We start from the raw sequence: 66,047 nt of genomic DNA on the forward strand, positions 1-66,047 counted from the left end.
TTGGACAGAGCACGTGACCATAAGGCTTTTAAATCAAAAACACCTTTTAGCGTTGGACCTCATTTTTTAGTACCATAACAAAGTTTTTTGATGGTCACTATATAGCTATAGTTAAAGATCCTATTTTTTGTTATAACAACAAAGCAACAAACGTGGATCTAGCCAAGATCAAATGGTGAGAAAAGATTTTGACAAAGGCGTCTTAGCACAACAAGGATTAAGCGGGAAAAGAGTATTTACATTTTTAAACAAAATGGTGCCAAGATAAATTCAAAAGGTCAAGACCTATGGTTTTACACAAATTTTAAAGGGTATAAAAATACAAGACCAAAACCTAAAACCCTAGGATCTAATAAATGAACTCATGTCTAAATTTTTATACCATGAATTTAAGAAAAGTTATTATGCAATAAATTAGATCAACAAAATCATCCCTTCATGACCACTTATAGAAGCAAAGACTCTATGCTCTTCCTTCTTCTAGATGTCTCCTCCTTTACACCCTTCTAACCACTTCACAATTTGCCTCTTTAGTAGTAGCAACATCAGTAAAATTTTCTTCTTGGTCTATGACTCCTTAAATAGAAGTCTTGGAGTTCTTTTCCCACTTGATTTTTCCATTCTTTAATTTCAATTCGTATGGATTAGGTAGGATTCATTGCATCTAACCTATATTTTTTTTCCTCTAGAATCTTCTTGAATAATCCTCTTGAATTTGCCCAAAAATTATTTACATAGAATTTTTTGCTGCCAGCTCATCATCCTTATCTTCCAACTAGTTCACAAAATTCAAGGTGACCACTTTGTCGGCTTAGATTTGGTGAATCTTTGTCATTTGAAATAATGTATTAACTCAACACTATTGAAATACTGGTGCTTGGCACATATTGTGTTACTCAACATCAATTGTATTTTTCCTGATGCTTGCTACCTAAAGATCACTCAGCGCCAACTAAGATTTTTTGATGCTTAGCACTTGAACTTCACTTGGCACCTAAAGATCACTCGACACACACTAGAATTTCCTGTTACTCAACTCTAGCTGAGAATTTTCTTGGCTTCAACTAACTTGCTTGGAACCAACTAATGATCTTAGTTTAAGCTTTGTAGTCAACCTTGTTACAAATCATTCGTTCAATGTTTTTAAATGTGACCAACCTCTATATCTTTAGATATGTTATCAATACATTATTTAACCATTTTCTTAACTAATCCTTGCACTTCATTACAACATCATAATTCAACCTTTTTCCCTTAGGTGCTCTTGTTACATCTTGTTGATCAAATCCTCTTCATCAATCAACTAAGTGATAATACTTGGATCTTATAAGAAAATATCATTCCTAAAAATAGAAAGCTTGACATCAATGATGAAACAATGATTGAAAACATTCTTTTAACAACAATCTTCTTTCTTGACATCAATCTCCCTCTTTGATCTTCAATAATGAGCTTTTCAATCAGACTCCCACCAAAACAAGGTTTGAGAAATATAGGAAAGAGTTATTGAACTAAACATAGGTCCATGGAAAAAAATTGATGTTGATGTCTATTGTAAATAAGCTATGATCCAAAATAGACAAATATCTTCAATTGCATCTGAAATGGGTTTTAGTAGGAAAACAATGAGAGAATATGTGAAGAGAAGATTAATTTTGGATGATAGTACTATGGAAGGAAATTGGGCAATTATGTGTAGAGCACCTCATTTTGATAGGATTGATGAGGGATTAAAAAAATTAGTCATAATATTTTGGATTGATAACACTCATCCTTCATTAAATAGTAGAGATGATATTAGGCATAAGATTGCATCTATTCAATATGAACATCATACAAAACATTGGTTGGATACAATGCAACATGAGTTATATGTGTCATTTTATAGGGAACATCCTAATAGAAAAATTGGGCAAACATTGTTTGAAAGATTGAAGCCATACTTCATGAGGTTAAACAAAGCCTTGAATCTTGTTGTTGTTGTTATCATATTGAATTTGATCTCCACTATCATGTATTTCAAAAGTTTGTAGAAGACACATGTGGTTTTCATGCTTCTCCTCCTAGTAGCTGAAGTGAGTTTATATCATCCATTTTTTATGACAAAGTAGATGATCTAGTTGGTCAAATAAATTGCATCAAAGGAATATGTGAAACACGTGGTGAATTGGCTCTTTTTCCTTTGAAATATGAAAATATTGATGTAATAGAAAAGGTGAATTGAAAAAGTTACAAGTATGTAAAAGAATGAAACAAAGTTGGGGAAAGAGACAAAAAGGTTGGAATATGTTGAAGAGAAGTTACCTATTGTAGCATTTATGGATAGGTTTAAGAATTTGATTCAACCTTACATTTGACACACGGTTTTTGCAAAGTGGCAAACACAACAATTTTAAACTTTAAGAGATAATTTCCAACTTGGAACAATTCTATCAGTCATTGATTATGTAGAGAACTATTCCTTTGTTCATCAGAAAGAAATTCAATCAAATTATTTCTTTTTTAAGAAAGTCACTATTATGATACATGTTTTTTATATCTAATTGAAATAAATTGAGTTGTAATTGTCCACTGTTGTAGAAGCCATATTGCATTTCATGTCAAATATTCTTGGCTTCTTGTAGCCTCAAAACCATGCAAACATTTTTTTAAAGGAAAAATAACATCTACATTCAACCAGTGTTACAACAGTACAAGGGTACATCGGGACGGCAGGATACAGCTGAGTTTATGGGACATGGGGAAAATGGGCCTCATTTTTAGGAAGGTAGGGGGATGACTAGGGGATTACCAAGGGATGACAACAAGAGGAGGATGGGCCAAAGAGGGGAGTTGTATATTATACATATAGAATTTGAAATGCTAGTTATGAAATGATGTTTTAGTAGTTCACTGGAACATACCAAATTAAAATACTTGAACATAGAAAAATTACAACATGAATTAGAACCATTGAAATTGAACATAGTAACATATTACATGCCCAATAGTAACATTAAAAAATCAAAATTCATATAGAAATTCAAGAAAACATCCCACTAGCAGCATAGTTGTGGAATGGTGGAGGTGGGGGTGCTTGAGTACTCAAGTACCCAGTGCAGGCACATCTCAGGGATAGATACTTCAAGGTTTGGAAGGGGGTTGCAAGTCTCTAAGTTATACTACATTCAACCAACCATAGAAAACAAAAGTAACACATACTAGTTTCATGGCAAAAGCATACCAGTTTCATAGCAAATAAATACTTCATTTGCAATTTCTTACATCCATTCATCGGATTTCTTGCATTATGTAGTGTACAAAATGAAACGAGAAGCAATCCACCTTAGTTAAATAAATTTCAGATCATATGAAATTATAATTGAAAGTAATATGATATGAAAGATTTAATTAATAAGAAAAAACTTCAATCCATCCATGACATTTATTGAATTTAGTTCCTGCAAAATAAGAGTAGCAATATGTATATAAAAATGGAATTATATTAACTTATTGATGAGTAAAGTGGATCCATAATGATTTATAAACATTAACAGTGTACACAATATATTTTAGATATCAATTATCAACACACCAAATTGTCAAATGTAAATGCCAATTGTGTCCTTTTCTTCAGAAGATATTAGTTTATCTATCAAAACATTGGGTTCATATGACATTGATTTATACAACTAAGATTTGTCATTGAAATAAATAACAACTACATGTGGCTCATAATATTTAATTACATATATACATCTAACAACATTCTCATGCACCTTCACATCTGCACATTGAAGATAGGATGGAAGTTGGTTGTTGCCCTCTATCAAAAGGAAAACTAACCATGTCAATGTACTTCACTTTCCACCATTCAATATACCTCTCAAGAGATCTAGCATGTCCTCACATATATGGGTTGAGTCAGAGAATATCTTCTTATTTGCAACAAGTGAATCCTCTAGATTGTGATTGATCAGTTATTGCTCATGCAATTGAAGATAGTACTCCATATTTTTCTCCTTAACCTCTATAAGCAACATGTCAAGCTCTTTGGTTTTCATCACCAATTCAATATTCTACAACTTTAGGTGCTTATAATATACTTCACATGTAGCCATATTCTTAGACAACAAAGATATATGTTTCTTTGGAAGTGAGTTATTGAAGTTGTCATCCAGGGTGGAATCATCTGAGGCTACATTGTCCCCATTATCATGACTATTGACTGGCCCCACTACACCACCAGTATCTGATACACCTAATAGAGGTACTTAATCTAAACTCTAATATTACCTCACATTCGATGAGTCATTCATCTTTCCACACTTATGAGAAGTAGCAAACTTTGACAATCCTATAATTATAGTCATGGGAATATCAGATGGCGATTAATCAGGAGAGTCCTTTTTGTAGACATCTTTACGACTACCCATGATTGCATCAACATATAAGAACTATGCTTACATTCCAATTAGCTAGTTTAATAAAAAATCCCTTACAAATAAAACAAAATGAATAGAAAAGGTGCCACAAAATAGCAAAATGCCTAGTCAATATTGTTTAGTGTAAGTAGTAGTATCAACTTTATATAGTGTTAAGATCAAATCATCTCCAATTTATTAAAACATCCATCAAATTGAAGAAAAGTATTCAACAATTTATGATGAAAGTTACTGTACATTTGAAATAAATATTAGATACATTATAAATTGAAATAATACTCTATAAAAATAGTTGATCCTATTCAATTGTCGCTAATAGACTATACACAACTAAAAAGACAAGAATTATAAATAAAGTACAATCACACCATAGAACAGGCACAATATAATAACAACCAATTAAGACAAATAGACTAGACAAATTTAGATTTCCCTTGATGTACATTAACAACAAAGTGCAACAAATCAACATGCATAAAAAAATTTAAAAAATAGTTTGAATGGTTCAACTGAACTGGAAATAAGGACTTAAAACAGTAGAGAATTTAACAAATATAAAAGAAATGTTGCACATTTGGAATAAAAATTAGTTCCAATTTCATTGAAGAAGGGAAGATTTTGACCAATGGCATCAACAATGCCTAGTAACCCTACTAACAATGATGTGTACACTATTCAATGAAAAAATTAGAGACCATTACCAGTTACAATGGCATATAAAGAAATCCCTAATGTTTTGATGCTAGTTTACCCCTCTTCCATTGTCTATTTTGGGAAACATGGAAAATTATTTCATAAAATCTATGATGCCTCTTGGGGTCCTTGTGCACCGTTGGAGGGATGATACCTAATATGTAAATTCTGAGGCTATGTCTTTTTAGGGATAGGAAGGGGATCGCTAGATTCATTGCCCACCTTTGATGTGTCATGCACTTTATCCTAACATTATGTACACAAGTTGGATGAGTGCAGCCTCCAAATAAATGACATCAATAAACTATAAGCTTGGGCAAAAAAAAAGAGAGATAATAATACCTTATGTTGCTCCAAATCTATATTAGAGGATAGGCCACAGATATTCCTCACTTCAAATGAATTTAATGAGTCACTTAAAACTTCAAAGAAAGAATGAGGGTATGGTATCCTAGCAATCAGGTCAAGAGCCTCTATAATTTTTACTTTTGTAGCCCTTGCACAAAGTGGTTTGTAGCGGCACACCACCTCACTACCCACACCTTTGATAATACCTTTACCTACCAATATACCTTGACATTGCAAGTGTACATGATGCCCAATAGCATAAGAGAAAATTTATTATTCTTTTCCTCCCTCATCATCGTACACTCCCTCTAATTGTAAAATATGCCTAGAGGAAACCTAGGTTGTTTATCTCAATTATGATTATATTGCTTCTTACAAATAGAAAGAAAGGATACATCTATCACTTTTACTAATTCACAAGGACTCTGCAACTTATCTTGAGCATCTATCTAACTTTCCATGCCCATTTCCAAAGGTATAGATTTTCAATTGTCTAATGGGCACAAGCTTATAGTTCCAACTAGCCTTATGGATTGCTCAACCAAAGAATCATGATACATTGCAACATCTCTCCTCACTATGTCCTGGCCCACAAAAAGTAGAAAAATGCTTTCTCAAATTACATTAACTCTAAACCAATCTTCCGTTGGGAAATAATCTAAAATACATTACATACATCTCTATCTAGGGCCTCCATCATTGATGGAGTTTTAAAGGAAAGACAACCTCTATCAACCTATATTCCATATAACCAAATAATATAGGTATTAACATGGATGCTACTATCAACATTCCATACACTAAGGTCTCTACCAATCACTAAATTGAATGTAAGCATACTGCTTCTTCAAGATGTTTGATAGCAGGATGTTGTCCTACACACCCCTGAACACTACCATTACAAATACGAGTGGATTATAATGAAATTCAAAACACCAATAACATATTTTCTAAATAAAAGCTCTACAATCTTGCTGCTCTATAATTTTTCCGCTCTACAATCTTGCCACTCTTTTTGAATTTGAATTTTGAATGATGGCGGGCCCTAAGTCTCCAAATTTGCCACCATGCCTAGACCTACAACTTGTACTTGTGGCGTGCAGGGACTTGGAGGACTTGCAGGTTGGTTGTGGGTCCATTGGGGTTGACAGGTTGACTTGTGCTGGCATTGTTGCTTTGGCTAGTGGAAGCCTTGTAGGCTGTCTGCTAGAGGGTGGCCAAAAGCCAGATGATGGATCACTATCAAGGTGGAAGAATGTGCTTGTTGGCACCTCCGTGGCCAGTTTCCCTATAGAGAATCCCATGATTACCCATGGTTAGGAGGGTCCTATGATATCCCTCCCTGATAGAGTGGTGGAAAATGTCACCTCTGGCCTCAAACTTTGTGTTTTTGGCAGATTTGTTACATTCCGTCCCACTATTGAGATGGTACATAAATGGGTGAGTTAGAAATGGAAGGTTAAAGGGAGCGTAAGTGTCTTTGCTATGCCTAGTGGTCTCTTTTGTTTCAAATTTACCACTGAGGAGGATTTCAATTCCATTCTTTCTGGTACTTGGTATTATGGGAAGAACTTTCTTGCCCTTACAAGATGGCATCTAGGCTTTATTGCTAGCATGGAGTTGAACAAACTTGCCCAAGTTTGGGTTAGGTTACCTTGACTCCCCCTTGAATTTTGGGATGAGAAGATCTTAAGTTGGGTGGGGAATTCTTTTGGTTATTTTGTCATAGTGGATAAAGTGACTATGCAAAAAAAATGGCTGGTTTATGCAAGGTTCTATGTGAATGTAGCCTTGAATAGAGCACTCCCCACTCTAGTCATGTTGAGGACTAAATGGGGTGAGAAAATTCAACCTATAGAATATGAGAATGCTGACCTATTCTACCAAAGATGTAGGCAATTTGGACTCCTTATCATGGATTGTTAAGCCCAAATGTAGAAAGACAAATAGAAAGAGGGCTCTCTAGGGATTATTATTGAGTCCTTAGGTGGACCTTCAATAATATTAGAAAAAGTGGTGAAGACTCCTTCTAAGGCTACTCCCACAATGCTTCCCACCTTGGAAAAAAGTTTGGACCCTGGGGGAGGAGTAGTTTTGGAGGACAAGATGAACTAAGAGGAATACCCTTTTAGAATGGATTTAGAAGAACTATTGTGCTCACCTAAGGAGGGGCCTATAACTAGTGTGTTATTGGAGGAGGGTGAAATAATGTGTCCCACCCTCTCATGGGATCCCCACAACCTAGATGGGTGATAGCTAGAAGGAAATTTTGTCCATAGGCTGTGACATTATGGAAAAAGTATGTACCCCTTTGAGGTTGGCTAAAGCCTCCCCAGTAGAGATTGCTACAAAAGAACTGGAAAGTATTCACAAGGTGGAAATGGAGCTTAACCCTAACTCACCACAAGAGGAGGATAATGGGGAATGGGAGGTCCAGAAGAAGAAGAGGAGGGAGGGGAGGTGAAATATTAGATGTTGGTACCTCTGGGACAGCAGGAAGACCATCTAGTAGACCAACTAGGACAAAGCAAATGCCTAGGGATGTGACCAGTAGTAAGCAACTTACATTGGAGACAGTTTCTAGAGGTAAGAAATGAAATTCCTTTCTTGGAATTTGAGGGGGTTAAATAATCCCCAGAAGAAATATGCTCTAAAAATATATATTTTTCAGGAAAGTTGACTATGTCTTAATACAAGAGACTAAAATGTCTTGTGTTAGTTTTGATAAAATAGCTAGTTGTATTTAGCTGGGGGCTGGGTATTTACATATGGATGCTAATGGAGCTTCGAGGGGTATTGCCACCATGTGGAATCCAAACTCTATGAATGGAACTAAGGTCTGGAAGGGAAAAAAATATTATCAGTACTATTTTCCAATCTAGCAGCCAATGGTGGGGGTTGATCAATATCTATGCCTCTAATAGTAGACTTGGGAGGAAAGAAATATATGATAAACTGGTTAGGATTTTTGAAACTATAAAGGGTAAGAAATTGATGTGTATGGGAGACTTTAATACCCCCGTTTAGCATTCAAAGAAGTTGGGTGGTAACAAACAATGTCTAGAAAGTTTGCAAGACCTCAATGACTTCATTAACAGGTTGGACTTTATGGATGTGGAGTTGAGAGGAAACCCATATACTTGGAGTAATAATAGGAAAGTGAAGGATTATTGGTGACAAGGAATTGGAATAGACTGGGGAACTCCCACCTTGAGAACCTCTCTAGAACTATTTTAGACCACTCCCCTATATTATTCCATGAGGAGGATGGTTTTAAAGGCAGATATAAACCTTTTAGATATGAAATAATGTGGGAGTCTCATCCAAAATTCAAAGAGAGAGTTCAAGATTAGTGGGATATAAGGATAGATGGTACTATGATGTATAGACTTACCCCAAAACTGGATAATATTAAGTGGAATGTTAGGTTTTGGGCTAAGAGTTCATTTGGTGATTTATTCAAAGTTAAAGGTGAAGTGGAGGAAAAGCTCAAAAAACTCCAATGAGAAACTGCATAATGGATCAACCTAGAAGGTGCAACTTAGGAAGAGGAGGAGTATAGAAAAAGGTGGAAAGATATCCCACTAAGGGAGGAATTTTTTTCAAAAAAAGGATCAAGAATTCAATGGCTTAAGGAAGGGGATAAGAACACTACTTTCTTTCACAGGTCAGCCTCTAACCATAAAAGAAGAAACAAAATTAGTAGGCTAAATGATGAAGGGGGAAGGGTCTTAAAAGAGTAGGAGGAGATGGGAAGACATGTGGTGGAACACTTTAGTAAAGCTTTTGTTAAAGACAATTTTGTAGGAAACCCGGTAATTAGAAGAAGCTTGATTAATTTAGTCCTAGAGAGACTTGGTGTAGAGGAGAATACCCAGATACTTGGCAATATCACTGAGGAGGAGGTGAAAAGTGCAGTGTTTTCTATGAAATCTTATAAGGCTCTGGGCCTAGATGGGTTCCCTCCAGCAGTTTTCTAGCATTTTTGAGAGGTGGTTAAATCGAAATTGATTTGGGCCACTAGGGTTTTTTCCAAAATTAGTAAGTTGTTGAGGATGATTAACAAAACCTTTATTTCTTTAGTTCTTAAAACCCCTACTCCTTTGACCCTACTTGACTTTAGACCTATAAGCTTATGTAATACTATTTTTAAGATCTTTACCAAAGTTTTGGTGAACATAATTAAGCCTCTCTTGGAAAGAATAATTGGTAGTCCTCAAAAAGGATTTGTACCAGAAAGATAGATATTGGATGTGGCTATAACCACACATGAGGTTATTCATTGTATGGAGAAAAACAAAAAATTGGGGATGGCATTCAAATTGGATATTTCCAAAGCTTATGATATGGTCAATTGGGACTTCCTTCAGGATGTGCTAGAAAGAGTGAGATTTAACAAAAAGATTATAAACTTGATCATGATGATGGTTGGCTTAGTGCAGTATTCTGTCCTATTTAATGGTTCCCCCTAGGGCAACTTTGCTATGGAGAATGGTTTAAGACAAGGTGATCCACTTTCCCCCTACCTCTTTATTATTGTTGTTGAAGTCTTAGGGAGGTCATTCTATAAATTAGTGAGTACGCACTATGTCAAAGGGGTTAAACCTACTACTACTACTACTAAAATTGAGGTCATATAGTAGTTTGTTGATGACACTTTCCTATTTGGAGAATCTTCAGTAATGGAGACAGAAGCTTGGAAGATGATATTACATAATTATGAAGAAATTTCTGGGCAATGAGTGAATTACCACAACAGTAAGATTCATCTCTTTAATACTAAAGCCTCATTACAAAGGAGGATAAGGATCATTCTAGAATGCCAATCTACTAGCCTCTTGGATACTTATCTTGGTTTACCACTTAATACTAAGGAAGTGACTAATGACTTTTAGAATATGATAGCAGAGAGATTTCAGAGGAAGCTTGCAGGGTGGAAAGGGAAGATATTAAGCAATGCTACAAAATTACAACTACTTTCTACTGCTCTTTACAGAATCCCTATTTACTTCTTATCTATTTTCAAAATTAATCAAATCATGGTGGAGAAAATTAAGAGAATACAAAGGAATTTCCTTTGGTCAAGGACAGAGGAGAAAAATTAATTGAGTTTAGTTAATTGGGAGGAGGTGTGTAAACCAAAGATTAAGGGGAGGTTGGGTGTAAGAAGGCTTTGCGACCTTAACAAAGCTCTCCTTATGAAAATTGGCTAGAGAGTGGCTGAAGAAAATACAAATTGGGGCAATATCATGAAAGCTAAATATTTGTCTAATACCTCTTTTAAGTGGAATCTATTTAGTAATGACCTTCTAGGAGGTTCAAAAATAGGACAAATTTTTTTTAGAAATAGAGGTTTATTAAGAGAAGGTTTGAGGTGGATTGAGGGGAATGGTTTTAATATCAAATTTTGGGAAGATAGGTAGATGGGTGGGAAACCGCTGGTCTTCAATAAATTTAGAAGATTAATGGAATTACTTAAAGAAGATGTGGGGTGAAAGGTCAGAGACTATATTGATCCGGGAAGGAGGTGGAAGAAGCTTTATAAGGAAGATTACTCCCAACAAGATATTCTTCTGCTTAAGGAATTGGAAGAGTTGTTAAAGGAATAGAGACTCCCCTTATTACCTTAGGAGGACATTAAGGCTTGAGACCTAACTCCAAGTGGTAAATTCACTATCAAATCATCATAAATATTCATTTTTATTAAGGACCCCTATCCAACATTGTGGAAAAATGTATGGATTACGAATCTTATTCCTAAAATTAATTTCTTTTGGTGGATAGCTTAGCATGGTAAAATCTTAACTTTGGACAACTTAAAAAGAAGGATTTTTTATATAACAAATCATTGTTGTCTTTGTAAAGAAAAGGAAGAAAGTATTTCCCACCTTTTCTTAGAATGGTAGTATGCTTTAGGGATTTGGACTAAGGTCTAGGAAAGATTTGGCTTTGATTGGGTTATGAAAGATAATCTGGGACAGTTTGTGGAGAATTGGTTCTATCCCTTTTATCACCCTAGATTAGTTTTTCTATGGAAAATTGTTCCACCATATATTTTCTGGCACATATGGAAAGAAATAAATAACAAATTATTTAGGGAGGAGAGTAAATCAGAAGAAGTGGTTTTTGGAATTATGGACAAATTGTTGAAGGGAAATTTAAGAGTAGTTTAATGTAAAATGCCAAAGGAGGAACTAGTTAGAAATGAAGGCCTAGTTTCTGAAAGATGGGGTTGTCATGAGGATTTTTTCCTCTTTGATAACTCAAAAATGATGATGAGATAGTAGACAAGATAGAGACCCCCTACCCTAATGTAGTATAAACTAAACTTCGATGGTGCTACAAATGGAGGATTAGGTGCGGTAGGAGGAGTGTTGTGGGATAGGAATGGTGATGTGTTGTTGGTGTATGCAGGAAAGGTGGGAATTGGAAGCAATAACTTGGCTAAGGCAATGGCGTTGTTATGGGGCCATCAGTTGAGTAGGAAAATGCAAATTAAGGAGGACTCTAAATTAATCATTGACTTGGTTAAGGGAGTGGCTATATTGGGTTGGAATATTTGAAATACCATTATGGATATCAAGAAAGTCTTGAACAGAATGGAAAGTGTCCACCTAAAATGCATCTATAGGGAAGGTAATAAGATGGTAGACGTGGTGGCAGCCATGGGGTTTATTGCAAGGGAAATCACATGCTAGAGAAATTGGGTTGATCTCAATGAAGATATTAAGTTGTTGATAATCAAGGAAAGAGGCGGCAATAATATATGATGATGACTATAAATTTTTTAAGTAGGGCCAAATTTGGCAACATGGTGATTATGTTCACTAAATTTAACATTGGCTTTTTGGAAATAAAGGGAAGATGTGGCCATACAAATGGTAATCAAAGTGATTACAAATTAAGAGAGATGTCAGTTCATAATTATGGTAACCCATTGTGAGTTTCAAATTACTTCCCAATTGGAAGTATGAAAGATATCACTAATCAAGCTGTCAGAAAATGTTAGGGTGTGAAAATTATGATTTTATACTTTCATGAATGCCATAAAAATCTCGCATGGGATTTTGGAGCTCATCAAGCATAGGTCTACAAATTTTATTTTCTTGTTGTTAAAGGGTTTAAGGTAGAGAGTAGTTGTAGAGAGATTGTAATTGAGAAAGTTCAGATGCATATTACTAAAGAAGGGGAGCCAAAAATTGGTGAAATAGAGATGGGTGGGGACTTGAATAGGCTAGAACCCAAGAAAATTGAGAATTTCAAAGATAAGATGGCCACCTAGTTTCTTCTGAAGAAAGGGAGTTTTTTCCCTACATGCAGTCAATGGCAGGGTACAACAAGAACTGCACACTCCAGTTTGCTAATGATTGGAATGATAGAAAGGTCACCATTAATGGAATCATCTTCCAAGTCATTGATGAAGTGATTTACATGGAAACTGGCCTCTCAATGAAGGGGAAAAGATGGAGAAAGGTAACCAAAATTATTGATGAGGCTAGTATGAATAGCTTCTTCACAGAAGAAGAAGATCCAATTCATTACACAGGAGGGTTTAAAAGAGATAAGCTGCCCACCACATGGGATGATGTGTGTTTGGTCCTTATGAGGTATTTGACATTGGAAGGCAGGTTTAGTGTTTTCTATTACTATCATTTCCCTTTATTAAATCATTTTAGGAATAGGGATTTCATTTCTATCCTTATTTATCTTCTGCATTCTCTTGAGGATATGGTTGTTGATGTTAGAGAAAAAAGGAGTAAAGGTTCAAATTTTACCATAATTCATCAAGGTTTAATCTTCTACCTCTATCAGTTTCACCTTGTGCTATGCTCCACTAGGGTGGTGGTGGTGGATAACCAATTCCACTGCCAGAATTCACCCTCGAGCTCTAGTACAGGCACTAAAATTCACACCCCCTGACCCTCCCCTATTAGGGAAAACAAGAAAAACAAAAAACCTGATATAACAGTGGAACAAAACGAAAACAAGAAGATAAAAATTGAAAAACTGGTTGAGGTTGATGGAGAGGATTTGGAGGAGGATACTGAGGGTAAGGCTAGGAGGAGATCTGGTAGGCTTGCACAATCTCAAGCTAGGTGCAAATAGAAATCCATCAAAGATCTGGTTGAGGAGGTTGAGGAAGATAGTTTAGAAAACTATAATAAATGAAGGGGGGAAAAAGATAATTCTAAATCCAAGGAGGATGATGGAAAGGAGGAGGGGGAGAAAATTTTTAACTCAGGGGATAACTCGAGGGATAAAGCTCAAACCTAGGTGTCTACTGGTAATGCTGTGAATACAGAGATCACCCATGTGTCTGCTAGCTTTTCCCTCAAACCCAATACCTTTTGTGAAGAGAGCAGCAAGATGGAAACCTTCCCCATAACTATTTTTTCCCTAGTGAAGGATAATTCTAAGGTTTCCTCTAACCTGAGGGTTTTTTAGGATGATATCTAGGTGTAGAAAGCTAAGGAGGAAGCATTAAAGGTGGAAGCAGAGACTATGGAAGGGACTAAGGTGCTAGAGGAATGATATGCTAAATTGGAAAGGAGGGTTAAAACTTTGGAGGAAGGTTTTTTACCTTCTCCAAATTTGGCCTCAAAGTCACACATGTTGTGGCCACCACCCTTCAATTATTGGCATAGGAAAAGGAGGACATGGGAATGGATATGGAGGACCACAAGTTGCTCTTCAATTTCCTTGCTGATGACTAGGCCTGGATCCTACTGGACGTGAAGGGGAAGGGGAAAAAATAAAATTAAGTTTTTTAGTTTACTACGATCCTTAAATCCAAGACTTTTTATGTTTTACTATTGGTTAAGGTTTTGTTGGTATACAATTGTTATTAAGACTCGGGTTGGCCTGTTATGCCAATTTTGGTTATGTTGAACTTTCGTAGTTTTCTAGTTATCTCTGTTTGGTTTTAGCTTAGTTGCTCTTAATCTCTGTTGGTTTTTGTAGACATTTGGAACTATGTTGATGTTTAGTTAGTATTTTGTCTACTGGTAATGTGCTAGTTACCATCTTTTTTCTTAGAAGGGTCGACCCCCTTGTTTTGGTCGCTTTTAATTTCAAAAATATAGTTTTTGAATAACACATTTCCTGCCCCAACCACATGCTACTTACTAGAACTGTAATCTCATTTTCATCAACCAATATTGCTTCAGTGTTCTTTCATAACACAAACTTACTGCCACTCCTGCATTTAGCTGATGTTGATTTAACACACTCACATGTAGAAGCCAAGAGAGAAAGCACATTCTCATCTTCACACTCAACTATTGTTGCAACAATGTCTTTCATAGTGGACGTCTGACATAGATAAATCATTCATTCTTTTTTTTAGATATCAAACCAAAATGTTCAAAACCACAAAACACATGACTGGTCATAATTAAAAATTTAATACATTATTTGATCCTACAGAAATAAAAAATAACATTTGCATTCCTCGTTCATTCATCCTATCACTTTTGGAAATAGAAGGAATCCCCCTTATATTGTCCTCAAAGTTAAATTTTCTTAGCACTTACAAAGATTGTTTTCCCTCTACCAGACTTATTTCATCATGCACAAGATCATTGCATGCAACTCTTATCACCTTCAATTGATGTAGAAGGTGGTGCATATGTTGATCTTTTAACAACACAATCCACAAAACCCATATTGGCTAAAGATGGAGTGCCCTATCAATGGAACATTTAATGAATATCAATGGATTTCTCTAAAGTGGTTTACATGTTTGCACATATTTTTTGTGTAAATAACAAGCTATTATATCAAATTGATCATACCATGATCTCTCTTCTCTTCACCAATGCTACAACCCTTTTCAATCTCTCCTTCCTCAACTAATCACTCTGATAGTAAGGCATTTCCTCTTCAATCTTGGCTAGACCCTCTTTCGAAAGGAGCTCAACTAAGGAGACCTTGTAGAATTTGTATATGTGTTTCTATAAACCTTCATTGGGCATCAAACCTTATTCACATCTGGTAATCAACACTTGTGGCCCTCTTAAAGATGTATCCTATTGATTTTGACTCATAATGACATCGCTTGCTATTTCTTACAAAAGGCCACCCATGGCAAGGTGCCTCAATAAATGGCAGATTGTGAATTTGCAACCTATGTAGATTCATCCTTGCAATATCCCAAAACTTCTTTCTCCCATCAATAGAACAACTTCTAACAAGGTAGTAATATATCCTCCTTTGGGTGGAATTTTCAATTCTATATTGACCCCTCCCCTACATAGAGGGGACAATAAGAAAAATCTAAATATTACCATACAAAAAATACTTATAGCATGTAAATATAATACATATGAGTGTCATCTTCCTATAGATTACATCATTTATCAACAATGAATACAAAATTTGAACCTCACTACAACTAAGGGATGTGTCACCAGCAACATCAGTATCACACTCACAAATTGCAACATCTCCCACTGCTTCTCTCAATGGGAAATGTACTACTCTAGGTTTCTCACTTTGTATCTAAAATTAAGTGTAAGTCAATACAACAATTCACACACCATTCATTTGATTTATACGATTTCAAAATATGACTATAAATGATAATGGCTTTAATTTTCATACTCACATGGCCATCTCTGCTAAACTTGGGAGAAGTCCTCTACACCCCAACCTTGGTCTCCTCAAAAAGGAAATAAAAAAAATTAGACATTTTCAACATTGTTCTCTGTACTTAGAGGGTAATCAATTTTTTTGGCGTTTTTAAACCACTACATCTTACCAATGTCTTTTCCATATCCACTCTATCCCTTCTGTAGAGCACCTCCTTCATATCCACCGAAGGCTTTGCTCTTTCCTGTAAGTAGGGTGCCTAAAGTGAATCATTAATTTCTTTTAATTTCTTTCTTAATTTTAGCATCCTATATAGTCTGCAATAATATAAAAAGTTTTCTACTAAACACAACTTCCCAATACATTCAGGGCCTTACAAATCCTAACAATTTTGTGATGCTACTCTATTAATAGAACATAGTAGAAATTATTGCTTCATTGTCTCCAATCTTTTATATCTATCTATATGGAGCTGCATTCTTGATGGAATTTTTTTGCATAACATACTATTGATGATACCTTTAAAATTTTTAATTTGTTTATGGAAATTTGGTAGATTGGTAGCTAATGCATTTTAGTCTAGATCTACAAGATGAGCAATCATAATAAAAATATCTCCTTCATAATAGTAGTATGATTTAATCATAGGTTGCTCCTTAATAGTACTTAATAGGGGCCGTTCAATTTTTGGGTGTATTGTTGATGTTTGATCTTAAACACTTTTTTCTCTCCTATGTTTGGTTGTGGGCATATATTACTCGAGATGATACTCTGATTGGGATCTTGATAGTGAGGGAGACTATAGCATACTATGCTCATTTGAGACTCCCTGATAAGATGCCCTGATCAAATAAATTGACATTAGTGGAGTCTACAATTGTTGAAATGGGTCTTCAAGAATGTTCCAACACTCCTATAGGAAATTGGCACTTGAGGGGAATTACTGGTGGAGAAAAGAGAAGAGTTGGCATTGGCTTGGAAATCCTTAGGAGGCCAAGGTTGTTATTTCTAGATGAACCAACAAGTGGTTTAGATACGTATGAATTAGTCATTCTAATTCTTAATTAGTGGCAAATCTTGAATCCATAATAACATCAAAGAGGGTTTTAATGATTTTTTAATGTTCCTCATAGACCACATAATACTCCATTAATGAACATATTATTTTTTGTAGACCATAGAATACTAACTAATAGTGGTTATGACTAATTGAGTAGACTATTGATTATCACTAATTCAAAAATAAATGTATTGGTATGTGGTGAATTGTTAATTGTAGTGGATCTACATTTTTAACTACCCAAACACTAATAATTTGGCCAAGGATGGGCATACTATTATAGCTTCAGTTCATCAACCAAGTAGTGAGGTGTTTGAAATATTTGATAGTCCCTACTTGCTCTCTAGATGAAAAACTATTTACTTTGGCAAGGCATCTTAGGCATGTGAGTAAAGCTAGCTTTTCTATAATGGTTGGTTTCCATATTTAATAATACTAGAGTTATTGTCACCAAGCTTAGTTAGATGGTAGGTTTTTGTATTTAAGAATATTTGAGTTACTACTACTAGTCTAGGAACAAGAATTTTTGAAGTTGTAGAGGAGTTAAAGTTGGATCAAAGCATAGTTGAAGAATAAGTTGATGGACGTCTTTCTATCACAAATGAATTGTTTGGAAATTTCTATTGACAATTGAGGTCATTGGTAGATACATTCAATGGATATTAAATGTTTCTCTATCGCTAAAACTATAAGGCCCACTGTGCACTATACAATGACTTCCCTCATTTATTAAACTATATTTCATTTTCACGTAAAAATGACAAGATGAATATCAATTTTGTAAACTATTTGAAATGAATCACAACAATCTAATAGTATTATCAATGATGGGTCAATAATCATATTACTAAGATTGTTCTTTATATACATACTTATGTTACATAAGCAAATACTCTTAATATTATCTAAAAATTATTTGTATTATATAAATCAAAATAGTTATCATTTATGAAATTATAGCATACATATTAACAAGAAGAAAAAATCATCTAGAGAACACTCAAACCTATAGAGTGGTGACCTAGCTACGGTTTGAGCATCAAAAATAAGAACAAATACAACAACTTTAGACAGCAAGAACTATTATTTTTAAATATATATTTTCCCCTAGATGGAATGTGCTTATTTAATACCCTCCATATGAAATTCCCCATTAAAAAAATTGCTACATTGATAGATGATTCCTGTGGTACTAAATACTGATATGAACTAGATTCATGGATTCTCACAAATAAGAATTATTGTGATGTTTGTAGTTTTTTAAGCAACCAGGATTTCCTTTCCCACCTTTCTAGAAAAAATCTAATCACTCTCTAAGATGTATTAACTCATACTTTGACAAAGTGAAGCTACACTAAAAGGATCAATGAGACTATAGGTACTCTCTACATCCAGGATCTTAATTTCATGTTGTGAATCGTACAATTCATTGAAAGGTGTTTGTTTCATGAAGATAAGCTTTTGTTAATGTGATTAGACCAAGAGATTAGATGACCCTTTGGACAAAAATCACAACAAGCCAAGCTACTCAAACTCTTGTGGAGAATTACCATCACTCTGAGCATCATCATGAAGCACAGGCCAGAGTACATAAAATATCACAAATTGTAAGCTCCCTTGTTTTGAATCTTACTACTTTGATATTGAAGGAAATGAATTTGTAGAACCATTTTGTGATTTAAGGTTTTGATTTGTAGAGAGGAATGATGTTGGATTCAAAGAGCACCCAAGCTAGCTTCTTGATGCAATGTTACATTTTAATGCATAGGTCATTTATTAATATGAGCAAAAATGTTGGGTATTATTGGCTCAGGCTTGTGATCTACATTTTTCTCACAATTTGTATTGGAACCATCTACTTTAATGTTGGTACATCCTATAATTCCATACTAGTAAGACTTCATTTTCCTGTCACCCCTAAGATTTTTATGGACATATTTTTTTTGCTACTCAAATTTTTCACTTAAACATGTTGTGCAACATGTTTTTAGGCTAGAGGAGCTAGTGTTTCCTTCATTTTTGGCTTTGTTGCTTTCATGTCTATTGGAGGCTTCCCTTATTTTTTTGAAGATATGAAGGTAAATTCATGTGCTAAAGATTGAAGCTTTGATGTTTTCATCTCTTGGTTGAACTAAATGGAATTATCTTTAGCTAGATCATTATGGATTGTGGAAATTTCATGATTCTAAATGAAATTGTTACTTTTATTGTGTGATGTAGGTATTTCAGTGAGAAAGGATTAATGGGCATTATGGAGTTGTGGCTTTCATGGTGGGAAACAATCTATCATGGATGTCATATTTTCTTATGATTTCAAAAATATCAGGGATAGTTTGTTATTACATCATTAGGCTACATTGTAGGTTTAGCCAATGCCTTTTTTGTGTTGTGACTATATGCAAGTGTTACAGTGGTGGAAAGTCTCATGATGGTCATAGCTAGTGTTGTGGCTAACTTCCTCATGGGTATTAGTGTTGATGATAGCATTTAGGTAATTACTTTCTATTATTGCTTTCTACATTTATTTTGTTCTTGAGAAAAAATCCTTAGAAAAATGTCAAGGAAATAAGATCTAAAGATCTTCGATTATAAAGTTGGCCAAGACTAAACTAATATGGATTTTAATTTCTAGATTCAATTGTACATGTTTCTTAGTATTGTTTTACATTATATTCAATGGTGCATCATTGGGAAAGAGAAGGATGGTAAAGAAAGAAAGATATGTCTCAAGACTTGACAGAAAATTTAGCTAAACAACTGATACCCATGCCCTAACCTCTCATATCCAATCTATATCACTATTAGCCATTATAAATATTCATTGTATGGTGTATACTTATTCATCATTATGTTCATGATAAGGATTGGATCATCTTGACTATGTTGTGATGATCAAGATTTTAAGTGCATTTCAAGAATCTAGATATATAAAAAAAAAAAACTGAAGAACCAATTTCAGCAAGTTTATTATTCTTTAAATCTAATGGCCCTCTTTAGATCCTCTAAATATTTGAGGTAGGATATATTTTTCCTTTCACTTGATTCTAATTCTATAAAAAGATTAATAAAATAGTACTAATTTAAAAAAAAAAAAACCCTACCTTTTAAATTCAAAAAAATCATACATGTGAAGATCATAATATGTGGGTGTGTGTGTGTGTGTGTGTGTGTGTGTGTGTGTGTGTGTGTGTGTGTGTGTGTGTGTGTGTGTGTGTGTGTGTGTGTGTGTGTGTGTGTGTGTGTGTGTGTGTGTGTGTGTGTGTGTGTGTGTGCGCGCGTGTGTGTGTTGTAGAGATTATTCATAAACCAAGAATATTCATGATTTCCAAATATAGATCTGATTAGTAGATTACCTAGAAGATGAAGAATTATGTTCATTCTTGTGCCTCCTCTCTATAAAAGTTATCAAAAATTCCAATTAAATACTACTTCAACAATACCTAAAATTGAGAGATCTTCAAAGAAGATATTGTACAGACATCTCTTATGAGATAATTATTGGTGTTGGTATGCCAACAAATAGTACTCTACATACCCTTTTAAAAAATGGTGATGAATCTTTATGGATTGAAGGCATATTTAGTGAAACTTTGATAGGTGTTACCCATAAATGGTCCACAAATATTTTTGGTTCATAGTCATGAATAATTCATAAATGAAAAGCAAGAGTTGTGCCTCTTAGATATTCCATCGTCAGTATTGACCCTCTCAGTTTTATGGTCTCAAGGGTCCTTTAGTTGAATAGACCATTGAACACCTTGTTCAGTGGTTAAGATTCATTGTTCATCGAGTACATTAGTTGTTTAAAGAAGTCAGTCATGTTCAGATCCTAATTCTCATTGTCAGAATGAACATGAACATTGAACACTTTGTTCATTTGTTCAAAATTCAAGTTCACAAGTGCATCTTCATTATAGGTCAAGTCATGACATTAGTTTCCAATATTTTGCGACCTTTCAACATGAACATTGAACTACCTCATAGTTCAAGCATTCATGTTCACCCAATCATAAAGACGTATGCTCCTAATTTCACATTTCTTTTAGACAATGCAACTTGCCTTGGTTTTATTCCCTTCTACTTCCACTTTTGGGTAAAAGGTTTTTCTCATCTGAGTGTATGTGGTGATAGTTTGAGCCTTATCTTCTTGCAAATCTATGTGCACTAAGCCTATGCTAAGTAGTGTCCTCCCTAACATGGAAGACACCTTCCTTGCAAATGAAGATCACGCTAAAAAAATTTCTAAAGAAGTAGAGGTGGCCTTATTCGCAAGAATCAAGCTATTGAAGGAAACAAGTGCGGTATCGATTCATGATCTAACCATAGTTTCCAAGAAGGATTCTATGATGATCATTTGCATTGACTAGCTAGAGGTTCAAGATAAAAAGTTGGATCACATTGGTCAAATCATGAAGATGTGGAAATGCAGGCTAGAATAGTTAAGCATTCTATAGTAGCAAGAACTTGTCATTTTCCTCACTACTCATAGAGTGTGGAAAGAAATTGATGATGGTGGTTCTGACGATCATGGATCATAGGCCATGAGTGGCACAACTAGAGCTTGAGAAAGACAAAGAGATCCTTGATCTCTTTCTTTTATTTTAGTTAATATGTTATAAAATCTACTAGTTTTTTGTAAGAAACAGTTGAACTCCCTACATGGAGTTATTTTTGGTTGGAATTTAGAAAGCCCAAAGTGGCTATATATGTCCTATTTTAATTGATCCTAAGGGTCATCTCTCTAGATTTTTAGATAGAGTTCTTGGTAAAGTAAGTACAATAGACACCTAAATCTGATTATACCACTAGGTAATCATATTTAGTCATCTCCTAGGACATTATTGATTAAATATTTATTATTTAATTAATTAATTGTGATCCCCTAGTTTATTTATTTATTTAATTATCTATAGTCTGATTGATAAAATCAAATGATAATCCAAAATTAGTTTATCAATTAAATCCCTATTCCTCTATTAAATTAAATAAAACCTCAAAACTATTTAATTTAATCTCATAGCCCTCTTTTTATTAAATAAACTACTTAATAAATTATCCAAACCCCTAAAACATTACTAAAACCTATCTTTATCCTTAATCCAACCCATTCACCCATATTAACCTCACTTAGCCACCTAACTAACCTATCCTATCAAAGCTAAGCTACTTTTCCCCAAACCCCCTTCCAAAACTAAGTCTAATCCCCTTATAAACATGTGCACAACTTTAAGCAAGGGTTAAGACTTGCTAACCCAAGCCAAAGTCAAAAAGTCTCCCTTATCCTCTTCCATCCCTATCCAAGAGCATTAATGGCTCTTACATACCATTAATTCCCCTTAATTCCTCTTACATCCCTATCACACACTCATCTTCCCTCATTATTCCCCTTGACCCTCCATTTTGACCACCCAGTCCCTTTGTGACACTTGTCAAAAGGCTAGAGCCTTGACCAAGCACAATCCATGTGCTCCCCTTTCAAAGCATCCTAGCCCTCCCTCAACATTCTTCCACCCTCGCATCCTAACCATCCATCTATCCACCCCTTAGCCTATAAATAAATCCCTTTCCTCTCACAAGTAACAATCCACTTTTATGAAAACTTATAATGCTCCACAGACCACCATATCACAGTCATTTTACACCGTAACCATGCTGAAATCCATCCTCACCTCCATTGTTGAATCTTCCATCCACCCTCATACTTGATAAGCACCCATCCATTGGAAGCTTGAGCACACTGTGAGAATACATCACCTATTCATTAGGGACACAACTTTGTCATCATAGGTTATACCCAAGGAGCTTACCATTATTGGTTTGCTTTCTTTTTGGTGATAACCTCATCCTATCTTAAGTGTTAACTTCTTTAGTATTGTTAATGCTTTCAATAATAGTTAGTATTCACTTTTCACTACTAGATTAGGTGATACATTTTGGCACACCTAGTGGGACCTTGCATTTGGGTCATTCTAATAATATTTTTGCACTTATTTTGTTAACTAACCAAAATGACATATTGTGCTTGTTTTTGTATGTAGTTGGTTTCTTAATATTGTTTGTAATTACCAAAATCCCAAATTAAGAAGTGCATTCCCAACCATCCAATTAAATTCCTATTAAAACACCTTGTAAATACTGCAAAATCATGATCTTGTAGCTACAAAATCATGATCCCACAGTCGTAAAATCATGATCCCAATGGAAAAATTGTGATATTTTACAGGTGGGAGTGCGAATTGTTAGTAAACACCCTCCCCATCAATCCCACTAACCAATCCTCCCATGGGAATTCGAGTTTTTACTAGCGGGATCACTGTAAAACCTGCAAGAATGCTTGACCAAAATAGCTAAGCCCAAAAAATTAGTTTTATCTTTTCACCCTCAATCTTGCAAATACGCTTGCTAGTGAGAATGCATTACATAAACCTATGGGATCCTTGTTCTACAGGATCACACTATGAGTATTTTCCTATGGCCTACTTTTTCATTGTTTTCACAAGTCTTTGTACCGCAATCCCATGACATGGGATCATTGTTTGGTTTTGTATAAATCAAATTTTGACTTTTGGTGGTTATGTAGGATAAGGGTTATTCTAAGCATTTTTATGCCTATAAAAAAGAACAAAAAAAAGTTGATTTTTTCCCCATAGTAAAGGTTCCATTTTGAAAATTTTTGGGTGACTAATCAAATTGAGCTTTTGTAGCATTGTAGGTTGAAGAGTTCTAAGAAACCACTAACCATGTTTCTTGCAGGTTTTCTTTAAATGTTTTATTGCTCATGGAAAATGAACTTTAATGTTTAAAAACTTGTCTTTCAATGCATGTTTCTAAAATCAATCTTGAATGCCATGGACTAAAATCTAACATTTTCATTGGAATGCATGTTAAAACAACCAACACAATCTTGAATGCCAAAGATCAAATAATCACTGCTATACCTCACACTTCAACTTTAGGGCTTAAAAAGAAATCACTCACTCTTGAATGTATAAATGAATTGACTCATTGACTCATTCCTTATTGAATTTCTTATGTTGATGACACTTGAATTTCTTATGTTGATGAACTCTTGATCTTTATCATGTTGATGACACTGTCAAGTTGGAAATGAATCTGCATGCTTAAACACGAGTGTCTTCAAATAGTAGACTACAAAATCTAAATAATCAATTAGGAACAAACAAGTGTCTTCGAAACCCAAGATCACTTATGTGGTATTGTTTTACACTATTTAGGAGGCCTGCTTGGGGGTTTCATCACACCTTGGGATGACCTCAACTCTATCATTCTGGCAGAGTATAACTATTGGGAGGTGAATTGAAAGACACCTCTCTTGGAGGCATAATCTTGTCGGTCTTGGATAAGCCCCAAAGAACTTTATGCCTTTGGGAAGTGAAGGTGGAGATTTGGGTTACCATCTCCTCTTTGTTGTATGACATAATTTTCTTTCATCTATAGAATTGGGCCTCACCTACCTTGCATTTATTGAGGACATCTCTAGCTAAGCTTTTATATCCTAGCAAAAACCTTATAGGGATATTGGTGTGGTTGATATTCTTGAGTGTTCAAAATCCTCCCTATGTTTCAAAAAAAATCAAGCCCTTTTGCTAAAGAGATCACTTATACACCATTCACAATGGTTGTTAGCAAGTCCATTCACAACAACCCTATCCATTGGTAAATCATTCAACCCAAATGAAAGGCATACTTAGTGTAGTAACTACCTCATCAAAGATTCATCCAAACTTCCAAAAACATTATCATCCTATTCACATCCTTTCTTACATCATTCTATGTCTTCCATCAAGTCTTCCTTATCATATGCTAGCTAAGTCTTCTTAGTCATTCCCCACCCCATTTCCATATCCTCTGGAGTTAGTCTTTCCTTCTATCACGAGCTTAATCCAAATCCAAATCTAAGCATAGAAACTTATCCTAAACTACATTTTTGTATTCCTCCATCCCCAAAATATAATGTCACGATCCTATTATAATGAGTTTGGTCATCTCACTTTTTCTCCTGCTCCATCCTATTCCAATGATGATGAGGATCTTGTTGACTATGATGGGTATATTGAAAGCCTTAGAGATCTTGCTCCCAAAATCCTCCAAAATTGAAACATTCCTCCCAACTACTCCATCATTCCTCCGTGCATACTCACTAGTACTCCTTACTATGCCTTTGACAAGGGAAATTCATTATTAAACTCATCCTCACCTCCTTCCTATATTGTACCCACATATTCCTCTTATACATAAGTCATATATCCATTTTCCTCCACCTTCCTTTCTCAGTCTCCACCATTCCAAAACAAATCTAGTAGCTACATCACTAGTCCAAACCCACCATCCCAATCTCCTCCAAACCACTTTCCAAATCCTCCAAAAATTCCTATTTATACAATGCCTCACCCTAATCCCCTTATTCTTACTTGTCCAACATGCCCATCTCCAAGGAATTTTACTAGGAAACCCAAAGAAAATCCATCTTCCACACCCATCACTCGTCTTATATTATCATATCACTACCATCCCTATCTCATCCACCCCACTTATCAAACCCCTTCCATCTCTTACTTCCCATATATACAATCCCTCCAAATCCCATCTACATCTCATCCTTCTAGCATTACCCAAATCCCATGTAATAAACCTAATGAGCCCATCCCCCATCAACCCATCCCCATTGCAGAACCTCCTACCCATCCATCTACCTCACTTAAAGAAGTTGTCCATACTTCTCCTAGCATACCATCCACTCCCATCCATTCATGTCAAGATCTTGTCCAAAAGAATGTTGAAATATCTCATAACACAAAAGAAGAACCCACCATCCCACTTATTCCCCTACATGATCGACTTTTACCATTCACCCCATCTAAAGAGTAGTCACTATCCCCTCCATATCTGAATCCTTCCATCATACCTAGTCCATCTTAAGATCCCTTTCCATCAACCCTCCCAAATCAAGATCCTATCCTTCCATCCCCTTTGCTTCATGATCATACATCTCCCATAATCTATGATGATAGATCCATAGAAAGAAAACTAACTATCATATCTAAAGCTTCAACTCCTTTAGCTAGTAATGGACTCACATCTTGTGTTCCAAATAATGAACATCATATTGAAGGAAGAATTAAAAGTGTATCTGTAGATGTTGGTATCCCTTCTATCCCTACATGGTTCCAAGTCCTTCCATCTTCACCCCAACATTCTCATCCATACTTTTGTACATCTATTTTGGGCCCTTATCCTACTACTTCTTTCCCACCCTCCATTTTGGGTTTATATATCCCTTATCTAAATCCCCCATCCTTTCCATCCATTTTGGGTCCTTATATACCCAATATGAATCCTTGATCTCGTCTATCTATTTTGGGACCTTTCTCTTCCTCATTTCTATTTGTTCTAGGTCCATATCCTGTATTCCCTCAATCCATTTTGGGCAATTATATGCATCCATATCCATCATTCCATCCCCTCAAATCCACAAGCTAGATCATCAAAGGTACTCATCCTTGCATCCTGACCCTCCATCTCACTACTCCTTAGCCTATAAATAAAGTCCTTTCCTCTCACAAATATAATCCACTTTTATGCAAACTTATAATGCTCCACTGCCCACTATATCATAGTCATTTTACACCATAACCATGTTGAAATCCATCCTCACCTCCATTGTTAAATCTTTCGTCCACCCTCATACTTGATAAGCACCCATCCATTGGAAGCTCGAGCACATTGTGAGCATACATCCCCTATCCATCGAGAACACAACTTCATCATCGTAGGTTATACCCAAGGACCTTACCGTTCTTGGTTTGCCTTCCTTTTAGTGATAACCTCATCCTATCTTAAGTGTCAACTTATTTAGTATTGTGAATGCTTTCAATAATAGTTAGTATTCACTTTGCACTACTAGATTAGGGGATACAAGTATAGTTAGCTATTTTTGTGTTTTATGAAAAACAAGTTAATGGTAATAGATACTAATCATTTGGTTATTTCTATGATGTCTATTTGATAATCATGTGGTAATCTTATTGGGTTGTGGAGTTCGTGTGAGGTTCATGCCATATAGATGTTATTTCATTGATTTTTTTGTTGTTGTTTTTCCATTTTGTTCATTCTACTGAGCTTCATCAAATTTGAGATTCCAAATGGTGTGCCATATGACATGTTGGTGTTTGAAAATGTTACCTATTTCCAATTACCCTGATGAGAACAAGATGCATCTAGGGGCAGCTAACTCCCATTATCAACACATCCATTCAGACACTAGGCCAACTATAAGGCTATACTCCTTCTGCACTTCAGGCTCTGCAAAACCTAGGCGGGTGGACCTATAGATTCTTTATATGGTACCAGTTGTCAAAGCATACACTGAATCTAATGCAAAGCAGATAGAAACCCTTATTTCTCCTAATAACTTATGAAATAACGTATATCTACAGTAGCTAGATGCAAAACAATGAAATTCATAAGCTGAGTGAGGGCATTCTGTTTAGAGCTCTTCAACATGAAAGGGAAATTCATTTTATTAAAGATGTTGATTCAACAAAACTTCAAAAATGCAACAGTATAACTAGTGATCCTATAACTGATCAGTGCCTACTCCATTGGGCAATTCCATGAATTCAAAACATACATCTATGACATCAGGGTGTATCTCATATACCCAGACATCAGATCTATCCAACCACCTTGTGATTTAGACATCAGTGTTCATTTAGGTCTCATTCTCACAAAATATCCTTCTCAAACAACCAGTAACCTTGTTTAAACATATTGAGCATTTACTTGGCCCTTTGGTCCAACAGCAAAATACATCAAACATACAACCTGAAAGGGATGCAAATGGGTCTCAAATCTTTGTTCCAAAACCACATAAGACTTACAGATTGCTGAGACAGGAGACAAGAACCAAAACAAAACTAGTGAAATTGTTGCTCATATGTATTCCTTTCCTTGAAACTATACATTCAGATGCATAAAATTAAAACATGAAACAACCTAATATCTCAGAACTATCTATATTATCTCTACAATGCTGTTCACATGAGAGTTCTGCTAAAGAAAATGGTGTCACAGTCATGGAAACATGTCAAAATACTGGAACCAATGGTCTCACAGTGCAAAAACTGGAATCCCCAATGGTATCACAGCAATGAACTTTTTCTTCCCAAAAACTGGAACACCTAAAAAGTGAAGAAAGAAAGAAAGATATAGCAAGAAATGAATTCCCGGATCTGATATGCAATTGCCAGGTGTCCACTTGAAATCCAATCCTCTATAACTGAAAAACCTCTTTCTTCCCTCTCTCTATCAACTGGCAGATCAAATCTTCATCATTATACCTCTCAAAGGCATCAAAATATCTGAAAAACTTATGATGAAAAGATGCAACTAATTCTTGATGCATTCACGGTAAGAAGTGAAAAACTAGTTACAATGTGATTTCAAGAAGCCAAGGAAACAACCTCAAATTGATTTTCTTCACCTTAAGATTGCAACTAACCCCTAAAACCATCCTCTAACCAATCTTAATTATCACTGAAGAACTCAGCCTGTTCTGTTGCCAATGCCTTTGATTTCACAAATTGTCGTATAACTTGAACCAAGAAGCACCTGTGCAAAAACAAACTCCAGATTTGGAAAGCTCAGGTTCTCCTGGTTCCAACGGTATATTGGAGTGCCTAATTCGGTTAAAAATTTCCCCAGATATGGCCGTTTGAAAATTAGGCCTCTATTTATGTCTCTATGACAATATTTCACAAATATATGAACTTTCAAAAGTTAAAACTATATCAGAAGTTCAAACTTTATTTAAAAAAAAAAAAGTCCATGTCAGTTTCTTGGCAAAATAATTTTAAAATGAAAATTTTAAAATCATTTTATTTTTTCTAGCCTCTTTAATTTCGAGTCAACTCCAGGTTTGACCAATGCCACATGTCACTTTCTGATTGGCTGTTCACTCTTGCTGGATTCCTGAGTTTTTCGGCGACCTCGCTATGTCGCTAGCCGGATTTTTCAAGATTTTCCGGCAAGCGACATAGCGACCTGCCGGATTTTTGACTTTTTCGGCCGCCTATAAGCTGCTGACGTCATCATTTGGGCATGCATTTTCTTTCAAAATTTACTTCACTCCTTCTAGCTGACTGGGACCCACGTGCACCTACCTTGCCTTTTCAAAATGCTTTGTCTTGTTGACACTATATGTTTGGGTGCAAAAGCATATAAAGACTAAAAATACTTCCCACTAGCTCAATGTGGGATAATGTTCTTCAATGGTTTTTGCTCTTTGTGTTTGCTGTGATTGCTAAATGCATGAGTTTTCTTATTCCAAACATGAAACTCCATCTTGCTGGTCGTTTTTGCTATGAATCTACAGACTTTTCATTGTAATGGTCATTTCTTATGCACATGGTCATTTAAAATGCTGCTACTCCCTTCAAAAACGTGGTTGCACCTTTAGAGAAGCCATGGGCTTGAAAAATGGGGGTTCTTTGCTTCCTTTTTTATGCACATATGGTCTTTTATTGATTGCTTGCTGCAAAAACGTGAATCACATGCTACCTTGAGCTTTGTTTCACCAACAAATTTGTTCATTTCTCTAAAAAACGTGGATGCTTCTTCCTCTGTGGATGTTTGCTGCTGTCCTCTTTGTTTTCTCCAGACATGGAGCACATCTTCTATGTTGAAAACTACCTCTCAGCTGCAACTTTCAAATTGAGACTACAATGTGGGAGAGAGCAACCTTTATGCAATCTTTTCCTTAATTCAATGTGCAAACTCACAACAAAAAGCTTCATTGTGCTCGTGGATTTTAATTGATGTGGAAATTTCTTGATTAATACTATCTTTTGAAATTGTCGGCAAATCAGCATCATATTGTGATCCTCTAAACCTCTTTAATGGAACACTTTCCAAATTCTCTCTTTCTTAAATCTTCACATGCTCCTTGTATTTTGCTTTTAAGAAACCATTTCCACCATTTACTTTGTCATAAGATTGAATCATATGCATAATGATCATCAATTCATTATTTTAAACTCACTTTTAATCAATTATACAAATTGTGAATTAGTGTCTGGAGGCCTGTCGGTTGTAATTAAAACTTGATCCAATCAAGTTACCAAGCCACGAAAATTGGCATGAGTGTTCAATCCTGCATACTCTATCACACTGCAAATTTTCAACCCATGATGGATTCCCAGTCAAGAGATTTTAATTGCCGAACATCCATACTTCAATTACTCTACAGACAAACAATGTTAAAAAACATAAACCTGGCTCGGGTTTGGCATTATAAACTGGGTTATTGATCACTTGGGGTTTTGAAAACTAGGATATAAGTTCTTTGCCATGAAGAGAATATAATTCCATGTTTTGGGCTCATGAAGAATCACAGGGCACATTTGGCGAATTTCTGAAAACAGGCACTTGGAAATTTTAACTGGCAAATGTGTCAAAAAGTGATTTTTGGCAAATGTACGGACATAAGAAAGTATGCAAATGGATTCATCATGACTTAAGAACTGGCATACTTCAAGGATTTCTAGGACACAACACAATGGTACAATCCATTTAGGCTAGCCAATCACACGATCAAAGTTATAACATGCCGAACAGGGGTACGGATCAATCTGGATACCGTAGCCGTAACAAAACAATGCAAACTGGGTTTTTGATCATGTTAGCAAACTGATCAAATGGATTCGACATGATCTCAAAATTGGAACATATGAAGTGTCTTACCCCTAGAACACAATGCAAAAAGGATTTTTTCATTTGGGTCAACTGGGTCAAAGATATGATTGGTCGAACAGGGCTTCCCAGAATTGCGATCAACTAGTTAAATAGACAAAACAGTAAATGACCAACTTTGCGGGGTGAAAAACCTAGTCAAACGAATTCGAAAAGACTTGAAAATTGAAACATAGGTTCTTTGTTATACAAACTAAACATCCCCAAAGTGACTAGTCATGACACAGTCCTGGGTAAAAGATATTCAGATGCAAACTAGGCCTCTGATCGCTATTTGACACTTGGTAGAATTGTAAATTTTGACACTAGCTCAAAATGGGACTTCACAGAATGATTCGGGATGACAAAATAACATTGTGGATCATATGCATATGTCAAATGAAAGGTGTTAAGCCACTCAAACACCATCTAGGCCTCAAGCTACCAACTGACCACATGCATAAAAGGCACTTTAGGACATGATTTTCCAAAATTTTCAAAATGTGACTAAAAATGAAGCATGCAATTTTTAGTCCCAATAGTGGCTCTGTCTGGGGATGCATGCCCCTTGCGGGCATGGCAAGGATTTAGATCTTTGGGAGAAGTAGACCACACACTTGAACAGCAAAACTCTCTCGAACAACTTTATTGAAAACAAGAAAACTACTCTTAACTATGTACAAGAGATGGCCCCAAGCCACCGAAAAGTTTCAGAACTCTTTACCTCTGTCATATACCTTATTTTCATTGACATTCTCCTGAGGAAAACTGAAACTATCATTCTTCCTTGTCTTACCCAACACATCATTATTCACAATCAGCTCAATAGGCAAAACAAAACTATCATCATCTTCATAGTGCGAATAAAAATCAGATATACTTTCTTCATCTTGCCCACTATGAAAATATGAATCAGCGTGATCATAATAACTTACATCATACTGAAAATGAAACTGATCACTACTGATTGAGTCATGGATTCTTTCAACTGGAAACACAAAAGCTTGGTACTCTATTTCATTCAACGAGTTACATGGAGCAGATTGTAACTCACCTTGTGCTTCCATAAATGAAGAGTATGTGAAATCTAATCGTTGCCTACTTGCAACCATGTTACACTTTGAATCAGATTTATCCTCCTTTGCTGAAACCTCTTCACACTCAAAACATTGATTAGTGACCATATATGAAAATTTATTCTGAAAGTGTTGATCTAGACTATGCTGATCACTATCATTTTCTTCATCAAACTGAATGTCGGAATACACCTTGAACTCATCTTTACAAGACTTATTAGCACATGAAGAAAATCTATAATCTGATTGACAACCTTCACTATTTTCCTCCTCATCATATGAAAACTCAAAACTTATTGTAGCATAACCAGCATGGAAAGAATCTGAAACAGCATTAAACTTCCCTTCATTAACATAATCTGCATTCAACCAATCGTCATGTGCAAAGACATTTGAGGAACTGTCACCTACACCTCCAAAGTCTAACAAAGATTGTTCGGATTCTACCTCTTTTTCCACATCAAACTTTGGGGAATTGATTTGACTGAATGAAAAAGTATTATGAGAGAAAATATGAAGATCCTTAGAGATACTTACGTGCTTTTCAAACTCACAAGCCAACAATTTTGAGATTTCACTAGAGCTCAAAAAGACTTCCTCACAAATCTTCTCCTAGCTGTGATTGTCATCTGGATAACATGAAGAACTTACAACAGCAAGATCCTTAGTGTAACAATATGGAAAATCAACATTATTACAATATTCTTTCTTATCGTGGCAATCACTAGATCTACTGTTGTTACAACTTTCTTCAACTTCATATGTACTGTAACAAAATTTATCTTCTCTTTTATATCCATCTTTTTCATGCTGATTTCTATTACCTGATTCATTAACATTTGAATCCGCCTCTTCACAATCAGAAGATAGATTATCTTGCTCTATGGACTCATTGTATTCATTACTACCTTGGCCTTCAGCACACTCATTATCATCAAGAGACATAATATGAAATCTGTAATCATCATCTTCCATCTCCTGAATGAATCTTTCAATTTGTAAAAACTTTTGTAATCTTATAGGTGCTGGCCAATTGACTGAATCGGGTACTAGAACATCAAGGAAAATATTAGGTAGTGAAGATTCCTCGAGTCTACAATGAAAAGGCATCTTACTGATTACTGACTTAAGCCTTAAATAACATTGTTCGACACTTAGACCTTGAGTACTGCCTACCTCATTTCTTATAAGATTTACAATCCTTTTGTAAACCATTGTATTCAACATAGTAATGTTATTATTCACAATTTTCAAACTCTCAAAATTCGGGGAACTAATCTCAGATCTAAGATCTGACTCCATCATAAAAAAAAACTTTCTACCTCTTCTTTCTAGTGCTGAAAATCACTAAATAGAGGCAACTTCTTTAAACACTTGACTTCCATGAAAAGAAAACATGAAAACCAAAATACCTCCAGTGCTGATACTGAACTTGGATCTGCTGATTTGGCACAGGTGCAAGACTGAAAATCCTTTACACCACTGATCAAACTTTGTAGAGTCGCCACCTCTTTGCAAGAGGAATGAAATAACCACTGCTATGATCTATTTTTATATTTCAATTATTTATAATAGTAGATTGCAACCATCACTTAAAAACTTATCAAGAATTTGAAACTCCTTTTCAAGAAACTACCAAAAGCTTCAGATCTGCCCATACAACTGAAATTCCTTCCAAATTTTGCAATGAAATCAACTAGGAACAAACTGGTACAGAGATTTGAGAGTCACGACTCACACTTGGTGAGAAATAAAACATAATTTGTCACTTGACAAATCTGAACCAGACCTTCAATGTAGGAGAAACTTGCAGATCACTGACATCTTGAAAAGAAAATATACTTTATAAATGAATTCTTGACTCTGAAACTTTTTATACAGTATTTGCAAAAACTGAACTGATTGAAGATAGACCTATGACAGTCATAGAACACAATTTTCATCCAGTTTCAACATACTGCTGATAATGAATAAAGCTTAACTGGGGAACATGAAACTTCAGCAAGGAAAAGGAACACATCTTGCTATTGATATGATATATCCAATCTGTTTCACATCAAAGGCTCCTGTTCTTTCAACAAAATGGATTGCCATCTTATTTCCCTAGCAGAGTCGCCATTTTGTTGGTGTTTGAAAATGTTACCTATTTCCAATTACCCTGATGAGAACAAGATGCATCTAGGAGCAGCTAACTCCCATTATCAACACATCCATTCAGACACTAGGCCAACTATAAGGCTATACTCCTTCTGCACTTCAGGCTCTGCAAAACCTAGGCGGGTGGACCTATAGATTCTTTATATGGTACCAGTTGTCAAAGCATACACTGAATCTAATGCAAAGCAGATAGAAACCCTTATTTCTCCTAATAACTTATGAAATAACGTATATCTGCAGTAGCTAGATGCAAAACAATGAAATTCATAAGCTGAGTGAGGGCATTCTGTTTAGAGCTCTTCAACATGAAAGGGAAATTCATTTGATTAAAGATGTTGATTCAACAAAACTTCAAAAATGCAACAGTATAACTAGTGATCCTATAACTGATCAGTGCCTACTCCATTGGGCAATTCCATGAATTCAAAACATACATCTGTGACATCAGGGCGTATCTCATATACCTAGACATCAGATCTATCCAACCACCTTGTGATTTAGACATCAGTGTTCATTTAGGTCTCATTCTCACAAAATATCCTTCTCAAACAACCAGTAACCTTGTTTAAACATATTGAGCATTTACTTGGCCCTTTGGTCCAACAGCAAAATACATCAAACATACAACCTGAAAGGGATGCAAATGGGTCTCAAATCTTTGTTCCAAAACTACATAAGACTTACAGATTGCTGAGACAGGAGACAAGAACCAAAACAAAACTAGTGAAATTGTTGCTCATATGTATTCCTTTCCTTGAAACTATACATTCAGATGCATAAAATTAAAACATGAAACAGCCTAATATCTCAGAACTATCTATATTATCTCTACAATGTTGTTCACATGAGAGTTCTGCTAAAGAAAATGGTGTCACAGTCATGGAAACATGTCAAAATACTGGAACCAATGGTCTCACAGTGCAAAAACTGGAATCCCCAATGGTATCACAGCAATGAACTTTTTCTTCCCAAAAACTGGAACCCCTAAAAAGTGAAGAAAGAAAGAAAGATATAGCAAGAAATGAATTCCCGGATCTGATATCCAATCCTCTATAACTTAAAAACCTCTTTCTTCCCTCTCTCTATCAACTGGCAGATCAAATCTTCATCATTATACCTCTCAAAGGCATCAAAATATCTGAAAAAGTAATGATGAAAAGATGCAACTGATTCTTGATGCATTCACGGTAAGAAGTGAAAAACTAGTTACAATGTGATGTCAAGAAGCCAAGGAAACAACCTCAAATTGATTTTCTTCACCTTAAGATTGCAACTAACCCCTAAAACCATCCTCTAACCAATCTTAATTATCACTGAAGAACTCAGCCTGTTCTGTTGCCAATGCCTTTGATTTCACAAATTGTCCTATAACTTGAACCAAGAAGCACCTGTGCAAAAAAAAACTCCAAATTTGGAAAGGTTAGGTTCTCCCGGTTCCAACGGTATATTGGAGTGCCTAATTCGGTTAAAAATTTCCCCAGATATGGCCGTTTGAAAATTAGGCCTCTGTTTATGTCTCTATGACAATATTTCACAAATATATGAACTTTCAAAAGTTAAAACTATATCAGAAGTTCAAACTTTATTTTAAAAAAAAAAAGTCCATGTCAGTTTCTTGGCAAAATAATTTTAAAATGAAAATTTTAAAATCATTTTATTTTTTCTAGCCTCTTTAATTTTGGGTCAACTCTAGGTTTGACCAATGCCACATGTCACTTTCTGATTGGCTGTTGACTCTTGCCGGATTCCTGAGTTTTCCGGCGACCTCGCTATGTCGCTAGCCGAATTTTTCAAGATTTTTCGGCAAGTGACATAGCGACCTGCCGGATTTTTGACTTTTCCGGCCGCCTATAAGCTGCTGACGTCATCATTTGGGCATGCATTTTCTTTCAAAATTTACTTCACTCCTTCTAGCTGACTGGGACCCACGTGCACCTACCTTGCCTTTTCAAAATGCTTTGTCTTGTTGACACTATATGTTTGGGTGCAAAAGCATATAAAGACTAAAAATACTTCCCACTAGCTCAATGTGGGATAATGTTCTTCAATGGTTTTTGCTCTTTGTGTTTGCTGTGATTGCTAAATGCATGAGTTTTCTTATTCCAAACATGAAACTCCATCTTGCTGGTCGTTTTTGCTATGAATCTACAGACTTTTCATTATAATGGTCATTTCTTATGCACATGGTCATTTAAAATGCTGCTACTCCCTTCAAAAACGTGGCTGCACCTTTAGAGAAGCCATGGGCTTGAAAAATGGGGGTTCTTTGCTTCCTTTTTTATGCACATATGGTCTTTTATTGATTGCTTGCTGCAAAAACGTGAATCACATGCTACCTTGAGCTTTGTTTCACCAACAAATTTGTTCATTTCTCTAAAAAACGTGGATGCTTCTTCCTCTGTGGATGTTTGCTGCTGTCCTCTTTGATTTCTCCAGACATGGAGCACATCTTCTATGTTGAAAACTACCTCTCAGCTGCAACTTTCAAATTGAGACTACAATGTGGGAGAGAGCAACCTTTATGCAATCTTTTCCTTAATTCAATGTGCAAACTCACAACAAAAAGCTTCATTGTGCTCGTGGATTTTAATTGATGTGGAAATTTCTTGATTAATACTATCTTTTGAAATTGTCGGCAAATCAGCATCATGTTGTGATCCTCTAAACCTCTTTAATGGAACACTTTCCAAATTCTCTCTTTCTTGAATCTTCACATGCTCCTTGTATTTTGCTTTTAAGAAACCATTTCCACCATTTACTTTGTCATAAGATTGAATCATATGCATAATGATCATCAATTCATTATTTTAAACTCACTTTTAATCAATTATACAAATTGTGAATTAGTGTCTGGAGGCCTGTCGGTTGTAATTAAAACTTGATCCAATCAAGTTACCAAGCCACGAAAATCGGCATGAGTGTTCAATCCTGCATACTCTATCACACTGCAAATTTTCAACCCATGATGGATTCCCAGTCAAGAGATTTTAATTGCCGAACATCCATACTTCAATTACTCTGCAGGCAAACAATGTTAAAAAACATAAACTGGGCTCGGGTTTGGCATTATAAACTGGGTTATTGATCACTTGGGGTTTTGAAAACTAGGATATAAGTTCTTTGCCATGAAGAGAATATAATTCCATGTTTTGGGCTCATGAAGAATCACAGGGCACATTTGGCGAATTTCCGAAAACAGGCACTTGGAAATTTTAACTGGCAAATGTGTCAAAAAGTGATTTTTGGCAAATGTACGGACATAAGAAAGTATGCAAATGGATTCATCATGACTTAAGAACTGGCATACTTCAAGGATTTCTAGGACACAAAACAATGGTACAATCCATTTAGGCTAGCCAATCACACGATCAAAGTTATAACATGCCGAACAGGGGTACGGATCAATCTGGATACCGTAGCCGTAACAAAACAATGCAAACTGGGTTTTTGATCATGTTAGCAAACTGATCAAATGGATTAGACATGATCTCAAAATTGGAACATATGAAGTGTCTTACCCCTAGAACACAATGCAAAAAGGATTTTTTCATTTGGGTCAACTGGGTCAAAGATATGATTGGTCGAACAGGGCTTCCCAGAATTGCGATCAACTAGTTAAATAGACAAAACAGTAAATGACCAACTTTGCGGGGTGCAAAACCTAGTCAAACGGATTCAAAAAGACTTGAAAATTGAAACATAGGTTCTTTGTTATACACACTAAACATCTCCAAAGTGACTAGTCATGACACAGTCTTGGGTAAAAGATATTCAGATGCAAACTAGGCCTCTGATCGCTATTTGACACTTGGTAGAATTGCAAATTTTGACACTAGCTCAAAATGGGACTTCACAGAATGATTCGGGATGACAAAATAACATTGTGGATCATATGCATATGTCAAATGAAAGGTGTTAAGCCACTCAAACACCATCTAGGCCTCAAGCTACCAACTGACCACATGCATAAAAGGCACTTTAGGACATGATTTTCCAAAATTTTCAAAATGTGACTAAAAATGAAGCATGCAATTTTTAGTCCCAACATGACATATGTTTGATTATAGTTTTCATAACTACAACATTCTTTTATGGTTATAAAAGGATGTTTACATCTTTCCTTATGTTCTTTTTGGTTAAAAGAATGACAATAATGATTCATTTGTATAAATATTTAGATTGTAAATTATTTTGGAAGGAAGTTGTGCCTTTGAAACATAGAGAGTCTTTGCAATTATAAAGACTTAGTTGTTGTGAATTTGTGTTTTTCTTGAAAATAAAACATAATTAACTAGGAGGGAAAACTATTCACTAACAGTTTTTGGTGACTCTACTGGGGAACATACATGGTATCGATTTAAGATAGTCTTGCCTCATCAAGACATTATCCCAATTCTCCAACCTAGATTAGGATAATTTGATAATACTCAAGAAGACATTATCTCTGACTTAAACACCCTAGCTTGGAATAGCAAGAGTAGCAATGAACAATACTTGCAACCCAGTCATGTCCTTGATGATGAAGAGGAAAGGGCTGAACTAATTAGGAGAGTACCCATTGCATAAGAAGAATTAGTTGTCAAAAGGTTAGTTTAGCAAGCCCCAAACACTAACCATGCTCAATAAGCCTAGTAGTTGATCTTTCCCCTGTTAGGTTGGTAGGTGGAAAACATATGTAGGGTGATAAAAACAAAGGCACCATAGACAATTTTCTTGAGTTTGTAAAATCCCTAAATTTTGCCCCTGATCATACCCTCAAGAGGAAGAAAAATATCAAGTGTAAGAGTGGCCTTACCTCTCCCACCAAACCTCAGCCTGTTTCCACTTCTCTACATGCTTTAGTTTCACCTAGTACCCTCGTCCATTTATACTTTAATAGTCAAATGATCAATTTCTAGATACTAGTCATGGCTACCAATCCCTGGGGTACCCAAGTAGGACCTTTAGCCCTAGGAGAAAATATTGATTCATTACCTAAAGGAGCTTGAGAGATTCTTCCTAAGTTTAATGGAGATGGGAAGAAACCCATTAATGAGCATATGAATGCTTTCCATAGCAGCTATAGAGTTATTGTTGTTAGTACTAAAAATGTGGTGGTCTAATTATTTGTCCAAACTCTGACATAAGTTGGGGAAAACTAATTTCATCATCTTCCCAATGGATCTATCACCAATTGGACTACCATGAGAACTACTTTTGAATCCAAGTTCAAAGTGGCCAATGATGAACACACTCTTCTATTACAACTCTCATTGTTCAAGAAGGAAGTTCAAGAACCCATGTGGGATTTTATAGCCAAATTCAATAAGATTCTTTAAAAAATCCCTACCTCAAAAAGACCCAATGCAGAAAATTGAAAAGGTTTCTTCATGAAGACTATGCCTCCCAATATCAACTTCCACTTGAGAAGAGACAGAGTGGTAGACGTTAATGCAACACATAGATTAGCAGTGGAGTTGGAAAATGACTTCTTGGCTGCAAGGAAGTGGAGACGAGAAATGCTACTACTACTTAGTGACCCTCTAGTTTAGAAATTGTTGAATGACATTTTCAAAATGAAAAGGAAGATGCCTAGAATGACTTATCGTGATATCACCAGGAACAATAATAATCCTAGAATGTGAGCTAGGCAACCATATATGTTTCCTAGAAATTAGAGATTAGCAATTGAAGGAGCTTCCCCAAAGAAAGAAAGCATGTGTATTTTCCATTGGACTAATGAACATGATGGATTGTCTTGTCCAGAAATGCTAAGCTATAGAGAAAGGGGAATGAACAAGGAAGTCATACAAGAAATACCTGTTAGTCAGGAATCCCCTAGAGGACCTAGCAACTCTAGAAATTATTACTTTGAATATGAATCCGGCTCAAAACAAGGTGGTGATGTATATAGTACTCTAGAGGACCCTTCTTGCATAGTTCTAAGTAGGAATAATCATAATGACAAAGCTCCTGTTGCTTCATCTTCCTCCATACCTACGAATAAATGGTGCAATCAACCTGGTCAATGCAAGGGTGAATTCAAAATCCAAAAGAATCCAATGCATGAAGAAAAGACATTGAAGGAGACTATTCCCAAGTTTGGTTTTGACATTGTGGAATTCTATAAGTCCTCTTGAATTCAAGTTTCCCCTTTTGATTACTTGAGGTCCAATCTTGATGAATTAAACAAATTAGTTGAATGTGTTAAAGTCTAGTTCAATCAAGAAAATTAGGTAATAATTCCAAGGCCAATGTTAATGTTGATATTGAACTTAATAATGGGAAAACATATGATCTTGCTGAAACCTCTCAAATATATGTTGATGCTGAAAAACTCAACCCATTTTATGTATCCTTATTTCTTCATGGACATAAATTGAGCAATTGCATCATTGATTCAAGAGCTTCTAACAATATTATGCCTACTATAGTAGCTAAAGCACTAGACCTTCCCTTGACTAAAACATTTGGTAAATTCTACACCATGGACTCTAAATAGGTTCCCCTCAAAGAAACAATAAAAGATTCCCAAGTAGCTTTAGTTGAGTTTCCTAAAAAAAGACTTAAGTTGATTATACTATATGCAGATATTCCTACTAGCTATGGAATGCTCCTGAGCATAACATTTTGTAAAGATTGGGTTAGGAGGTAAAATTAGATTGGTATCAAGCTACTATCCCAATTGGAAATAATAAAGCGGTACTCAAGCTTGAATGTAAAGCAAATTACACAGTGTTAGCTTCTAAAGACCCCAAATCTCATATCTTGTTCCCAAAAACTAATTTGCTAACTATTTCATTTACTCTGAAGAATCAACAGGTTCTAAAGAGGCATCTAAAGATGGTCTATGGACTTTAGAGTTCAATGGAAGTTATGCTTCTATTGGTTTAGGTGCAGGGGTAGTTCTAATTTCACCCTCAAGCAACATTATTCCTAAGGCTTTCAAACTGGAGTTTGAGAATACCAACAATACAAAAAAATATGAAGCTCTACTCCTGGGTTTAGAGGAGGCTAAAAGGAAAGGGATTAAGCTATTAAGGGCCAAAGGTAATGCTGAACTTATGGTCAAATAAGTATGAATATTTTTGCTGTGAAGAACCCTAGATTGAAGCACTACAAAAATAGAGCCTAGTATGAGATCGAAGGTTTTGAGGCATTCTCCATAGAGGCCATGCCTATAGAATTTAATAGTAGAGCCGATTCATTAGTTGGGTCTGCATCCTTAATGATTCCCCATCCATATTTTGCAACTGATACCTATACATTTGAATTGGTTAATCGATCGAGTATGCCTGATATTGTAAATTCTTGGCAAATTTTTTATAATGATGGTCACATCAATGCTTTTCTCCAAGGATCAGCACCATTTCAATGTCGACAGTCCAAAGGATCTAACTCTAAAGATCTTGAGCTCCATATGAAGCTTAAAGTTGAATCTAAAGAAGGTATCATTTAATTGAAAGACAACCACATCCCCAAAGGCCTAGTTGCTTTGGAGTCAATTTTTAATAGAAAATAGTGTTCCTTTAGTAAAAATATGGGTGAAACAAAAGAGGTTTTAGGGGAATGCGAGAAAGTGAACATTGGCTCGAAGGATAATCTTAAATTGGTCAATTTGGGAAAATGTTCAAAAGAATCAAAGAAAGATAGGTTTTTGAAGCTGCTAAAGGAATTCAAAGATGTATTTGCATGGTCCTATGAAGATTTGAAAGATTTCCACCAAGGGAAATTTAAACATGAGATTCCTTTAAAACCAAACACTATGCCTTTCTAACAAAAGCTCAAAAAGTTATAATTCAAGGGTAGCTAACACAATCTTCAAAGAAGTGGATAAGATTCTAAAGCTGCACATAATCTAGCCTATCCATCACTCAACATGGGTAGAAAGCATAGTTCTAGTTAGAAAGAAGAGTGGTGAGATTAAAATCTACGTCAACTTTAGGAATTTGAACTAGGTGAGTTTGAAGGATAATTTCACCCTCCATCATATGGACCATATCCTACAGACAGTATTGAGGTTTAAAATGATGTTTATGCTAGACAATTATTTTTCATAGAACCAGATTAGTGTAGCTTCTAAAGACCAACAAAAAACCACTTTTACCATAACATGGGAAACCTTTTCATATAGTAGGATACCCTTCGGTCTCATCAATGTAGGTGCTACTTTTCAAAGGGCGGTGAATTCATCATTCGGGCATTTGCTAGAAAAGATAATTTTCATCTACCTAGATGACATGATGGTTTTTTCTAGGAGAAGGAAGAAGCACCTGTGTGATCTAAGGTTGGTCCTCCAGAGCTATAGAGAACATAGTATCTCTTTAAATCCAAAGAAGTCTATACTTTATGTTACCAAAGGGAAACTCTTGGGCCACATAGTGTCAACATATAGGATTTAGACAGAACCAAAATGATTCAAAGTGATTCAATAGTTGTCTCTCCCCTCTAATAGAAATAGCATCCACTCCTTCTTTGGACAGATTAACTTCCTAAGGAGGTTTGTCCCATATTTTGCTGAAACAACATGGCCCATTGCCAATCTACTTAGTGAGAAATTGGTTTTCAAATGGAGTGAGGATGCCATGAAAGAATTTGATGAAGTCAAGGTTGCCATAGTTAAAACATGCATCCTTGCTCACCCATATTATAAGAAAGATTTTTACATTCACTATTATGCTAGTGAGCACACCATGTTCGTAGTCCTACTATAAGAAGACGCATAAGGTTCGAAAGTGCCCATATATTTTATGAGTGTGCCTCTAAAAAATCATGAACTAAGGTATTCACTAGTAGAAAAGCAAGCCTTCTCAGTTATAAAATTGGTAAAATAATTTTGCTATTATATATTACATTCACATTCAATTGTGTTTGTTCCAAGTTCAACTATAAAGAGTATCCTCACCCAACACTAGGTGTCAATTAATAATAGAGTTGCTTAGGTATCCAAAGTATAAGGATTTCATCTTGAAATTAAACCTATGAAGCTACTAAGAGGCCAAGACCCATGTAAATTGATGGTGGATGGAAAAGGAGACATAGAAGAGGACAACTCATGTACATTACTGGTAGGTCTTAAGGATGATTGGTTCTTGAACATTGCACATTTTCTCACTTATGGCAAATTCCCTGAACACCTCAATCATAAGGTGAAAAGAAACCTAAGATTGAAGGCTGCTAAATATACCATCATAGACAATATATTGTATAAGAAAGGTCTCGATGGTGCATTCCTGAGATGTGTGGATAAGGGTCAATTGGATAAATTACTCAACTCACTTCATAGTGAGGCTTGTAGAGGACATTTCCCATCCATTGTAAGTGCTTTTAAGATTCTAAGAAGTGGATTCTCCTGGCCTAAAATGTTTGCAGATGAATACAAGTGGGTTGGAAAATGCATGAAATGTAGGTTGTTTTCTAGAAAACTTGAACTAGCAATACTCCCCTTAAAGCTAGTGGTCATTGAGGAACCATTCAAGCAATGGGTTCTAGACTTTATCAGACCTCTTAATCTAGTTTCAAGTGTAGGCCACACTCATATCTTAACCATAATAGATTATTTCACCAAGTGGGTTGAAGTGACACCTATCAAGAAGACTACCTTTGAAATGGTGAGTAAGTTCTTAATGCAGAATATCCTAGTCAAACTTGGCATCCTTAAGAAAATAGTGACTAATAATGCCCAAAATTTCTCCTCAAGGGAAATATAGTAGTTTTGCTACAAAAATGGAATCCACCTTTCTCATTCCTCTAACTATTTTCTTAGGGAAATGGTCAGGTAGAATCTTCTAATAAGGACCTGGTTTCAATCATGAGAAAATTGGTGAGCAACAATGTTAAAGATTGGCACAAAAGGTTATATGAAGCACTATGGGCTAGCCAAACTACTCCTAAGAGGGCGATCAGGATGACACCTTTAAATTGGTGTATGGAGTTGAAGCACAACTATCCTTACCACTGGAACTGGCCATAGTCAAACTACAAAAGGTGATTGAAGATGAAATTTTACAAAATTCATTAGAGAAGCAAATTTGCTACCTCACAAAGATTGAAGAAGAGAGGGAGAGAGCAGTGGACCACATAACTATCCACCAACCATGGGTTAAGAAAAGTTTTGACAAGAAATCAATGCCTAGGAATTTTATGGAGAATGACAAAGTATTTCTTTGGGACAAATGAAGGGATCCTAGAGGCACACATGGAAAATTTGAATCGCTTTGGAATGGGCCATTTGAAATTAGCAAGGCTCTTGGACCAAATTCCTTTAGGCTTAGGTACATGAATGGTATAGATCTACCCCTGTCCTATAATGGATAGGATTTGAAGATCTTCCAACTTTGAGAAGCCTCATCTCTTAAATTTTTTTGTGTCTCTTAGCTTAGTTTTTTTTCATTTTTTTGTGTGTCTTAACATAGTTTGTTCTTTTTGTTGATCTTGTGCAAAACCAGAGATAGTTGAATTCCTTTTCAGTCCTTCATAGTTCAAATCCTCAATTAGAGCTAGTTGTTACCCATGAATGGTCCATAAATATTTTTGGCTCATGGTCATGAATAATTCATAAATGTTAAGCAAGAGTCTTACCTCATAGATATTTCATCGTCAGTATTGACCCTCTTGGTTTTTTGGTCTCAAGGGTCCTTCAATTGAATAGGCTAGTGAATTTGAACATTGAACGCCTTGTTCGATGTTCAAGGTTCAATGTTCATCAAGTACTTTAGTTATTTAAAGTAGTAAATCATGTTCAGATCCTAATTCTCACCGTCAAAATGAACATGAACATTGAACACTTTATTCATTTGTTCAAAGTTTAGGTTCACAAGTGTATCTTCATTACAACTCAAGTCATGAGATTAGTTTCCAATATTTCATGACCTTTGAACTTGAACATTGAACTACCTCAATGTTCAAACATTCATGTTCACCCAGTCATAAAGATGTATGCTCCCAATGCCACGTGTCTTTTAGACAATGCAACTTGCCTTATTTTCATTCCCTATTATTTCCACTTCTAGGTAAAAGGTTTTTCTTGTTTGAGTGTATGTGGCGATATTTTAAGCTTTATCTTCCTGCAAATATGTGTGCACTAAGGTTGTACTAAGTAGCATCCTCCCTAACATGGAAGACACCTTTCTCGTCAATGAAGATCACATTGTAAAACTTTCTAAGGAAGTAGAGGCGGCCTTCTTTGCAAGAATCAAATTGTTGAAAGAAACAAGTGAGGTACTGGCTCATGATCTAACCATAGTTGCCAGGGAAGATTCTATGATGATCATTTGCACTGACCACCTAGAGGTTCAAGATAAAAAGTTGGATCACATTGGCCAAATCATGAAGATGTGGAAACTCAGGTCGGAACAATTAGACATTCCATAGTAGTAAGAACTTGTCAATTTCCTTGCTGCTCATAGAGTGTGGAAACAAATTGAGGATAGTGGTTCTAATGATCACAAGTCATGAGTGGCACAACTAAAGCTTGAGAAAGACAAAGAGATCCTTCATCTCTTTCTTTTATTTTAGTTAATACAGTATAAACTATGTTGGTGTTTTACAAGAAACATTTCAAATCCCTATGTGGAGTTATTTTTGGTTAGAATTGGGAAAGCTTGAAGTGACTATATATGTAATATTTTAATCAATCTTAAGGGTCGGCTCTCTAGATTTTTATATAGAGTTCTTGGTTAAGTAAGTATAGTTAGCTACTTTTGTGTTTTATGAACAACAAGTTAATGATAATAGATACTGATCATTTGGTTATTTCTATGGTGTCTATCTAATAATCATCTGGTATCTTATTGGTTTATGGATGTTATTTCATTGATTTTGTTGTTGTTGTTTTTCCCTTCGGTTCATTCTAGTGAGCTTGATCAAATTTGAGATTCCAAATGGTGTGTCGTATGGCATATGTTTGATTATAGTTTTCATAGCTACAATGTTCTTTTATGGTTATAAAAGGATGTTTACTTTCCTTTAGTTCTTTTTGGTTAAAAGAATGACAATAATGATTCATTTGTATAAAGAGTTATATTGCAAATCATTTTAGAAGGAATTTGTGACTTTGAAACACAGAGAGTCTTTTCAATTATAAAGAATCAATTGTTGTGAATTTGTGTTTTTCTTGCAAATAAAGCATGAGTAAATGGGAGGAAAAACCATTTACTAACAATGAGAATGGCTTATGTATGTCAAATTTGGAAGATTCAAAGATAGGGTATGTCCATTGACTTGCGCAGTGTGAGGGGGACTTGTCTTTGATGGATTGTGGTAGTTGTATGGTTATCATTGTGCATAGGCTAAGGGATGTCTGTGGAAATGTTGTTGCCGGTAAAGTTTATTTGAGCAAGTGTTATATGCGTTACTTGCAGGACACATTTTTCAGTGAAAATTCTTCATCTGGTGAAGTAGAAAATCAAAATTATTTATTGTATTTTTTAGTGTTTGCATTTTTCTGTTCAAGGAATAGTGAATCATGCTCCATTCTTGAAGGATCAAAATAATCATTCTTATATTGTAACAGAGTGTTTGTTTAGTTTTTGAAGCTTGGATTTGAAACAGTGCCTCAAAGAACCGAGATAAAGAAAATAGGGAAGGTAGCGGCTATAATGCTAGGGGAGTAATATGTTAAGACCAAAAAAAAAAAAAAACCCTACATTTTAAAATGGAAGAAACAATAATATATTCAACAATTTTCATACCAGCAAAAGCGAAGTGGCACGACGGACAAATTAGGCACCAATATTTTGTTGATTTGATGTTCATTCACATTTTTCTCAATGCTATTTGCTCGATTTGTTCTACACTACCAGGTGAAGGCTGAAAACATGTTCAACTTTTGCAAAGAGAAAAGATAAGAATGAAGCTTTTGCAGGAGGATGTTTATGGAAACCTTCACTCCAAGAAACCCTACACACACGGTAACCTACCAATAAAAGTTAGGGAAACTTTCACTGTAGTTATCTAACTATAGTTAGGGCCAGTTAGGAAAATGAGGTTTGGGCACAGCATGCAGTCGATAGTTGCTATGGTTAGGGACCAGGATGTCAGAAAAGATGATATCAAGAAAAGAAGAGGTGTCACATCGGAGCATCTAACACCCCATGACTACTAGTGTTGTGTTATGGGGGCTTATGAATGGTATGTAACACTTAGGCTTGGGGGATTTTGTTGAAGGAGAACTAGTGGCATATGGAGTTTGCAGTAGTTTGAAAAAACAACAGTGTTAAGTCTGTCCAAATCTGTATGCATGGGACATGTATGATATGTTAGAGATATACATCATAGCCATTACATTTTGAGTAATTGGATGCATCCCTCTCTTCATCAAATTTGATTAGCAGGTTGAAGATATATTTTATCTCTTTAGAAATAGATACATTTAATATTGTTTTGAACTATTGCATATCTATGTTGAAAATGCTGCTAGTTGAAGTCTCATATTATTAATCTATCCATCCTTTTGTTATATACCTCATTAAAGAGCTTCAATAGCTTGGCTTTACAATTCCTCCTCATCCCATAAATGTAAGGTGGTGATGAAATTTTTATTATGTCCAAATTTTTTAATTTGGCAATGTGAATGTTAGCAAATCTTGTAACATTTTTCATTGATATGAAAGTATGGATTTCTTAAACATGAATTGTTTCTTATTAACATAACTATTATAAACCTACAATTTGTCATATAATTTTCTTAATTATTTTTTCGTAGAATCGAAGTGGTCATTTTTCATAACCTTATACCAATAAATTTGTATTTAGGGCTCATTTGCATGTAGGCATAGGAATGGAAAATATGAATGCATATTGGGAATAGGAATGGCTATTCCAATAACAACTATTTTTTGGAATGGGTATAAGCTCAATTTAGAGGCAAAATGAGAATATGTATTCCAATTGATGAACCAAAAGGAAAATAGAAAACATATTCCAAATTTTATATTCCTATACAAGCAACCAAATGAGCCCAACACTGATTTATAAGACCAAGTTTAACAATTGAACCTAAACAATAATAAATAGTTTTTTACCTTTATTGGTATTCATCAATTTTGTGTCTTTTAATTTAATTTAATTATGTTTACATTTTTTTCTATATTTTTGAAGTTAAGACATAAGACATAAATACACCAACATCTAGTTGATTCAATTTGTACATGATTCTCTAAATACCAATGCCAACTTTCTTAAAACATTTCCTTTTTAAAATAAAGGATTTGGGTTTTTTTCTATCAACATAAATAAACAATGACTCATTGGATACAAACACAAATTTCATCAACCTATGGAAATCATATCACAAGTGATGTGCAATCAATAAAAAATGCAAATGAACTTTGAACTTCCACAAAATAAAAGATTTATTTGCATGGTTAGATACTTTATATAAGAAGATTTATAACTTTAATATTGCTAAATATATTTGAAAAAAGAAAAATAGACTAACAGGCTTAAGTTTCTTATTGTTGCATTGTCCTTTAGAAAATAACTAGTGGTAGAAAGATGAATGGTTTGATTATTCATCAAGAATATGCTAAGAAGTTAGCTAATGAATCTATACAAGGAAATACTAATTTGGATATAAGTATGGAAGGAAGGAAACATGATTTGTTCAAAGAGAGATTATAACAAGCAATACTTATTGGACAATCTACATCTTATTAGTAACCTAGGAGTAGAGCCTTATCAAAACAAAGGATGATTTATTGGAAATAGTGGAAGCCTATATTCAAATGGTAAATTGGAAAGAGGAAGTAGGGGCCAACTCAAGCATAATCCGTTGAATATAATGAAGACACAATGATCAAGATGTGAACGAAAAAGAGGATTCTTCAAAAAGTTTCTAAAATGTCAAAAATGGCTTTTAGGAATACTGAAATCACCTAGAGGATTGGATGATGAATTTGTGATCATTGGATCTAGGTTTAGGGTTCATAATTTCAACTATCTACTTATGGAACAAAACAAGATGAAGTTGGTATCATGATGAAGGAGATTGTTGTGAGAAAACTACTAGTAGAATAGAGGAGCTAATCAATGAAGGATTATTGTGATCAAACAAAAGGCTACAGATTTGGACAAAAGATTGAAATTGTATATTATTGTGTCAAGGAACTTTAATGGATCTGATATAGCATAGTTAGTACAAACAACATATTTCTATTACAATTGATATTTCTTTATAATAATTTAAATTCTTATCAATATATAATTTACATGAATCTATAAAGTTTTAAGAAAATTTAAGAATTTTTCATATATTACTAATTTATAATTAATTTATAATTTGGATTCTTCTTATCTATATAAGAAATCGATATATCACTAATGATAAGGATCAAAACATGTGTGTATATCTACTTTAATCCTCTAACTGGGTGACATTTGACTAATATAGTTCATAATTAATTCTTGACTAAATTTTGTTTTTTTCAATTATTTATTGATCAAATTTATGTCTACAAGTATTATTGTGATAAAAGAAAAGGCTACAGATTTGGACAAACGATTGAAACTGTATATTATTGTGTCAAGGAACTTTAATGGATTTGATATAGCATAGTTAGTACAAACAACATATTTCTATTATATTTGATATGTATTTATAATAATTTAAATTCTTCTCAATATATAATACATGAATCTATAAAGTTTTAAGAAAATTTAAGAAATTTTCATATATAGATAATTTATAATTAGTTTTAAATTTGGATTCTTCTTACCTATATAAGAAATCCATATATCACTAATGATAAGGATCAACACATGTGTATATCTACTTTAATCCTTTAACTAGGTGGCATTTAACTAATATAGTTCATAATTAATTCTTGATTAAATTTTCTATTTTTAAGTTACTTATTGATGAAATTTATGTCTAAAATTTTATTATATAAAAAAATAAATGATTTTTTTCTCAAAACATTGGCAAGCTTTAAATGCAATGATTTTTCGGGACCACCTAGGTGTTTGAAATTTAAGCCCTCAAATTTTGGCTTGTAAGACCTTGGATGGGTCATGGTATGAATAAGGGCAATGGGAGAGTCCATTAGGAGGTTTGGATATAGATTGAAATGTTTAGGTTCAAGTTGTGTAGATTGTCAAAAAAATGTTTGATTGACCAAATGTTGCTCAATTGGTCAAAAAGTTGTAAAGTATGCGAAACAGGGGCATTATATACAAAATGACGCAACCATGGCTAGGAAGTCATGATTAGGTGTTAGATAGGTATAAGAAGTCTAAAAACAACACTTTGCATCATTAGTTTGAAGAAATGTAATGAGGAAGCAAAAGATTCAAAAAAATTGTCATGACGACTTTACCAACTTAGCAATGTTGCATTGACAACATTTCGCATGACTGTGCATTTTTGTGCCTAATCAATCATGGGAACACATGGTCAATTGGAAAAATTAGTATGAGCATATTTAAGACCTTTCAAGTCATTGTGTAAAGGGTGGACGACATTTTGATGTTTTGGCACTATAATTTGAGTGACAGTTTTCTGGCAAATCCTGCATAGTCACCTTGCAACATAACTAACTCATATATTATGGATTGAATACAAATTCCTTTTGTTGTAAATAGTTAGAGTAGACCTTTTACTTTCTCTATGCGCTTTGGTGCTAGATTTTGTAAAAAATTTCTTTGTCAAATAAAATCAAAACCTTATACTATTTTTCACTACCAATGCTAGGGTTTTGAGAGAAAGAATACCTCCAATTTGAAACTTCAGGGACTTTTATGGTCATTGAAGGTTTTTTTGTTGAGGCAACATACATTCTTTTCCATTTGGTTTTAAGCCAGCAAACTCAACTATTGAATATTAAGACCATGCCGTAGATGAGCTTTCTGGTGGCCCAACTAGAAATTTAGTTAGTATTAATAGGAAAAAAAATTATTTTTTATGCAAGAACTTCAAAAATATGTATTTAAAGACTTCTAAAAATAATATAAAAATATATCTTAAAAACAAAAAAGTAACATTAAAATATATATACCATAGTAATTTTAAAATAACAAGTAGATTATTTACATTACTTTATTAAACAATAAAATATTTTTTAATATTAATATGTCGATACAATTACTTAAAAGAATTCATAAATTGCAAAAGAGAGTTTATTTGTTTTTTCATTATTTGTACATTTTTATTTCTAAAAAGCGAGTCTTCTTTCTTCCTCCCTTGTAAGAAAGACCGGCTCAAATCTCTCTTGCTTTGTGGAAAAATAATCTGTATTTACTTGTATCCGTTCTGGGAAAATACAGGCAGCGGCATTTGTCACTTTCCTCGAAAAAGGCTTCAGGGGCATCTATTTACACGGAGGCCCTGATTACCCCCTTTCATTCCATTCTTCCTCATAACGTTTCCATCGCTTCCCAAATTTGCTTAGATTTTCCTGTTTCAGCCCAAACAGTTATGGCTTCTACATCTTCATCTCACAGACAAAATCCTTTCTCTGGAATTGGACCTCTCAACAAAAGGAGAGAAGTAGAAGAATCTTCCAGAGTGTACGATGTGTTCATCAACCACAGAGGCCCCGATGTCAAACTTACTTTGGCTACTCATCTCTACAACTTTCTTAAGGAACGGGACATAAGGGCATTTCTCGATTCTGAGGAGAGAGAACTTGGAACATCCTTTCCTTCTACTATTGAGACTGCCATCCGCTCTGCTAAGGATATGCAGAGTCACCTTGGTGTTTGGTCGAGTTGCATCTCATGTTACAAAGTAAGGCTAAGATTATTCCTGTTTTTAATCAAGTGGAACCATGGGCAGTGAAGCCCAGTGACCTCCGCCATATTGAAACAGGGGTATATAAAGATGCATTTCTTAAATACGAAACGAAGGGAAGATATACGGAGAAGATCAAAGAGTGGAAGGAGGCCCTTCAATCAGTTTCATTTACGGCAGGCTACGAATTTTCAGCGTAAATTTTCTGCCTGTCTATAATTTACATGACAAATCTATTTGTAAGTTTTTATCTTGCAAAACTGGTTAACTAAAAAAATTCTCTCTCATAAAATTCCCTCTTCTCTTGCAGTTCCAGCGACTGCAAAGAAATAGTGTCCGCTGTGGAAAAGGAAGTAGAACGTAGAATGCATTTATTTGTCGCCAAACATCCAGTGGGACTTCATAAGCTTGTAGAAGATTTTGAGAGGGAGTGTCTTGTTGATCTTGTTGAAGATTTTGATAACCAATGCCGAATGAACAGAGCACGAAAAGAAAAGGCTAATGTCGTTGGCATTTTCGGTATGGGCGGGGTTGGGAAGACAACTCTCAGCAAAGAGTTGTTTAACCAGAAGGGATCGCAATACTCAAAAGCAAGTTTTCTGTTCGATGTTCGCGAAGCCTCTAACAGGTCTGAACTACCTCATCTGTAAAGCAAACTCCTCCATGATCTCTTCGGTGAAAAGGAAGACACATTTCTAAGTCTGGAGGAAGGGACAAGCTGTCTGAGGAATCGTTTGGAAAGGAGCGGCTCTCCGAGATTTCTAATTATTTTAGATGACATCGATCATGTAGAACAGTTAGATGCTCTATTACCGATGGATATATTAACTGGGTATGGTAATAGTCTGTTAATTGTTACAACCCGTGATGTAGGGGTCCTTGTAACTGCAGGAATCAAAGATTGCTTATCATCTGAAAGGATTAGATAGAAAAGATGGGAAAGAGTTATTTTGTTGGTATGCTTTAGGCCAACCCGATCCATGGAGCGGATTTGAAGATCTGGTCGAGGAATTTGTAAAAACGTGTGGAGGCCTACCCCTGTCTCTTCAAGTTCTGGGCCGGCATGTTAGTAAAAGAGATCCGCGATATTGGAGGGAAGATTTGGAAAAAGCCAGAGAGACGCTGCCTGTAGATATAAAGAAGAGACTGAAGATAAGCATTGATTCATTAGACAATGAAGAGAAACAGGTTTTCATGGATGTAGCATGGTTTTTCATTGGCAAGAGATTTGGAGGAAGGGTCTGGATGGAGGTCTCACCATGCCCTAGAAACACTAAAAGATAAATGTCTTTTGGAGGAAGATGAAATATGGGATCGAAATTTTGTGGTTTGGAAATGGAAAATAAATGGGCTGGACAGATTTACTCTAAGAATGCATGACCACCTGAGGGACTTGGGAAGAGAAATGGCAAATGAGTTGAGCCATCCTCGTCGTCTGTGGCATCCCCGGCGTCTTAAATCTCTGGTATTCTCGCCCTCCTCCAAATCTCTTAATGATATCTGAATTTCAAAATTTCTGCCGCCACACAAATGTAAGTAAAATTCTATGAATGCAGGAATTAAAGGGATTCCAAACAATCCTAGCTCAAACCAAAGATACTAGGTGTCTCCATGCGATTTGGGATGAATCCATGAGTTGTCAAATTACATACTTTATAGGGGAGACGGAAGATGTCACCGGTACTTCTTTGCTATGGCTTCAGCTGACATACCTGAAACGGTCCACACGTGACTTGAATTCAGATGTAACCCGAAGCATTCCTTCGTCGATTCCTCTTGAAAACTTGCAGTGTTTAAGAATCAGCGGTGGGTGTTTCCAAAGGTTGTGGCAGAGCGATATGCAGGTAATTATTTCCAATAATTATTTCTGTATTAAGGGAATACACAGATGTGCATTAGGTTATTATTATTTCTTGGCTATTGCGTAAGACGAAAGTTTAAAATTAATTTATTTTTATCACCAGGCGCCCTCCCATCTGAAAGAGCTCTACATTTGTAAAACCTTTCTGGAAGAGTTTCCAGATTTCTCAGGAAAGTCAAATGATATGAAAGAGATAGTTTTATTTGCAAAGGAATTCCAGATGAACATTTTCTCCTTATTAGTATCTCTACAAATGAATCTCAGATGTTTAAATGTGATGGACTCAGAATTAACCGGGGACCACGCTTCCTTTGATACTGCAGATTGGACTACTTTTAATAATGATGGACCGTCTAGAACAATAATGACGGGCCTCGAAAATTTAGAGGTTAAAGGGTGTAATCTTGTATCAAAAATTTTAATTACTGGCCATTGTTGTCAAAGCCTTCAATCTCTCAAAATTTGTGAAATGGAAAATCTTGTTGAAATAGATTTGGCAAGGATAAAGACACTGAATTTCGTTGAGATCACTGACTGCAAAATATTGAAAAGATTGTCACGAACATCTGATCTTCCGAAGCTTGTAGAGTTGAAGATTGATGAGTGTACTGAACTTCAGGAGTTACCTTTTGTCCATTTGAGTTCCCTGGAAAGAATTTCAATTAAGAGTTGTAAAAAAATTAAAAGCTTCTCAGAAATATGTAATGTTACAAAGCTTCTAGAGTTTGACATAAGTGAAATAGATGAGCCTCAGGAGCTCTGTTTTGTGGGTCTAAGCCGTCTTAAAAGGATTCAAATTGAGAAATGCTCAAATATGAAGAAATTGTCAGGCATCCCAGATCATATACACCTGACAAATTTGTACATTAAAGAATGTCCCCAGCTTGAGGAGTTGCCGAGTTTTACCAGACTAAGCAGCTTGGAGGAATTTGAGATTGTCTCTTCTGCTAAGCTGCAGAATATTACACTGCCAACAAAACTCATCTATCTGTCTGTACAAAGGTGCAGAGATTTGGAGAGAGTTGCAGCAGCTGGTGATATTACAGAGCTTACAGGGTTGAATATTGAAAAGTGCCCTAAGCTGGTGGATTTGCCAAGTCTTTGCAGAGCAAGCTGCTTGAAAAATCTTGAGATCGACTCTTTTAACAAGTTGAAGAACATTAGCCTGCCTATAACACTTAACTATACGGAGCTGCAGAGATTTGGAGAGAGTTGCAGCAGCTGGTGATCTTACAGAGCTTACAGAGTTGAATATTGAAGAGTGCCCTGAGCTGGTGGATTTGCCAAGTCTTTGCAGAGCAAGATGCTTGAAAAATGTTGAGATCAACTCTTGTGACAAGTTGAAGAATATTAGCCTGCCTATAACACTCAGCAATTTGTCTATAGGGAGCTGCAGAGATTTGGAGAGAGTTGTAGCAGCTGGTGATCTTACAGAACTTACACGGTTGAATATTGACGAGTGCCCTGAGCTTGAGAATAGTGCCCTGAGCTTGGAAACTTGTCTAATTAACGGGTGTGAGAAGCTGCAAAGTATAGCAGGTATCGGAGAGTTGCATGCATCACACAATATGCAACTTTGTTATTGCAGCAATGCATTAACAAAGAATTTGATCTATAAGTTGAAGGTAAAGATTTCAACCCTTCTTTCAAATTTCATTACTATTATCAATCTCTACGTATAGTACGAAATTATTAGTTGAGTCTTTTATCTTCAATAATTGACTACTATTCTACATATAAATTTGCGATCTATAACTCTATTTTTTTATTACAAAACTCTGTCTCGTCATTAATTTTTCAATTTATATTAGCAGACCGATTTAAGACTTCTGCTGTTATCTATATTATCCTAAGATGTTTTGAAAAATTTTGTGAAAGAAGAAAAATTTAACATGGATAAACTTTTTTTGGGAAAAGAGGGGTAAAAATTTATTAAGACAGAAAGGAATACAACAAGGAGCTCGATTCTGAGCAACAAGATCATCAAATTCTTGCACCATCTCAAAGGACAGTTGCCTCCTATCCCTAATATTCCAACCCGGATCATGACTAGAAGCCCATTTGGCTAAACAATCAGCAGTTCTGTTCCATTCACGAGGAATATACGTGAACCTAATGAACTGAAAAGAGGTAGAAAAGAGAATAATCTGCTTAAGAACAATGGCCAACTGCCAACTAACATCTTTAAGCTCTTGCGAAGAAAGCATGTTCACCACCACCTGGGAATCAGACTCACCGATAATCTTACTCCATCCCGGCAAGCAACACTGTTCCACAGCACATAAAATAGCCTGAGCTTCCATGAGATTGTTAGTATAATCACCCTTACGAACTGAGAAGAAAAATTTAACATCTCCAGAACTACAACGAGCCACTCTGCCAATACCAACAGGGCCAGGATTCCCACGGGAAGAACCATCAGTGTTAATTTTTAGAACTCCACAGGGAGGAGGAGTCCAATGTCCATCCCGGTTAACCTGACCATTCCTCTGATGGTGAAGCTGCCTGGACATAGAAGGAAACCTATGAGCTGCAGCCCCATCCTAAAGATAAAAATTGAGGCGATTACAGATAGCAAGATCAACCAGATCCATACCCCCATCAAGCTCACACTTCACATGAATAGTTTCCTGAAGAGAATGTGATATTTTCCACCAAAGATGCAAAACACCAAGCCGAACATCTTGGAATATGCGACGATTCCTCTCCAACCAGATATGCCAAAGCATGAAAGATGGGCCAGCAATCCAAGCAGCATGGAGAGAAGAAGACTTGGAGGGAGCACTACCCAAGTAGGCCCAGAACTCAGGCAAAGAGGAAGCATGCCGATAAGAGCAACCCCAAGCGCTCCACCAAAGGAGAATATCATTACCTTCTTGTTTGTAGTAAAGTGTAGTGTTGGCTAATTTTGCCCTCCCACCAAAATGGAAATATATGAATTCAATTGCAGTAATGTTCACCTATATTTGAATAATTTAAAGACTAAGGCACACAAATAATATTTTATGACCTTAGATTATCTCTTTTCCTAAGTAATTTCTCATTTTAAACTTTCCGTGGACCCATGTTTCATCTATTGTCCGATGTAGATAGAGATTTTTGTCATAGCAACAAAATGACATGTTGCCATGTAGCACCACAGGCCCCCTTTTCTCTAGTCAATGTAGTCAATGGTGAGCTTTACGTTTTCCATTAGATCAAGATCATCTGAGGGTTGTCGCCTTCTCACTTTCTCAAAATGTGAGGACTTTAAATTATGTGAGAAAGAAAGAAATCAATGTGTGGTAGGTGGGTCATATTTCTTTTGTGGGCCATAGGTGAAATGGATAAGTGTCAAATAACTGGCAAAAGACAACATTCTCATTGGTCAAGTTCTGACATAATTAGATGAACTTTTGGGACCGTCGGATAGGATAAGGTCTATGGTTCTGTGTTGTAAGTCATCATAGTTAAGTTTTAAAGGGTGGCACGACTAGTTGGTTGAAATGGCAAACTCGTGAAGACCTTGCGAGCTAGTGGAAAGAAATAACATGGTTGGTCCACATGGCTTATTCATGTCACCTGACCCAAGTTGACTAATGAACTTGCTGATTCTCGAGCTAGGAAAGAGAAAGATAAGCTTTCTTGTGTGATCTGATCTTTTCAATTGACCCCAACCACTCCATAATTATTTTTGTGCTAGAAACAATGCAGATGCATTCCTTCCATCACCTAGTTGTCCATTTTGAGTAATTCTGGCATTCATTAGCATCGTTTGTATCACTTCAAGGTTACTGCAGTTAGGGTTTCATGATTTTCATGCCTCTGCAAGTGTACCAAATAAGATCTATTTTTTGGATCATTTTGATTGTTCTCTAAGCACTTACTAACAATAGTTGTGGGGTAACTTCAGTCAGAAATATCTTAGTTATGTTTGAACTATAAAAGAAAAGTTGTAATTGTTTCTTATGGTTGACTCTTCTCTGTTTCTCTGATTTTGCTCTACAAGTTCACTGTAAATCCCCTTTGCATTTGGACCTAATGACATTCTATCTTATCTCTTTCAGCCATTGATGATTGTGCAAGATTTATTTACCTCTCTTCAATGTTTTGTGGCTATCTGCAATTTGCATGAGTGTATCTCTTTTGACCTATGAATGACATATAAATGAACTATCTTCTTCCTTGTGTTATGAAAATCACATAGCAAGTAGCTTTTACTCTTAACATTTTAGAAATCTTTTTGGATAATTCTTTTGGCTTTGCCCATTCCTTGCCCCAAATCTCACATTTTCATGTTTTCAACAAAATTTGGGGCTTTTGCAAAAGGATTTTAGTTTGTCAAACATCAATATAGATGCACTCAACAACTTTTAGATATTAGGTATGCTATGGGCTGCTCTGTACTAGGAGAATAGGTTAGCCTTAATATTTTTTTGGAATTTCCTTTAAGATTTTACATTCTAATTTTAGTTGAAGGGCTTCCTATGCTCTAATTTTACTATAATGATTGCCTCAAATTTGAAAATGTGTAGTGGTTCTTTTCCTCAGAAGTTCCTATACTTTGAAACCTCATTTGGGATCTTGGTTTTCTTTTAAGATTATTTGTTGAAATCTTACTACAATAAAGTCTACTCTTGATATATTTGGTAGTTATCCATGGCTTTACCACCATACATGTTGGAACCCAAACAACTACAACAAAAAAAAAAAAAGAATAAATCAATACCAATAGACATCCAAAAGGATCAAAACTCTGATGAAATGTTGTTTCAAATCAAAGTGCTTGGTCATGCTATGATGAATCAATTTTTTGGCCAATTTAATGGCACTAATGTTGTCACAAAAAAACATAGTATGTTGAATTTGTATCTCTCCAATTTCTTCAAGAAGCTTTCTAAGCCATTAAGCTTGTGTGCCTACTAAGGTGATTGCAACATGTTCCGCTTCTGTAGAAGAAAGAGCAACCATGCTTTTCTTTTTTGAGCTCTATGTGATTAAACTAGAATCCAAGGAAAAATAATTACCAGATGTAGATTTTTGGACATTCAAACTACCTCCCAAATCTAAATCATTGAAGCCAACAAGTTCAAAGTTATTAGAAGAATAATTAATATTAATATCTAGAGTGCTTTTCACGTACATCAAAACTCTCTTAGCTTCCTTCATATGTTCCTCTAATGGATTTGACATATACCTTGAAACCAATCAAACTAAATAACCAATATCGGGTCTTGTGTGAGTTAAAAACATCAAACTCCCAACAATGCTTCTATATGATGTCCCATCAACAATATCAGACCATCATCTCTACACAACACAATTCCATGAGCTATTGGAGTGGATGGAGGTTTACAATCAGCCATATCAAAAAATTTTCAACATATTCTTTGCATACTTGGTTTGACAAATAAAAATCTCATCTTTACCTTGATAAACCTCCATGCTAAGAAAATACTTTATGAGACCTAAAACTTTCATCTAAAACTCCTTCATCATAGCAAACTTAAATTCGTCTTCCATCTTAGCACAACTACCCATATATGGGTAAGTACACCAAGTTGTAGTGCCAAAAGGGGGGTATAAGTGGACACCATTTTTCTGAAATCAGCAATTTCTAACTTCAACAAGAATTTGAAGATAGTTACACTCAAAATTTTAAGATATGATAAAAATAAAAGTAGTAGTCCTTTGAATCTAGTTTCTAAACTACTAAATTTTTTCAAAATGGTTTAGTTTTAGGTCCTCAAAAAAGGAAGCCACAAAAAGTGGTAGTATTTATTCAGAAAAAATATAACACAGTACAAAGTGTGGCTCCCAAAAAAATTTAACTATTTTTTTGAAATTCTTTAATCACTCTAGTCAAAAGTTACCTAACACTGTCTAGTTTATCCCAGATTTCTCAGGTAATTTTATAATGTGTATTTTTTTTTTAATGAATTTTTTAATTGGTGATGTAGAGCAAGCACAAAGGAAACAAAGATCAACCCAAAGTCCTATACAACCTCCAAACTTCAAAAAGGATTGATCAAAATCTTTGGTTCACTTCCCTTAGTGGATACTCCAATTAAACAATTTCTTGAATAGGTTTCTAAGCCCTACTCCACAAGCAAGACACAAAAACCAACTACAACCAACTTAGTGCAAACAAGGCTTCCTACCCCAAAATGGAAAAATGAGGATTTTGATGTTCTTGGCCTTCCTATCACCAACAAAGGTTTGAAACAATTCAAACTCAACCCAAACAAGGTATATCATCTAATGGATCCACTCCCAACAATCCATAATGCAAGATGTTGAATTTGACCTAATAGCCTAGTAGGTCTCCTAATTCAGTTTTCCACCAATAACTTCAAAACTTGCCAAAGGACCTAGTAAACTAAATTTTGTTTTGAATACCCTTTTTCAAGTGCTAATAAACTCCAAAGTTTCAAGTTTTCACTCCACTCCAGCATGCCTCCCCCAATACCAAGCACATAGGCCTAATTAGCTACTTTAGGCGTGGTTTTCAAGGAAAATGATAAAGGATGGGTTCATGAAATCAAACCTCCACCACTATGCTATTCTCCTAACTCAAATAAGGGTATCTTGTTCTCATTCCAAGTCATCAACCTCCTTTCTTCTCATTATCCAATCAAATGGCATCAAAATAAGGTCAAATACATAGGGATATTTGACCTAGGGCTTGCTCTTAAAATTCACTGCTGAAACCTCCTATCCCAAAGATTGGAAAATATGATATATCATACCCCTAACTTGATCCATGCCAAATTGGAAAGAATTCCAATAGTGGAGATTCAAGTTAGGGTCATTTCTTTGACCAAACCCTGGTTTTAAGGGTTTCACAAGGCAGTGACCAAAAAAAATGAATAACGTGAATACTATGATTGATACAAGCTTCAAACCAAAACCAAAATCTTAAAAATAAATAGGGCTAACTGGTCAATGCAAATTTGTCACCCTCCAGTTGTCAAATGTTGTATTGTATAGAAGAAATCAGGAAAACTATTTAGAATAGCAGATTTTATTGATCAAAAGAGCAAGTTACAATGCCTTTCTTCATACATACTCCTTCAGATGTTTAGAGATTTTATAGGCCATTAGGAACAAGTAGAACCACCTTATGTAAGTTGTAGCCATTGGGAGTAGTTTTCTTGAAAAGTTCTCAACAAATTGCAAAAGTTGCTAAGCAACCTTTTGCAATTTTTGCAATTTTTGCTTTGTGACCACATTTTCCTACAAATTGAATTTTAACAACTCCTATAGGTTCTCCTAATGCTCTAAACACCTAGAATACCCTAGAAAACATGAAATAAATCAAAATCCACTTCATTGGACCAAATTATGCCCATGTTTATAATTGCACCATGGAGTCTTGTATCCATTACAAAAGTGGATGGTCTTAGGGAGATCATTTGATCAATCCCTAGACCTTATTACATCAAAAAAAATAAACCTTTGATTACATTTGATTAGGTTCTATGTGCCATTCTCCTCTAGATAAAAGAAATTCTAGCCTTTGGAGTGTTGTGAAGTGGAAGATCAATGCCATAAGCTTTAAGAGCTTTCTTAGCCATCCAAGTTGCATCTCCTTCTATTTGCCCCTTTCGCTATACTAGATACTCATAGTATGTCTTCCTCCTAGTTTGCTTACTAATTCTCTTATCCAAAATGGCTTCCACCATGGGTTTAGTCATAAGTGGGATGGTTTTCTTGAACTCCTTCTTGGAGTCTATAAGTGTAGCTGCATCCACATCATTTGAAACAACACCCTTGAAAGCATGCAAGTCAAAAAAATTTAAAATAGGAGACAAGTTAATATCAAGGGTCAAGTCAATTTGATAAGCATTGTTACCACACTTCTTAACTATCTTAAATGGACCAATCTTTTCCATCTATAGTTTTGTATGCATCTTCTTTGGTAGCCTTGCCTTATTAAGATGGACCATTACCATATCCCCCACTTTGAACTAAAGTTATTTTCTCCTTTTATCTACCTGTTGCTTGTACTTGATGGAGGTATCCTACAACCTATCCTGCACCTGCTGATGGACTTCTTTCATGACCTTTGCAAAATCCTCAGCCTGTGCACTTCTTCTTTCCATGTCTTTAACATCTCTGAGTTCCAAGGTACCCCTAGGTGAGTTCCATAAACAACTTGAAAAGGGGTTAAGCCAGTACTTCTATTAATGGAATCATTAAAGGAAAACTCTGCTTGGGGAAAAACACAATCCCATGAGACTCTATGTTGCTTGGAAATAAACCTCAACATATTTCCTAAGGACCTATTGACTGCCTCAGTCTATCCATCAAATTGAGGGTGATAGGTAGATGAAAAACATAAATTGGTTCCTAATTTTCTCCATAAGGTCTTCCAAAAATGCCCCAAAAACTTGGTATCCCTATCAGATATAATGGACAAGGGAAAACCATGAAGCCTAACAACTTCTTTGAATAAAAAACTTGCTACATGGGAGGCATCATGAGTGGTCTTGCAAGCTATGAAATGGGCCATTTTAAAAAACATGTTCACAACTGCAAAAATGCTATCATAACCTGATTTAGTCCTTGGAAGTCCAACAACAAAATCCATACTTACTGAATCCCGAGGCTTGTGAGGTATTGGTAGTGGAGTATAAAGCCCTACATTTGATGTGTCTCCCTTTTCTTATTGACAAATTAGACATCCTTCAACAACTCTCCTAACATCAGTTTTCATTTTTGGCCAAACATAAAATCTCTAACCTGCTCTAGAGTTTTGTCCACTCCAAAATGCCCTGCTAGACTACCACAATGTTTTTCCTTTATAATATTCTCCCCAGTAGATCCCTTGGGAACAGAAAGTGAACCACCCTTGAACAAAAGGCCTTCTTGTAGAATGTACTCACATAATTTAGTATGGTACCTTTCTCCCATAGATTTAGAGACTTGGTATGCCTCCTTGAAATCTTCATCTTTCTCATACATGTTCTACACTGCATGGATGCCAATACTCTACAACTAAACCTCTTGAATTATCAAATTTCTCCTGCTAAATGCATCAGCAACCTTGTTAGTTTCTCCTTTTTTATGTTTAATAGTGATGGTATAAACTTGTAGAAATTCTATCCACTTCATATGCCTATGGTTTAAATTTTCTTGCCTATTCAAGAAGCTTAAGGCATGATTATTAGTATATACAAAAAATTCTTTAGGGAATAAGTAATGCCTCCATTTCCTAAGGGACTGCATCATAGCATAAATTTTAAGGTCATATGTCAAATATTTGTTCTTGGCCTCATTAAGATTTTCACTAAAAAATGCCACAGGCCTAGCTTAGAACACCTCCAATTGCCTTGTTGCTAGCATCACACTCAACTATAAACAACTTGTAAAAGTCATGGAGCACCAAAATAGGTTGGTCTTCAATCTTCCTCTTCAAGCATTCAAAAGAGTCATTAGCCTCCTTGGTCTAAGAGAACACACATTTCCTTCCTCCCTTTATGGTATTTATCATAGGAGTGCACACACCATTGAAATTTCTTATAAATTTTCTATAAAATCTACACATACCATGAAAACTCTTTACCTTTGATGGAGTGGTGGGTGGTGGCTAGTTAAGGATGGCTTCAACCTTGGAAGGGTCCATTTTTAACTCTCCTCCTAATATCAAAGCCCAAGAAGATCATCTCTATTTGCAAAGATGAACATTTCTCCAATTTTATCATTAGTTTCTCTTCATGAAGCCTATACAAAACCAAATCTAGGTGTCTTAAATGTTCATCACTATCTGTGCTGAATATTAAGATATCATCTAAGTAAACAACAACAAACTTGTTCCAAAAAGGCTTTAAGACTTCATTTATTAGTCACATAAAGATGCTTGGTGCATAAGCCAAAAGGCATCAAAATCCATTCATATAAGCCTTTTGAGGTCTTAAATGCTATTTTCCACTCATCTCCACCCCTGGTTCTAATTTGATGATATCCACTCTTGAGGTCCACCTTTGAATATATACTTACCTTCCCCAAACAGTCCAAGAGGTCTTCTATCCTTGGCATAGGAAACCTATATCTAATGGTTATCCTATTGATTGCTCTAGAATCCATACACAATCTCCAAGTACCATCCTTTTTAGGAGCTAGGACTACAAGGACTGCACATGGGCTTATACTTTTCCTAATGAGCCCCTTAACCAACAACTCTTAAATTTTCTTTTCTATTTCTTCATTCTGCTCCAGGCTTGTCTTGTATGTTGTCTTATTCAAAAGTGCAGCCCCTGGGACGAGATCTATGCAATGACTAATGTATCTTTTAGGTGGTAAGGTCTCTGGTTGGCTACGAGCAAATATCCCTCTATACTTCTCCAACAAGTCCCTTACCTCCTTGGGCCCAATATTAACAACCTTGGGTGGATCTTGTCACTACCTGATTGGATGTTTTTGAGGTCTAACTACCAATGCATAGCAAGGTGTGTCCTTCTCTTTAGTGATCCTCATATATTCTTTCTGACCTACCAACCTCACCCTATTTGTAGTAGGGTTCCCATCATTAGTCAAAGGTGGCATAGTGTATTCAACCCCATCCTTGGTTATAGTATATACATTTTTCTTGCCATCATGTTGGGCACACACATCATATTGTCATGGCCTCCCAAGAAGCAAATTTCATGCATCCATCTCTGCCACATCACACAAAACTTTGTCATTATATTCCCCTATCTTGAACTCCACCCACACTTGCTCATTTATGAGTGTTTTTTTGTTCTTTGTCAACCATGACACGTTATAGGTATAATGGTGAGGCCTTGTAGTTAGTTTCAACTTATCTACCATCTCCTTAGAGGCAACATTATTAGAGGAACCAAAATCCACTATAACCCTATAGAATTTGTTAGTAACCTTGCGTAAAGTTTTAAATAGTGATTTCCTTTGAGGTGGTTCCGTAGTTGCAGGGGCTCTGATCATAGTTCTTTGCATCATCAAGGATTCACCATGTTCTGGAAGTGTAGGCCTAGAAGTGGTAGATTGGTAAGAAGTAACACTTTGACTATCCTCCTCTTGGGTTAATTGGATTCTCCTATCCCCTTGCTTGTTCTTTTCAGGGCATCTAAAGGATTGATGTCCTATTTGATTACAAGTGAAGCATTTACCTGTGAACACATTAGGCCCCCTTCTACTAGACATTCCTCTACTATTGGATCTTTTGCCCCTAAATGATCCTCTATTTATAGACTCACCTTCAACATTTTAACCACTAGATTCCTCTTGACTTTTATTGAAGGATCCCCTTCCATGGAGCCTACCTTTGCCCCTATTCTTGTTTCATCTACCCCTACTACTTGTATCCCCTCTTCTTTTATGTTTTTCCTCAATTTTTAAGCCATATTAAAACACTTATGTACTAAACCTAGAGTAATCAATGTCAATTCATCTTGACTGTTATACTTCAAACCATTTACATACCTTGTAAGTTTTTTCTTCTCAATATCATACACCTTGGCTATGAGGGTCAAATTGTGGAATTCTTGCGTGTAGGTGCTGACATCTAGTCTCTTTGCTTGAGATTCTACAACCTTTTGTGTACCAACACCTCATAGTCTTCAGGTATGAATTGCTTTCTAATTTCTTCCTTTATTTTCTTCCAAGTGGAAATCTACTCCTTGTTCTCATCCAACCTTTCATTTTGTAAAAAGTTCCACCAACTCAAGGCTGGGCCTTTGAGTTTGGACTTGGCAATCCTAACCTTCTAATTTTCAAGGGTCTTGTCACATTCAAAATGATTATCTAAGGCCTCAATCCAATCCATACATTCATTAGGGTCCAACTTACCATGAAAAGTGGGTAAGTCACCTTCTCCTTTCTTTCCAACTCTCTCCAATGTAGCAAGGAAGGGCCTTTGATCTGCATGAATGTTCTCTTGTTCTTCATTCCCTTCTATCTCCTTAGGTTTTGACTCATCATCACTCCCTTTCCTCATTTTATTCTTGAGTCTATCCAACTCCCTCTTCATAGTCCTATTCTCTTCCTGGAGTACTCTACTTTATGCCATTTTCTCCATGACTAGCTTGGCTAGTTCTACTTTGGTGATCCTCAAGGGGATCTCCCTTTTAGGTTCTTCTCCTCCATTAGACATTGTGTCACAACAAAATCAAAGTGGCTCTAATACCACTTGATGTAGAGAAAGCACAAAGGAAGTAAAGATCAACCCAAACTCCTATACAACCTCCAAACTTCACAAAAGATTGATCAAAAGCTTTGGTTCACTTTCCTTAATGGATACTCCTATTAAAAAATTTCTCCAACACATTTCTAGGCCCTACTCCACAAGAAAGACACAAAAACCAACTACACCCAACTTAGTGCAAACAAGGCTTCCTACCCCAAAATGACAAAATGGGGATTTTGATGTTCTTGGCCTTCC

General features: G+C 35.5%; 2 pseudogenes across 1 annotated transcript; both read left to right on the forward strand.

Moving 5' to 3' along the window:
- Window positions 1-6,500: 6,500 nt before the first annotated feature.
- On the forward strand, window positions 6,501-51,403 carry LOC149545680 (ABC transporter G family member 11-like; annotated as a pseudogene).
- An 86-nt stretch (window positions 51,404-51,489) lies between these two features.
- Window positions 51,490-55,347, forward strand: LOC149545681 (disease resistance protein L6-like; annotated as a pseudogene). Its single transcript, XR_016354240.1, has 5 exons — window positions 51,490-52,000; window positions 52,115-53,269; window positions 53,361-53,648; window positions 53,769-54,388; window positions 54,455-55,347. The product of XR_016354240.1 is annotated as a disease resistance protein L6-like (transcript).
- Window positions 55,348-66,047: the final 10,700 nt, after the last annotated feature.

This window comes from Cupressus sempervirens, chromosome 7 (genome assembly GCF_028749045.1).
Source record: "Cupressus sempervirens isolate cs-2001-9-10 chromosome 7, ASM2874904v1, whole genome shotgun sequence".
Classification (NCBI taxonomy): domain Eukaryota; kingdom Viridiplantae; phylum Streptophyta; class Pinopsida; order Cupressales; family Cupressaceae; genus Cupressus; species Cupressus sempervirens.